Source organism: Mauremys reevesii, linkage group 11, assembly GCF_016161935.1.
Source record: "Mauremys reevesii isolate NIE-2019 linkage group 11, ASM1616193v1, whole genome shotgun sequence".
NCBI classification, from domain to species: domain Eukaryota; kingdom Metazoa; phylum Chordata; order Testudines; family Geoemydidae; genus Mauremys; species Mauremys reevesii.
Window position 1 is genome coordinate 10889626 of NC_052633.1, and position 72089 is coordinate 10961714.

The 72089-nt window shown below is 45.6% G+C and overlaps 1 protein-coding gene across 1 annotated transcript; it reads left to right on the plus strand.

The window, feature by feature from the left end:
- The first annotated feature begins 18747 nt into the window (after positions 1–18747).
- MREG (melanoregulin) lies at positions 18748–58586 on the plus strand. Its single transcript, XM_039493518.1, has 5 exons — positions 18748–19024; positions 29961–30120; positions 53616–53706; positions 56305–56468; positions 56830–58586. The coding sequence occupies exons 1-5, from the start codon at positions 18939–18941 to the stop codon at positions 56962–56964; spliced, it is 636 nt and encodes a 211-aa protein (XP_039349452.1). The 5' UTR covers positions 18748–18938; the 3' UTR covers positions 56965–58586.
- The last annotated feature ends 13503 nt before the right edge of the window (positions 58587–72089 follow it).

Sequence of the window (72089 nt, forward strand, 5' to 3'; positions counted from 1 at the left end):
ATAGCCATTTATGGACTTAGCCACCATGAATTTATCCAGTCCCCTTTTAAACATTGTTATAGCCCTAGCCTTCACAACCTCCTCAGGTAAGGAGTTCCACAAGTTGACTGTGCGCTGCGTGAAGAAGAACTTCCTTTAATTTGTTTTAAACCTGCTGCCTATTAATTTCATTTGGTGACCCCTAGTTCTTGTATTATGGGAATAAGTAAATAACTTTTCCTTATCCACTTTCTCGACATCATTCATGATTTTATATACCTCTATCATATCCCCCCTTAGTCTTCTCTTTTCCAAGCTGAAGAGTCCTAGCCTCTTTAATCTTTCCTCGTATGGGACCCTCTCCAAACCCCTAATCATTTTAGTTGCCCTTTTCTGAACCTTTTCTAGTGCTAGAATATCTTTTTTGAGGTGAGGAGACCACATCTGTACACAGTATTCGAGATGTGGGTGTACCATGGATTTATATAAGGGCAATAATATATTCTCAGTCTTATTTTCTATCCCCTTTTTAATGATTCCTAACATCCTGTTTGCTTTTTTGACCGCCTCTGCACACTGCATGGACATCTTCAGAGAACTATCCACGATGACTCCAAGATCTTTTTCCTGACTCGTTGTAGCTAAATTAGCCCCCATCATGTTGTATGTATAGTTGGGGTTATTTTTTCCAATGTGCATTACTTTACATTTATCCACATTAAATTTCATTTGCCATTTTGTTGCCCAATCACTTAGTTTTGTGAGATCTTTTTGAAGTCTTCACAATCTGCTTTGGTCTTAACTATCTTGAGCAGTTTAGTATCATCTGCAAACTTTGCCACCTCACTGTTTACCCCTTTCTCCAGATCATTTATGAATAAATTGAATAGGATTGGTCCTAGGACTGACCCTTGGGGAACACCACTAGTTACCCTTCTCCATTCTGAGAATTTACCATTAATTCCTACCCTTTGTTCCCTGTCCTTTAACCAGTTCTCAATCCATGAAAGGACCTTTCCTTTTATCCCATGACAGCTTAATTTACGTAAGAGTCTTTGGTGAGGGACCTTGTCAAAGGCTTTCTGGAAATCTAAGTACACTATGTCCACCGGATCCCCCTTGTCCACATGTTTGTTGACCCCTTCAAAGAACTCTAATAGATTAGTAAGACACGATTTCCCTTTACAGAAACCATGTTGACTATTGCTCAACAGTTTATGTTTTTCTGTGTCTGACAATTTTATTCTTAACTATTGTTTCAGCTAATTTGCCCGGTACCGACGTTAGACTTACCGGTCTGTAATTGCCAGGATCACCCCTAGAGCCCTTTTTAAATATTGGCGTTACATTAGCTAACTTCCAGTCATTGGGTACCGAAGCCGATTTAAAGGACAGGTTACAAACCTTAGTTAATAGTTCCGCAACTTCACATTTGAGTTCTTTCAGAACTCTTGGGTGAATGCCATCTGGTCCCGGTGACTTGTTAAACTCTTGGGTGAATGCCATCTGGTCCCAGTGACTTGTTAGGCCCTTCCCTCCCATTAGTCTTAGGTCCCTCATAACCTTAATCCGGCCCTGCTTAGGCCCACAGAAAATACATGGAAAAACATAGGAAAACAGAAAAAAAAACCTGATGGGAAAACTTAAGCAATTCATATAGGGCCATATTTTCACAGCGACTCCATTCATGCCTCTAAATTCATGCACTCAAAAACTAGTGTGTGCACATGAAAACTGGGTAACTTGCACATGCACAATGTGGTCATTTGGGCTGTGCAATAGTGGCAACACAAGCTTAAAAGTGACTTCACAATACCCTGGAAGAGAGGTGTGAAATGGATGGCTGTCATGGCAAGTCAGTCTCATAGATGTGCAGTGTAGTTACAACACTACTCACATACAACTATTGGGAGAAATGAAAATTGCAAAACCAAGAGACAGTTTATATAATTTTTTTTGACTGGCATGCTCATCCAGGCCCTGCTACAAGGCCCACTGAAGTCAATGGGAATCCTTCCATTGACTGTCATGGGCTTTGGATCAACCCCAAAGGGACTCCGCAGTGAACATAAGTATAGTCCCAACTCAAAGCACTGGCACATACTAGTAAGGTTTATTTATGCATTTAAGGGAGTGGAAGACAGGCAACCCACAAACTCATCTACAGCTGCAATGGACTTTGATTTTTCTCTTGTGTTTACATCAGCTCCTGGATGTTACGTTCTTAAGGACTATGAACCTTTTGGCAAAAATAGTAAAGCAATGGCATCCAGGAAACTATAGCTGTTTGAATATTATTTCCTTGTTCCCGCCCTGTCTCAATCATCACTCACACAAGGTGCCATCACAGATCAAGGACAATGCCTAGATTGGAGTCCTTGAGCCAAATACTCAGCTGACGTAAATCACCATAGTTTCATTGACAGTAAATGCTATTCTGATTTACACCCACAGAGAACGTTCCTTTCGATTCTTAGGACGCTACCATAAATTGAGCCAATGAATCCAAGTAGGGGGCTTGTACTGAACTGCATAAGCTTGGCTTAGTGCATTACATTCTAGAATTTCTGAGAAGCAGACCCGCTCTATGTGAACAAGTCTTTAATCAACAACTAAATATAAAAGCCAGGTCTTTACATTTGATCAGCAGAATGGATTGGCCCCAGGGTAGTTCATCTGCTGTGCACCTCCAACCAGACATACTGCTCCATTTCTAACAGCTACCAGCCATACCACTTTGTCCATTTTTATGGCTAAGACTCGTGGCAAAGATTTTTACATTAAGCTGCAGTAGTGAGATTGGTCTGAACAGTGTAGAGTTTGTCAGAATTGACAGTCCACTTGGGATTTAACTGCATTTATTTCTTCTTTAATTTTAAAATGAATATATTCATGGGGTTGGACGCTCAGCCGATGTAAATTGGCATATGCCTTCTAATGAATCATGTTTACTCCTTATAAAAAGAAAATTAATGCTCATATATTGCATTTGACTATGGCTGTGCTATAAGCCCATAGGCTATCATTCTTCCAGTTTGTCAGTTGCCTCATAGGGGTACCTTAAAAGTCTTAACGAGTTTTCCATTCTCTCTAATCCTGAGACATTTAATCTTCTTCTAATCACAGCTCTCTTTAATAAAGTCGCAGGGCCTGACTGACCACTCAGTTACAGTCGTTTATACCATTGCACCGTCACTGAGGCTGAAGCATCCACTGGAGATGCACAAGTTTTATGCTAGTGTTTCTATAGATTCAAACATTCTGAGGCTAGAAGGGGCCATTATGATTATATGACCTCCCCTAGCATTGTCTGACCTCCTGCATCTCACAGGCCACAGAATTTCACTCAGTGATTCCTGCATTAAGCTCAACAACACAGGGCGGGACTAAAGAATGTCTTTAGAAGGACATCAAATTTTGATTTAAAGTCTCTAAGTGATGGAGAAATGACCCATCCCTTGGGAAGGTGTTCCAATTACCCTCTCTGTGGTAAACCAGACCCTTAGATTGTATCCAGACATTGCTCTGTCTGGGTCACCTTTTCATACAAGCTTATTCAAAATGTTTCCAGTAGCCTGCTGCAGACCTAATAAACAAATGCCAAATTTAGATACACAAGTTCTGAAACCATCTGATTAACTATGTTTTATAATGGAGGCTGTTTTTATAGAAAAAAGTGTAGATCAGGGGTCCCCAACACGGTGCCCGTGGGTGCCATGCACCCACGTCCTGGCCAGCGGTCAAGCATCTGCCGAAATGCCACCGAAATTTGGCGGCGATACCTCTGGATGATGCCGCTTGCCGCTGACAAGCGGCGTCATCCAGAGATGTCGCCACTGAAATGTCGCCGAATTTCGGTGGCATTTTGGCAGATGCTTGACCGTCGCCACGGTCCTTCATCTGGCGCCCGCCAGACGAAAAAGATTGGGGACCACTGGCGTAGATGGATGAACACCATTCAACTAGTCCCCTGTACACACATGCATCAGGGCATCAAGGCCTACCTTTCCAGAAGTCACCAAGAAGATGTACCAGTTCTGTTCCTCTTGGAAGAGGAAACTCAGAGGCTGTGGCCCTCATTCTCCGGTATATTCGGGCTTAAGAACATACAAATGTAAGAAAGGCCCTACTGGGTCAGACCAAAGGTCTATCTAGCCCAATATCCTGTCTTTTGATAGTGGCCAATGCCAGGAGCCCCAGAGGGAATGAACAGAACAGGTAATCATCAAGTGATCCATCCCCTGTCGCCCATTTCCAGCTTCTGGCAAACAGGCTAGAGACACCATCCCTGCCCATCCTGGCTAATAGCCATTGATGGACCTATCCTCCATGAACTTACCTAGTTCTTTTCTGAACCCTGTTATAGTCTTGGCCTTCACAACATCCTCTAGCAAAGAGTTCCACAGACGTTGTGTGAAGAAATACTTCCTTTTGTCTGTTTTAAACCTGCTGCCTATTAATTTCATTTGGTGACCCCTAGTTCTTGTGTTATGAGAAGGAGGAAATAACACTTCCTTATCTACTTTCTCTATACCAGTCATGATTTTAGAGACCTCATTCATATCCCCCTTTAGTCGTCTCTTTTCCAAACTGAAAAGTCCCAATCTTATTAATCTCTCTTCAAATGGAAGCCATTCCATACCCCTAATCATTTTTGATTCTTGGTCAACTGGATAAAGAAACATTTTTCAGCGAAAGATGTTCAGAATCCATGCCTAGATTCCTCAGCTGCAGCAGAAGAGCATTTGGGGTAGTTGAAGGGTTGTTTGCCCTAAACTATCTTTAACAGGCCTTTGCTCCCTGCCCTGATCCTAGAGGAGCTCTAATTGGACTACTGTTAACAACTAGAGCATCCTCAAGGCTGCTTTAATTTGTGCTGGCTGCCAATGTCCTCATGGGACCATTGTGCCAGCAGCAGGGATGTCAGGGCACAGAGCTGATCTGGCCCTGGCCCCTGCATCAGCAACCAAGGAAGGCAAAGACAAGTAGAAGGCATTACATGGGAGCTGCATCACTGAGGATGCATACTTGGTGCCCTCCAGGGGCTGGATACATTAGCTTAAGCAACCTCCATTTTAGACCAGGGCCCCAGTCTCTTTAGGGTATGTCTACACTGCAGTTGAAGGTGTGATTGCAGCTTAAGTAGGCATACCTGCTCTAGCTTTAATCTTTCAACATAGCAGTGAAGGTATGGTGGCCTGGTCTTCGGTGTGGGCTGTACAAACCTGCCCAGAACCCACAGGCGCGTGCTCACACTTCTAGCCTGCATGGGAGTTCATGCTGGCATGTCTTCAGTCAGGGCCGGCTCCAGGCACCAGCCCAGCAAGCAGGTGCTTGGGGTGGCCAAGGGGAAGGGGCAGCACGTCGGGCTCTTCAGCAGCAATTCGGCGGCGGATCCCTCAATCCCTCTCGGAGGGAAGGACCTGCCACTGAATTGCCGCCATAGAAGAAAGCGGCACGGTCGAGCTGCCGCCAATCGCGATTGCGGCTTTTTTTTTTTTTTCCCCCCGCCGCTTGGGGCGGCAAAAACCCTGGAGCCAGCCCTGTCTTCAGTGCTACCTTTGGCTGTGCTGCAATCACTGTAGACGTACCATTAGACAGTTACCAAGAGTCACAACTACACAGCTCCTTGGTGCCTCTTATTCCTGACATCATCTTGTTCTACTTCTCAGGGATTTATGTTCCCAGATTAACATAACAACCAGGTCAATTTGGGCTCCTTATTTAAGATTTAATTATAAAACTGAATTCTCTCCATGTTTTACATAGGTCCCGGTCATTTCCATTTTCTTTTCCATGACCGCAATGGATTGTTGGATGGAATCCATTGTTTTATTCATGGCAAAATATTCCTGAGAGCTTCAAACTTTCTCCACAGGCCAGTGTCCATTCTACTGCGAGGGTTAGTGGATGGAGGTCACACCAGACAATGGTTGCCTCAAGTTTCATACTTTCCCCCAGTTCCTCCAGGACAAGATGTTTAGAAACTTGGAGCCTCGCCCTTTGTGATCAGGGCCCCAACACTGGGGAAAAGGTTGAATATCAACAATGAAAGCAAAATGAGATGAAGCTATAGTAAGGGGAACAATTTTCCATCTATGACTCTATGTCATGGAGTACAGGGCTGTCATGCTGGCTGGAGTAAGGTAATAATTGGAGATATACCAATCTCCTAGAACGGACCTTGAAAAGTCATTGAGTCCAGCCTCCTGCCTTCACTAGCAGGACCAATTTTTGCCCCAAATGGCCTCCTCAAGGATTGAACTCACAACCCTGGGTTTAGCAGGCCAATGCTCAAACCACAGTCTTACCCTGGAATCACAGACCGTCCCCTTGGGCTCTCCAGTCTATCTTGCCATCCAGGCAATCTGGATTTAGTGATAGTTGGCTGCCATACACCAAAGATCACAAAAGATTCAGGTTGCTTCCAGTCCCAAGAGACCCCAGTCACTTAGCCCAGGTCAATGTGTACCTCAGATCTCCCACCAATAACAATGCTTGTAGCCAATCCTATTGTAAGCTAACTAAGTGGTAACATCTATACACAAATAAGTTACAGTCTGTGGTTCCAAAAGGGGACAGAGCTGTAGTAATCTGTCAGCACTGAATGTCTTTTAGGACTAACCCAGGTTGACCCTGGTGTTTCTGCTCCTGTCTCCTTGCTCCAGCCCAGTGAGAGTCCAAACAGCAAAGAAAGACCCAGTTTCTCTTCGTCAGGAGGAGTTCACATAGGTCTCTCCTTGCTGGAGGGAGTTAGGAAAGAAGTCAACAGGACCTCTGGCCTTTCATGCTACACAATGCCGCCTTTGCCTTCAGTGGGCCATCTTGTGTGCAGGATGAGCACTTTACTTTAATTAATACCTCTTTTCCTGTTTGGTAAATTATGTAATTACAGAGGTTTACAATGCAAACACTCAGTATAACTTTATACCCTGGACTATAGAAGTTTTAATGAGATCAGTACATGCAGCATCCTACGAGCATTTATTAAAGTCTAAACATTCTTATCAATTTATCATCTAATACCTGTGTTGAGAAGGCTAACACCCAGGGGAGCTAGTGTGGTTTCCAGCTATGAATTTGCCAGTGCTCAGCTGATGCCTACAGCCTTGGCAAGAGCTGGCTCCCAGTCTGCCAAAATCACCAGAGCATACACAGCTCCTTCTAAGACTCTATACTCTGTATGGGATTGGAGCAAGTAGAGATAAGCAGCAGGGTGGGATGGTGATATGGCATGGGCTGGAGTTTGGGAGAAATAGCTGCATCTTTGTTTTTGGTTCAGCTGACTTCTTAGCATAGCTGTACTTTGGGCCAGACTCACTGCCAACATAAATGGGCACGTCTCCATCAAAATCAATTGAGGTGCTTTAGTTTATGCCAGCTATGAATTTATCCTTAGGAAAAGTCATCTGTTTAGCCAGACATTAAAGACAAACTCACACTATATTTCCAAAAAAGCCAGGTGACTCTGCAAATTTGTTTGACAACTGTAGCCCCTTTCACTCTTTAGGAATGATCCATGAACAGATGTGTGATACGGGGAAATCTTTCATTTCAAGAGAGCTGCCCTAATATACTTCTTCATTCTTTTTTCTCTCTAAGATTCTACAATTCTAGAAGACAGTGTTGACCTTAAAAAAAAAAAAGGAATAATTGTGATCTCCCCTCCCCAGGTTTCTTTTGAAATTCAAAATTACATTTTTTTTCTAAATGTAAATTTTTTTTGACCTTCTAATAATTGGTCAAAAAACAGGTTGGTCATTAAAACTCATTGAAAGTTTAACAGAATTTTTTCAAATGATAAATCCCTCATATTGACTTCAGTGGAAGCAATGTTAGGCCAATGCTGAGTGCTTTTAACAATGCCCCCTATCATCTCTTATATTTACCAAAATGACTTGTGTGTGTCTATATTTCTTTAAGAATGTGCTGTATGTTTTAGCTGCTGCATATGTACCCTGGGATAGAGGCGTTTTTATATTAAACAGCAAAAGGCTCTAGTAAAACCAGTTAAATTATTGCCCAAGAAATTTTTGTTGCTTCTGGACACACTCTTGTCTAAATATCCCTATCTGCCATATAATAAGTCTCTCTCACACACACTGCAGTGTATCTTTGCAATCAAACAGAGGGATTATTCTGTGATACTAAATGAGTTATAAGTGGCACTGATTGGACTAACACCTGGCGTTCCTTGTATTGCAATTAATTGCAAGGGGATAGCCGGAAAATATTTACAGAGGTTTTAAATGAATATACTGGATGTATATTTCTTCCTTAATTCTTAGTCCTCAAAAATCAAAGTGAACTGAACGATCATTTGAGCCCCACTTTCCTGTACAGAAGACAGTAAATCTAGGGAGAAAACCCAATGGGACAGAATGGAAGGGCCTGGCAGTAATGCTAGACGTGATCCCTTCACCTGTATAGTCCCCCACCCTTGCCAAGAATGGTTCTAGGTAGCAACATGACTGGTGACTTCATTCAGCCATCCTCCAATCCCACAGCTGGACACAGATACTGGACTAGGTGATCTGATATACTGCGGCAATTTTAAATTCCTATATTTATATAATCTTCTTTGAGATGTTTGATTTTTTACTCCAGGGCATGTTCCTAAAAGCTTAGTTCACATTTTAGTAACGCGACTGCATATGTGTCTGCCTATTTGTGCATCGGTGCATGATTCTTCAAGGCTGTGCTTGGCATTGTCTACCAAGAACGGCTATCAGCCAGTGTAAATGTGGCATCCCAGGTTTCCTATTGATTGTTTCAAATTGCACAGCACCAGAACATTTCCACTTATTTCCCCCAACAAGAGTTAGCTTTAGTTACAAATTGTACCCCCATTCCTCCTAAAAGCCTTTAGCAAGGCTGTATAAACACTGACCAGAACTAGATAAATTCATGGAAGATAGCTACTGATGAATCCTCCTACCTTATCCTATTAGCCAGGATGGGCAGCGATGGTGTCCCTGTTTGCCAGAAGCTGGGAATGATCACTTGATGATTACCTGTTCTGTTCATTCCCTCTGGGGCACCTGGCATTGGCCACCATCGGAAGACAGGATACTGAGCTAGATGGATCTTTGCTCTGACCCAGTATGGCCGTTCTTATGTTCTAATTGTATTTTGTGTGTGGGAGAGTGTGCGGGGGAGGCAGTATTTCCTTTCATTAGTATTACATTTGTGACTCACAATTAAAATTTGCTCTTTCACTCAGGTCAGTTATTCAGTGCACATGGAAGATTTGCCAGAGCATGTTGCATTTTAACGAAAGGGAGGTTGCAAAAGGGTTAGTGGCTTGGCATAAGGAGGTATCTGACCCTGTTCTCATTGCACCATACTGAAAGAAACAGACAGCACACTGCTCCAAGATAAAATGTGAGGCTTGCTGCAAGAATCTTCCAGAGGGCAGTTACTATAAAATATCCATCTTCCTACAGCATGAACCACAATCCCTGCTTTCCAGATGCTTTGAGAGCCAACGTGGAGGTTAGCAGCTGCATCCATCTGCTGTTCACTGCCTACAGACTTTGCAAACTAGTCTGGCAGCTTGATCCATACAATTAGTTAACCAATTTACAGCTTGGTTTGGTGGAAAAGTAAGGACCTGATCCAAAGTCAGTGGGAGTCTTACCACTGATTTCACTGGCCTTTAGAGTCAGCTCTAGTGCCTCAGCACAGGAGACACTGGTTCAAGGGTGACACTGATGACTGGGCCCTTCCTATCCGAGGCCACAGAAGGTTAGAGGAGACACATTTATACTTCAGTGATGCAGGGGAGGAATGAAGAGGGTAAGCACAGCCCCCGACCGGGAAAAGGTCTCTTGAATCAGTAAAAGTGTTATAAGTGTCTCTGGTCTGTGCTCTTCCTGAAAGGTGAGCCACCAAAATTATTTACACTGCACAGTGATGAGGCCATGTAGCGTGCAATAAAAAGGAGGAAATGGTAAAAGTTTGTTCACCTCGTGCATCATTTGCAGATGGGCAGACGCACCCTGTGGGTCATTTACAGCATGTTATATAATGAGCTCTTCAATATTTCAGCACATCTTTATTATTTGCTTTTATGATCCCACTATGGCTTACATGTGGTTTTTCCGAGACTGCTACCTTTTTCTTTTGTTCTTGAACAGGGGAAAAAAACCCACCTAGGAAGATTTATTAGCATGAGAAAGAGCAAAGGAATTTGAAACATCTCATTTTAGTTGGGTATTTTAATATAGTTCAGTTTCCGTCTAAAGGGCAAGGGTTTATATTAATAGAGAATGTATTCCCCAGGTTTCTGAGCACTGTTAAATACTTCTGCAATGGTGGAAAGTCTCCTTGGCAGAGAAACGAATCAAGGATTTTTCTGTTCGCTAGAGCCCATCCAATTGTTATTATTCGTAATACAATAGTGCCCAGATGTCTGAACTGTCAAGGCTGGGTATACACACATACCAAGAGACAGGCCCTGCCCCAATGAGTCCATAATCTAAATACACAACACACAACTGGTATGTGTGTTGGAGGAATCAGAGGCACAGAAAAGCCATGGGACTTGCCCGTAGCCACACAGCAGGTCAGCGGCCATGAACAGAACCAAAGGGTCTCAAGTCCTGGTCCAGTGTCATGTCTGTTGGACCATAGTGCCTCCAATTATTCACTGCAAGTAAATTATTTTTGTTCATTCTGTACATTACAGGAGCACCGAGGAGCCAAACCTGAGATAAAAGCCCTACTGTACTAGGTGCTGTAAAAACACTAGGTAAGAAACAGTCCCTGCCTCAAAATGGGATGTCTCATTACCTCTGTGGTTGGCACTGGTGGAGTACGGTGTCCAGTTCTGGGGTTCACAATTCAAGAAGGATGCTGACCAACTGGAGAAGGTTCAGAGAAGAGCCAGAAGAATGATTAAAGAATTAGAAAACATGCCTGATAGTGACAGGCTCCAGGAACTCATCTGGTTTAGCTTCACAAAGAGCAGATGTAAACAGGTGGTTGATCACAGTCTAAGTACCTACAATGGGAACAAGTGTTTAATAACGGGGCCTTCAATCTAGCAAAGATATAACAAGATTGAATGGCTGGAAATTGAAGCTAGACAAATTCAGACGGAAATGAAGTGCCAATATTTAACAATGAGGGTAATTAACCATTAGAACTTACCGGGGTGGTAGTGGTGGATTTGCCATCACTGGTAATTTTAAAATGAAGATTGGAAGTTTTTTAAAAGGATATGCTCTAGTTCAAACACGAATTAATTCAGGGAAGTTCTATGGCCTTTGTAATGGAGGTGGTCACACTAGATGATCCATGAGGTCTGTTACAGAACCAGAAACTGAGCCCAAATCTCCCAAATTCCAGTCCTCTGCTTTAACCCACAAGAGTAACCTTCCTCTCTGTTACCTAACACATTTAGTCTCTATCTGTTTATGAATGTGTCGCGAGCTGCTTACAAATTTCATTTGATATTTGAAGTTATCCGCTGAATAATTTTTGCAATTCATTGTGACTATTTGATGCCCCAAACTGGACACCGAGATCACATGTTACTGCCTCATTTCCCTCATGGGATGAACGTGTCTCCTCGAATTATGCCTCCAGTACACATACTCACATTTGCCTTCCTAGTCTGTCAATCTAGTGCTTCTCTAGCTAGCTCTGGTTAGCTGATTCCTGCCACTCACACTCCAACTGTGATGCAGAAGATATTTCATTGCATGCATATCCCTTATTGATCCCAATGGGCCAAATTCTGATACCTGTTGTATTAATTTAGATGGAATACATGGGCCCAAAGAGTCAAAATTGTTCACGTGACTCTGAAACTTTAAAACATTAAACAGTTTTAAACAAAGTTTGGGGTTGGGTAGACAGAGAGCTCAGCTTGCTTAGTACCATGGCAAACTCCATTAAAAATTCTTTTTAACCTTTAATTAAATATACAGAAAAGAAAGATAAACAGCTACAGTATCTGAAGTATAAACTATTAAGTAAGGCTTTCATTGTAACAACATCCCTTGTTCCCTTTAGAAGGAAAAAAAACACCCTTGTTTAACAGTCTTTTAGGTGGTATTGGAGATGATAATAAGTGTCTTTTCTGGGGAAAAGAGAAGATAGTTGAGATGGGCTGAGCTGTCGTTACCCTCATGTTGGGTAGCATCATCCTCAGTAGTCCAGTAACTTCATTAGGAATTTTTGTGGCACAACATCCTGTTTAACCTGAATTAGGGTATCAGAACCTGCCCCTTACACTGCAAAGAAGAGTGAATGGGACTGTTCTGAGTGGCTTTCTGCAAATGACTGGCTGTTTCTTATGCTGTATGCACAGAGTACGCAGTCTATGGACGTTACCTTGGAAACATGTGATCTTTGAATTTTCTCTTATGTGCGGCACTGTCTGCAATCTTGTCACTTGAGTTTGCATAACAAGAATCCCTGTCCATAATTCCTGGCTCGACAGCGCGGAGACAGAACTGGGTCTGTGAAGAAAGTGAAGAGTGCAAACACTGCAAAGCACTTCACGGTGACTCACAGCCCAGCCATAGTTTAACAGCCATATTTTCATCTGCTTACCATAAACATTTATACTGTATTTAGAAATCCGAGCCAGCTCCGATCTTCTTGCTTAGGTTTATTCAGATGATACCCTGGATTCAGAGACAAGCCTCCCTCATTTAGGCCCTGTCTGTCACAGGGTAGCTGGTCCCTGCAGATAGACAAAGCCCAGTGCCCCTGGACCAGAGCAGGTGAATCCAATCCAGCCAATTAAAGAGGGCCAAGATACACCTTGGCCTGGAAAGGGCTGCTGGGCCCGATGAAGGACTGAGACAGGCCAAGGCCTGGGGAGCAAAGACCACAGCAGAGCAGAGTGAGCTCCTGTTGTGGGTCCCTGGGGCCAGAGACTCAGGGAAGCAGCCCTGTGGCTGCTGCTTCAGGAAGGGAGCAGAGCCATAGAATCATAGGGTTGGAAGGGACCTCAGGAGGTCATCTAGTCTAACCCCCTGCTCAAAGCAGGACCAATCCCCAGATTTTTACCACAGTTCCCCAAATGGCCCCCTCAAGGATTGAACTCACAACCCTGGGTTTAGCAGGCCAATGCTCAAACCACTGAGCTATCCCTCCCCCCAGAGGGCTGGGAAGCTGCTAGGAGCTGGAATGCCAGATACTCCTGGGAGGGGTGGCCCTGAAGCCTGGGGCCGAGGACGGAGTTAAGACTCTTTTCTGCTTGTTTGAGAACCTCTGTTAAAGAAATAAACCTCCTTGACTGAGACTGGGTGTGGCAGTACATGCTTTGGAGCCAGGGAGAAGCTCCAGCCCTGGTGATCGGCCCAAACCCTGTAAACTTTGAAAGCTCAGCTCCACACCTCTTCGGGAAAACAGAACCAATTGTGCCCTCACTGCAGCTCTGCCATGTGTTGTTAAAGAATCATCTGGCTTCATTTATACATCTTCTGCGGTCTGCCCTGGACAGTCCTCCACACGGCACCAAAGTGATCCAGTCACCACGTCTAGCTGAACTGAAGGGCCTGTTTTCCATTCTCACCTTCTGCAGGGCCTGTCTGCTACCTGTGACACAGTATCACCCCTCTTTCTAGACTCTCTCTTTCCTAAGACCTTCAAGACGGTGTATTCTGATTCACCTCCTCCTTCTTCCACTACTTCTCCATTGCCTCCTTTGGGGACTCTTCCTCCACTGCTCTCCCACTCCATGCAGGAATCCTTAAGGCCTCTGCACCCTTTACACTTCATACCTCATCTGCTCCCACAGCTTTAACTATGACTTCTCTGTGGACAGTTCACAAGTCTGCATGTCCGTCTTTACACAGTTCAGTCGTATGTCTCGGATAATCTCCCTGACATCTCACTCTGGATGTAACACCACCAATTCAACTGAGCTTCGAACCTAAGCCTTCCCCCTGCTCTTCACCATGCTCCCTGGCATTTAAGTTAGCAACCTGGCTGTAGCATGGGCCAATGGATAGGGCCCCACACTGAGAGTCAGAAGACTTGGGCTCTGCCATTGACTTGCTGTGTGATCTTGGGAAAGCTTCTAAACATCTGTTTCCACATCTGTAAAACGAGGCTAGTGGTACACAGCTCCCTTTGTAAATCAGGCTGAGATCCGTGAATCATATCATAACTGAGTATTAATACGGGTGCATCAAATTCCAGCGAGCTGTTACATCTGAATTTCTTTAGATGCACGAAAGCAATGTTTAGCAGCAGTGTTTTCTGTTGATTCCTTCCTTTCATCTCTTTCTTTTGGTGGAAACAGACAGAATTTTTTATGATTCTCTAACAGATAGAAATGTCTATGATTCTATAAAAGCAGCAAAGAATCCTGTGGCACCTTATAGACTAACAGACGTTTTGCAGCATGAGCTTTCATGGGTGAATACTCACTTCGTCGGATGCAAGTATGATTCTATAATTTGATTAGCTTGTCATTACTATGAGTCATGAATTGGCACTGAAGAGTTAAAAAAACCCATGCAAACACTCTGCAACGATCTGGACAATGACATGCAGAGATATGACTTGACATGTAAAATAACTATAATCAGCATGATTTATTGATTATACCCCAGTATATGACAGGAACTAAGTTTGTTGTTCATTAAAATACTGACTCAAGCTGATCAACAACCGAATATATCCTGGGGAAAAATAATCCAAAATCATTTGGAGAGGGATGCACAGAAAGCAACTCCTGATGATAATAGGCAGTATATTAGACATGAGTTTGCAGGGTGATATGGGTAGAAAAAAGGCCAGTGCAAATTTGAGCCCACATGGAGGAGATCAAACCTGTAGTGACTGATCATGGGAAATATAGTTTTTCAGTGCTAGGGCAGCAGAGAGGAGGGGTGGTCCAATGTTTAGGGCACTAACTTAGGACTCAAGATACCTGGAGTCAACTCCCTGCTCTGCCACAGACTACTTGGGTAACCTTGGGCAAGTCACTTAGCCTCTCTGTGCCTCCGTTCCCCACCCGTACAATGGGGATAATAGCACTGCCCTACCTCACAGGGTTGTTGATATTTATCCTCACGACTGGGAGGTGCTCAGATACTACAGTAATGAGACCATATAAGTAGTATAGCTAGATAGTTGAAATCCAGCACAGGGAGTGACCAATGTAGGATGGCTTTTGGGTGGCCTGTGTCAAATGACTTGGTGGACTCAGTGCAGCTCTCTGTGTTCAGGTGTCCGTACCACAAAATCCAATATATGGCCTGTGTCATGCAGATCAGACTAGATGGTAATAATGGCCCCTTCTGGCCTTAAAATCTATGAATAAATATTGCACTAGCCGGCAGCCTTAATGGCACTCAGAACTGAGGCTGAGAACAGGATGGATATGGAAGTGGAGCTACTCTCTTACCCCTACAGGTTGTCCTACCAGGTCCAATTGGGACATATTGGAGGAGCACTGGGGAGAAGCTTGCATCACCACCACCTATGTTGCACCTCTTCTGAATGGACAGCTTCAGTTTCCTGGACTATAAACCTTTCTCCAGCATTAAATTCACCATACCACATTTTAAGTAGTGGTTATGAACGAACAAATCCTAGAATAATAATAATAAATAAATTAGTGGCAAATCCTCTTTTTCCTCCCCTTTTCATTGTGCTCACATACTGGCTGAAAAATATATTGGATATGATATCTGCTCGCATAAGCAAAACTTAAATAGCATCAGGCAGATATAGTATAAAGCTAAATGAGTGTTCATGCTGTATACAGCCAACTGCACTTAGTGCAATTGCTTTTGGGTTTTTTAGGTCTAACATTTGATGATATGCTCTGAAATACAATCAAGCTGCTCCACAATGAGCTTTGTCAATTAAATTAAGAGCAAAAGATCAACTTAATTCATTTTTTTACAAGCCTTCTCTCTTCCACGCTGACTCATGAAGGGCATATCCGTGGTAAGAAAGGAAGAAAATAAGAGTAAGTGACCAATCATTTAGGCCCGAACCCAAAGCTCGCTGAAGACAATGAAAGCCCTCCATTATTTTCAATGGGCTTTAGGTCAGGCCTTTAGAGCTTAGACTCAGCAATCAAAGGTCCACTGGCATAGCTGCAAAGGAAGAAACCAGAATCAAGGAGTGGCACTGTCCTGGAGCTGCTCCCCCCTCTCCTCTCCAAAAGCCAAAGCAGAGGAGGATGCCGGCTGGATGCTGTGCTCAGACAAGCCTGGGGCGAGAAGGTTCTACTAAACTGGAGTAAGAACCTCATAATTAGATCCACAGCAAAACAATTGTCTTTCAGTTTGATGCCATACATTCAGCACAGCAGCACTTCCGTAACTTGGTTGGCACGTCACCTGCATTCCAAATCCAGACATCGGTTGCTCCGTCAGGTTGACGCTCCTCCCTTCCAGTTTAAGAGTGAAATCCTGGCCCCACTGAAATCAATGACAAAGCTCCAATTGCCTTAAATGGGGCCAGGACTTCTCTGTAAATATTTTCACGTCAGTGTAATTCCTCCACGCACACAGGTCCAGTTTTATAACAATGAATGGCACACAACACAGCTCACCTCAGAAAGGAAGAGAGAAAATAAGGTAATTGTTAATCATTAGTTAACTCATTAGCTATTGAGCTGTCCGTGCTCACCTCCAATTGGCCAATGATGCCAGCTCCACTGACGACTTGTTCAACTGTCAAACAAGTATGCTCACCACACTGCCCAACACGAGGCACTCCTGGTAAACAGCCACTACATCCAGGGCCGGTGCAACCATTTAGGCAAATTAGGCAGCCGCCTACGGCGCCTAGCGGTTGGGGGTGCCTAAAAGCCCACTCAGGCGAGGAGGTGGAGTGGAGGTGAGCTGGGGCAGGGGTGTGTGTGCAGGGAGGGCCGCCCACAGTAAGGGGGGGAGGGGCGCACAGGGGGACCACTCCCTGCCCCAGATCACCTACACTCTGCCTCCTCCGCTGAGCACACAGCCCCTGCTCTAAGTCTCCTCCAATCGGCGCTGCAAGCCAGGCGGGGTTAGCTGTCGTGAAGGCGGGCTCCCCAGGCGGGGTTAGCTGCAGGGGGGGGTAGCTGCTGTGTGTGTGGGGGCTCCCCGGGCGAGGGGGGGTGGCGGCTCCCTGGGTGGGAGGGCTCGGTTAGCTGCCGCGGGGGGCGGGGTTAGGGCTCGAAACTTCCTTGCACCGGCCCTGACTACATCACCTCATTATCCTCCTGCCAACCCCTCCTCACAACTCTCCTTTGCCATGATGCCTGACAGCAGTTAGCTGTGTATGTGCTGAGACCACAGTCTATCATACTAACATCGCCGTGTTTTCTTGTACTCTGCTGTACCCGTCTGTCTTCCTCTATCCAATTATTGTCTCATCTTATGTCTCCAGCTGCTGTATCGCTCTGACTCCCAGCTCAGGCAGACATGCACGCACTAGCTCTGCTTAACCCAGCGCACTAAAGTTAGCAGTGTGACCAGCACGGCATGGGCAGAGGCTCGGGCTAACCACACAAGTACATACGCAGGATGTTGGATGGAATTGTACTCAGGCGGCCAGCCCGAGACCCCACCCATGCCATGGTGGTCACACTGCTATTTCTAGCATGCTACCTTGATCGGAGGCTGTGCTGAATGTATGTCTGCATGAGCTGGGGTTATACCCTTAGATTGTAATCTCCTTGGTGCAGGGACCATCTTTTTGCTCTATGTTTGTACAATGCTTAGCATGATGGGGTCTTCATATGTGACTAGGGCTTCTAGGGGCTATGGTAAAATGCATATCAATAATAATGCTGCTGCTATGAATTAATACTGAAATGATAATACTGTATATAATACAGAGCCTTTTGGCAGAAAGGCTGAGAGAGCAAAGTGATTTTCACGAACATGAATCAAGGATCATAAGCCCATTCCCCTGTAAGGTAATCAAGTATTATCCCATTTTACTCAAGCAAATAAATTAAGGGCCCTTATCCTTATCCACATAAAACTCTTACTCACATGAGTAACACAATTCACTTCAGTGGGATTACTCAAATGAGCAAGACCCGGATCCTCAATGGGAGTTGGGCAGCTAAACTCCTTTGAGGATCCAGGCCAAAGTGCTCCCCAAATGTGAATGAGGGTTGTGTAAACCGGACCCTTCACTTGTGAGGAATCCAACCCCAGCCTCCTGAGTTTAAATCTTCCTGATTTGGGGGAAAGAGCGCTCCCTCTCTCCTGGCATAGCTAGATATGGTCAGGCTCAGTGACCCTATAAACACAGCGCTGCCGGGGTGCTCCAACGTGCTGCTCGGCGCCCTGTATGTTTTCAGGGAAGAGCGAGGCAGAGGTTTGATTCTTTTCATTATAAACCTTTTCTGCCGCTTTCCGCCTTCTCACCGGCTGTTTGTCCATTCTGTACCGGCCTCCATGGGGCTCCTTCGGGTGCTTAAATCTAGGGGCATCCTTAAGTGTCGGGCTGCACAGGGGCGGCACCACCTTCCCAGCCCTGGGCAGGGGGTGTCACTGCTCACATGTGCCAGGCTAAGCGGCGCGGCCTGATTTCCCCTGGCTCCGTCCTAGCTGGTTCCTCTCCTCCCGCTGGACCCGTTTACGGCTCAGCGAGACGGCGGCCACTGCCTGCCCCGGCTCGCTGCGGGGCTCCCCCTCAGCGTGCGCCCGGCTGGGACTGCGGGGCGGGGACAGACAGGGGCAGGGGGAGGGGCTGGGGTTTCCCGCTCTCGCAGGTGATGCAAGGAGCCGGCTGGATTTTCCCAGCCCGCGTACCCGCCCCACGGGCGAGCGGCTGGAGCTCCCCGGGGGGCGGAGGCGGCCCATGCGCAGCGGACCCGGGGAAGCCCGGGACCGGGCAGACGCGCTTGCCATGGTAGCGCGGCCAGGCGCTCGCCCAGCCTGCGCAGAGCGGCGCGGGGCCGGGAGGCCGCCCGGGGGCTGCGCGGGGCCGGAGGCCGCCTAGGGTCGCGCCGCGCGGAGCGGAGCGGCGGCGGCTCCATGGGGCTGCGGGACTGGCTGGGCGCGCTGTGCTGCTGCTGCTGCCCGGGGGATGCTGCGCGGGCAGAGAAGGAGCCGCTGGTCAGGTAAAGGCGCCCGGCCCCCGGGAGTGCGTGAGGGGTCCCCGGGCCCGCAGCCTGCCCCGAGCTTCGTGCCCAAAGCCGGCTCCGGAGCGGCGGGTCCGAGCCTCGGCTGGGGCTCGGTCCCTGGGCGCCTGCTCCGGCTCAGCAGGAGCTCGGTGGGTCGGGGCGGGGGGGTTGTTTAGGTCCTTGGCTGTTTACCTGAGTAAACGGCGGTGAAGGGACTTGGCTGATCTCTAGGACCAAGCTGTTCACAATACACCTAGCCCGTTCCCGAGCACTGGGGGGCTGATTTGTGTGTAAAGCGGAGGAATCTCATATTGGAAAGAGCAGGAAGTTTTTATCACTCTTGGGAATGACAATGTTTGGAAGCGTTTAGCTCCAGTATTCCCGTGGGTGGGGAAAGGACTGGAACACCACTGATAATCTTAACTCCGCAAACCCTACGGCTGATGAAGTGGGTTTTAGCCCACGAAAGCTTATGCCCAAATAAACTTGTTAGTCTCTGAGGTGCCACAACAAGGACTCCTTGTTGTTTTTGCTGCTACAGACTAACAGGGCTACTGCTCTGAAACCGGTTTACAAACTGATACTGGCATCATCCCTACCCCACCCCCGCCCACTGGCACGTGATATAATTTAGTATTTTTCTTACATCGGATAATTTTAATGGTGGTGAGTGGGAATTACCCAGGTTCATTTTATACCAACAACGATTGCTTAATAACGTTCTTAGAAATGTGAGTGAATGCAGATGCTTGAAGGTCTGATGTCCGTTTATTGTCACTGGAAATCTGGAATAAAAGCAGGTATCTGTATGTGCCCTACTTTAAACAGGAGCCCTATTAGGCAGAATTACTTAATTCTGTTAGAATTCCCAGAGGGGGTCAAGTAGTATATGGATAAGGGTGATCCAGTTGATATGATGTACTTGGATTTTCAGAAAGCTTTTGACAAGGCTCCTCCTCAAAGGCTCTTAAGAAAACTAAGCAGCCATGGGACAAGGGGGAAGCAGGGGCGGCTCCCGGCCCCAGCATGCCAAGTGCGTGCTTGGGGCGGCGTGCTGTGGGGGGCACTCTGCCGGTCGCTGGGAGGGTGGCAGGCAGGCAGGCCGCCTTCGCCGACATGCCTGCGGAGGGTCCACTGGTTCCACGGCTTCGGTGGAGCCGGGAGGTCCACCGGAGCCGCAGGACCGGCAGAGCACCCCCCATGGCATGCCGCCGTGCTTGGGGCAGCAAAATGTCTAGAGCCGCCCCTGGGGGGAAGGTCCTGTCATGGATCAATAACTGGTTAAAAGATGGGAAGAGTAGGAATAAATGGTCCATTTTCAGAATGAAGAGACGTGACAGAACTGTACCGGGACTTGTACGGTGCAATATATTCATTGATGATCTGGAAAAATCCATGGTGTTCCCACACCTTGAATACTGTGTCCAGTTTGATCACCCCATCTCAAAAAGGATATACTGAAAAAGGTTCAGAAAAGGGCAACACAAATGATCAAGGGTATGGAATGACTTCTGTATGAGGAGAGTCTAAAAATAATAAACCTGTTCAGTGTACACAAGAGACCGCCAAGGAGGGGATACGATAGAGGTCTATAAAGTCACATGTGGTGTGGAACAGAAGTGTTTTTACCATTTCACAAAAATGGTACAAAATATAAAAACCAAGGGCCACTTGATGAAATTAATAAGCAGCAGGTTTAATATGAACAAGAGGAAGTAGTTTTTCACACAAGTAACCTGTGGAACTCATTGCTGAGGGATGATGTAATGGCCAGAAATAGAACTGGATAAGTTCATGCAGGGTAGGTCCATCAGTGGCTATTAGCCAACATGGTCAGGAACACAACCCCATGCTCGAGGTGACCCTAAACCTCTGATTGCCAGAAGCTAGGAGTGGAAGACTGGGGTAGATCACTCCAGAAGTGCCCTGTTCTGTGCATTCCCCTTGAAGCTCTGGTAAGGGCCACTGTCAAAAATGGACAAGATGGACCATGCTCTGACCCAGTATGGCAGCTGTTATGCTCTAAATAGCCAGAGTATTAAGAGGGCATGTCATGAGTTTATTGGTCTCAATAAATGCAGTAGTGGTAACTAGAACTACGATGTAAAATTTCATATAAAAGGAGCTAGTCTCCTTTTGAAATGCCTATTCCTAGTCAGTAAAGCTATTCTTCCTAAAGAATAGAATCCCTATTTTTTAAAAAGGGACTCAGACTTTGTCTGAAGGGATTATGATCTTTCATTAATACAGTATCTTTAAAATTAAATGTCCTGAAACTGACTCAGACAGTATTTCCTGTCAACTGTTCTAAATATTCATGTTATGCAATCCATTTTATTAGTGGCTTCCCCAAGCATTAGTAATACAACCTGCTCTGCTCTTGTCAACTCTACCCAAGTGCTGCTTCTCTAGGAGCACCATTTGGTGTTTGAGTTTTAACACTGACATCCAGCTTTTGTCAGGTCAGGGAGTGACACCTCTTAAACAATAGGTTTAGACTGTAAAGGTTTGGTCAGTGGAGTAAATCATTGTTAACGTGGATTAATTCAGTTGATTGAACCCTTATGGTATTTGTTCATCCAACACCTGACACGTGCATTCCGGCCATTGTCTATGAATCTGTTAAATTTTAACTGGCAATATTGATAGACATGAGCAGTAAACAGCTCTTCTCTAGGTATTTACACTATTTTTTCCATAATACATATAGAATAGGAGAAGTGCTGGTATTACACGTAGGAAAGCTTGTATTATAGTTTGTATAGTGGTAACCACTAAATTTCAGCATCTGTCAGCACTACCCACGCGGGTGTTCAAGATGCTGGTGTTACCTCCCTATTCTAAAGGCCTCATCCTGTAATTCCTGTATGTCGAGCTTCTGTAGATTAGGGGATGAGCTGTGGTGTCAGTTACCATTGTGTGGTAAAGGCTAGCTTTATGGAGACTGCTGTATATGCTAGATCTAAAAATATTTTAATGCAGTATATTTAATTAAATGAATCTATATTTGTGTCTAAGGTAGATTCTATGGTGATGAACACATTAGAAATATCCATTTTATATACCATATTTGTGTCAATTTCTATTTAAAATCTTACACTAGGTAGGAGAGACAGAGACTTTGAAAAAAAGGTGGCTCCATTCTTGCCTTCATAAGATTTTCGTGCCAATGGCTGTACCCCTTGCATGTAAATACCCTGAGTCAGATTCTCTAGTTCACTAGAACCTTAAGGCCCCAATCCTACACAATATTTACTCATGTACTTTATGCACTGTGAGTAGCCCCACTGACTTCAGTGTGACTGATCACTATGTAGTTAAGCATGTGCATTAACGCCTGTGATCTTGTGCACCCATTATCCCATTGATGTCCAGGGGATTGTTCACACATACCAGTCAGCATAAAGCTGGCAGAATCTGGCCTTGCATTAATACGTGATACAAGAATTCTACAGCATTCCCTTGGTGAGCTTTATTTTCACACTCACTATACTAATCTCTGTGATATTTCCCCCCCCCCCCATTTCGTTTAAAAAAACCCAGACATTTTTTTTCAGTTTTATAAAAGTGTCAGAAGTATATTGCACCTTCAGTTTCTTCTGTTTTTCAAATGGCGCATGAATGACTTAAAATGCTTCAGGTCTTGTCTGAAAATGGCAAAAACAATTTTTTCCCTCAGTCTAAATTAGGATTTTGATCCTGCAAAGCACATGCACGACTTTGAGTGCTGTGAAGAGTCTCTTTGAAGTCCGTGCAAAGTGAAGTGTTTGAATAAAATTGTTCAGGATTGGGGCGCTTAAGGTACAACTCATGGTGACTGCTGTGACTGTGCATCGATGTCCATGTTAAGTACATGTGTAAGTCTCTGCAGGACCTGGGTTATGCTCTGTTTCTAGTGCCGTGTTACACACATGGACCCCTCTTTGCCACTGGGCTGGTGAGTAAGAACCCAGGGTTCTGGGCAGGTTGGTCAGACCACATTGATGCACACGCTGCTGTGGAATTGCCCCTCAGGTGCTCCATCTACTCCAGCTGTAGTCACACCTCATGGCTAGTGTAAACATAGGCAGTTTCTGCAGGCATATTTCAGAGGCTTATATAAACTATTCTGGGAAGGGAGAGGAGGCACTTCAGTCTCCAGGGCTGTCAAAGCTGCACCCAAGTGACCCGGAGGCACTTCAGCTGCAGAAGGCCCAGGCAGTCGGGCTCTCTGTGGATGAACTGTGCAAGTGCAGCAGGTCAGAAATCCTTGACCCACCCTGGAGCAGGGTGCAGAGTTGCAGACTGGTGATGGGAGTAGCAGTTGCTTGCAGCCCCTCTCCTTCCCACCCTCCTCCTAACATCACTTGGACTATTAGAGCCTGATCCAAAGCCCCCTATATGGGCAAAATCTTTCCACTAACTCTGGCTCTCCAGGTGTTTGCATATGCTAACGAATTCAATAGTCTTGCCCCTGCCACACATCTGTGTTCTCCTATGCACCCGTCTGCTCAGACCTAGTGCAGAGACCACCTCCCTAGAGGGGGAGAACCCCTCTATTTTTAATGAGCAAGTGCAGGACTTCACTGGCATCGACATCCCAAACTAAGGTGGGGAGCAATACGGATTTAACTGTCCTGAGCTCTTGCTTTTAATTACGCTACCTACCTAATACGCTACCTAAATAATACCTTGCTTTTAAATACGCTACCTAAATAATAACACAGATAGACGTTTAATCCTGACCTTGGTGCTCACAGCTACAGGAAATTCCCATTAATGTAATGAGAGTTAAGCACCTGCATGGAGAGAGGAATAGCCTCTTATTGTTTCATGGTCTTGCAAAGCCTTGTGAGTCTTCAGTCTGTGAGCTGATTGCATGGAACACCTTTCTTTAGTAACACATTACAGTGATGATCCTGTTAGTTAATGCTGGCTTTTCACAGGAAATCCTATAGAAGCACTATCCATCTGACCGCCACCTTGTATCATGAGTCTGTCTTTGCTATTTGTGTCACCACAACCCAGTAGCCGTTATTTGAAAGAGTTGCACTTTTGTTTAAACTGAGGACCTTGCAGCCATCTTTTTATTGTTTGGCATTTCAGCTCCTGTAACAGAGTTTTAAAAGATTATTCTGGCAGTTCTAATGCCCAGACAAGTGAGTTTTGAATGAAAATCATGAAAACTTCCCCAAGCCCAGGCTAAAGGGTTCCAACCAAATTAAAATAACGTATTACTCAGCTGGTGTTAAAGAGGGAGAGACTTGTTTCCCAATATAGTCAGGTCTCGCTCTAGACAATAGTGAAATCTAGCATGTCAGAGCTTTCAGTCTAAATGAATTGCCGAGCGTTTAATGTAACCTTTGTAAATGGCAGACTGTGATTAAAAATTATTTTGGTAGCCTCTTCCTTCAAACACAAATGCTTGGTAATCTGTCTCGCTCTGAAGGTGAGCTCTCTGGAAGGAGGGCCTTCTCAGGAGGCAGCTGAACAGAGAGAATTGAAGCTCTTAGTGTAGATAATATATTCTCAAATATTGAAAGCTCCTTGGAGCAGTGACCTATTTATGAAACACTAACTCTCAGCAATTGCTGGATAGAGGCCAGGCTGGGCAATGCACCAAATGCTCTCAACTCAGCTTCTGTACCTGGGAGGGTGTGGTGGTGGTGGTGATCTAGTGCTGGCTTTTCCCCATCTCTTCCTTCTAAATGTCACGTAGGAAGATGCATCACTATAGGAATAATCATTGTTGGGGTCTCTGCGAGTTATGTGGTGTCCCATGTGCTTTCAGGAGTGGGGAATGCATTAAATTTTTTGTGTTTTTTTAAGACCGGCATCTGGGATTGTCTTAGCATTTGGAACACAAGGTTTCCGAACCCACTAGGATGGGATCACCCTTGTATTCTTCTACAGGAGACAAAATGAGGACTAAATGCTGTGGAGGGATAAGTGGGAGCAATTCCACTGAAGGCAATAGGGTTGTGGCTGCTTTATTCCAGCAGTGAATCTCTTCCTATGGGAGACTTCGTAATGATACCTTGGAAGCTGAGAACCTGTCTGACCTGCATGGACACTTAAAACAACCCCTTTCGGCTCTAGCAGGCATTTGCCCAGCATCCCAACAATATCCCTCCTTGTACAGCTACATGGTGAGATGCTACTGCCCTCCACCCCAGAGGTGGCTGCATTTCAGTCACACTGTGTGGAGCACTTCCCGAGCTGGAGAAAAGCATTGCTGCTATAAACGTATGAATGACAAAATACTTGAGGTTCACATCTGACTTTGTTTCGACCTGACTAACTGAACTTTAAGCTCTACCCCTTCACCGCCGTGTCGCATAATTTTTCATCGATTCAGGGATCGATATATCGTCTCATCATATATGCGATATATCGCGATCCCTATCCTATCGATTCTCTCTCCACTCCACCACGCGGCGGGCGGTCGTCGATATGACGGACGGCGGATCGATCCCGCGCGCGTGAGGGGGTAAGTGATAAGATAAAGATATCCGACTTTCTCGTTATATCGCGTGGCTAGCTGTTGTTATATATTATATCGATTTTCCCCCTTAGTGTAGACCAGCCCTAAGTGACCGTGAGTTAGGTCTTGTACTTGTCTGAAGATGGTCCAAAAAGATGATTTTTTTTTTTTTTTTGTGGCATAGGGCAGTATGAACATGCAGAATTTCCTGAGTTGTTCATCTTACATCAGCCCAGTGAGTAAAACTTTGCTCATGCTTAAGATCAAATCAGGGTGTATAATTGAAATGCAGCTTGAAAACATATTAAAATGTAGCAAGCATGCTGATGTTATTTATGACACCTTGGTCCTGTTGAAATTTAAGAGCAAAACTCCAACTAATCTTAATGGGAGCAGGGTTGCACCTTATATGAAGTGTTTGGGATATAAAGTGATGAAGTCCAGAAAGATTTAATTTGGAAATGGCTTTACTGAACACATGCCAGCACTAGTCTAGAAATAATGGTGTTGTGCCATCCTTGCCTCTGAAGTTTCTTTCCTTGGCTTGTTTGTTAATTAGAGTTTTGCAAGAGATTAAGCAACAGGTAATACAAGGAAACACGGTTTCCTGGCCTAGTAGAAGCCTAAATAACCTTCCTGTATGGATATTTATGGTAAAGTATAAAAATGATTCTTCACAAGCTAGCGCTCCTGTAAGTATATTTTATAAGGGGCCTTATTCACAGGTAAAATGCCTAGAGGTTGTTAATGGCTGTACTGAATAAAAACAAATTAAAGCACTAAATTTAAGGGAGCAAATAGTATAAATATTAGGTCCAGTCAGCTTGTCCCTCACAAGAAGTGAGCAGATTTACTCCTCTTCTTTCAGAATCCCCATCTGATATTATCATTTCTTTAAATTTAAGGAGTAATTTGAAAATACCTACAAAAAAGATCCAGTCACCTTGATTAAGAAAACTGAATTAGTGTTAAACATCATAACGACCATCCAGCAGGATTACACAACCCTCGTTGGACAGCGCACACAAGTAAACTAAACAGTCCAATTGCCAGCCAGTAAATCAAAACAGAAAAGGTCTTTGTATCATTGTAGCACCAGGGGACCCCACCTACATGGGGACCCTACAGTGCTAGCCACTGAGCAATCACCTATAAAGAGATAGTCCCTGCTCCAAAGAGCTTGCAGTCTAAATAACACTGCCTTTGGTTGGCCTATCCCCATTTTACAGGTAGGGAACTGAGGCACAGAGACCAAACAACTTGCCCGGGATCATAGAGCAGGTCTGTGACAGAGCCAGGAGTGCAGCCCAGTCCTAGGCTAATGCTCCAAACACAAATCCATCCTCCCCTAATGCTACTGAGTACCCAGTGTCCTTACTGGTCAGGTACAGTATATTCAGGCATATGCTCTGCTGCCTTATCCAGGGTTTGTATTTATCTAGTGTCTTCAACACCCAGGCTTTGGGAGGTAACACTGTGTCCCTAGCCAGAATAAAGTACCATTGCATTCCAGTGACTTTCCCTCATCAGAGGAATGAAAGGAATGGAGACTCTGTTCTGCTGGCCCAGGATCTGTTAGAGGGGGTAGGAGAGGCATACTCTCCAAACCTGCCCCCTCCCAAACTATGGGTTCCTGTGGGGGAAGGGGCATTCCCCATAGTGTCACCCCATCTCTGGAAAGCTGGGGATTTTTCTAGCCTAAGTTAATTATGTCCCTTTCTGCATTAAGCTGAGCACTTTCTGTCCTTTCAAATCCAATCAGAAGACAGGTGATGAGGCCAAGGCCTCTCAGATCTTGAGCAAACTGTGTTACCATGAGGGATGAGGAAGGATCTAGGCCTCTCTGCAGATACTGCTGCTCTCCTTAAAGGCCCTGTGATCCCTTGGGGCGTTTCTCTTCCAGACTTGTGATGTCTGCTGGTTGAGACAATGACTCCCCTGCTTGTGCTGTGGACAAGCAAACTTCCTGCTGACGGCAGGGCTCCTTGGGAACTTTGAGTTTGGGCCTGTGGAATTATCAGAGTATCTCTTGTCTTTGATAGGCTTTTCTGGGAGAAGGGTGTAATTCGGCCCCTAGTCACTGCTATAATATATATGGAGCATGCAGGCCACGAATAACACTTGTGAGAAGTTAATTTCTTACACTGTGTGCCTAGATGTATGATCTTTTGTATGCACAATTGGAATTTGTTTGATTTGGGGGCTGAAATTTCCTGGCATTTAACAGGCGGAGTACTCTGTCTGTTTGCTAGTGTGAAAAGTATTGATGCCACTCCATCCTCCATGCCAAGCATTAGATGAAAGCAAGCAGTATAGGCAAGCATGCACTGCAAAGGGTGTGATGAGAGCAGGCACAACAAGATAAAAAAGCTCAAATGACACTATCCTCAGCATGTGCCTTTTGCATTTAAGTAGACTGCAGGAGCTACAATACCTGGAGACAATAGGAGTCAAGGATGGAAGGCCGGGCTTCTTGAATTCCCTTGTGTTTTGGCACTGGCATGAGGTCAAACGTGACGTAAACATAGATGTGGGTGTGTGTAAATGGTGGGTTCCACTAAATCTCCCTATAGTCCCAACCTACCATTGCATTTCTTAAGTAGCTAACTCGGAGCTCAAGTTTAGAAATGTACAGTCCTTCGATGATGTCAGGAGCTGGGTGGGGCAGGAGATCAGAGCCCCGTCTTTAAAGATGACAGGTTGGATCCTGGGCTGTGCTGTGACACAGAGTCCCATGGTGAAATCTACAAAGGGCGGGGACCCACCACGAGCCCTAAAAAGGAGGGGGAGCTGCTGACTGCTACCTAGGCTTGTTCTGCAAAGCTGCCAAGGGACTAAGTAGAGAGGGTCTTTTGTCCCCTGAGTCCCTTGCTCCTTTTCCCAGCGACAGCTGCAGGATTTACCAGCCCCTTCTGCACCACCAGTGGAAGTGGCAACAGCTGCCACAGCTGATTCCCTCTCCTGATTGATAGTTGTAAAACCTGCCATGGGTTATAGGCCTCCTGATATATTGGTGTCTTATCTGAAGGTGGCCTCTCTGACATCGGCCTGTCAAAGAACAAAGGCAGGTTAAGAGGCCCCTGAAATCTTTATGTTCATGCCATGGATTGAGTGGTTACATGGGAACTGGCAGCCAAGATAAAACACAAATGTGATGGTCATACTAAGAACTATACATCTAATCCCCTTAATGTCCTGGGCTTTGTAATGATCTGGGTGAGCAGAGAAATCTTAGGGACACTCATGGAAGCCATAGGCTCTGGAAGCCAGTAGCGAGCAGACTTAATTTCTGCCTCTTTTCTTCCATTAAATATATTCAGTGCTCCTGGCAAATGTGCTGGAGGCTTGAAATACGCAATAGCTAACACTTCAACTCTCCTGCCCCAGGGAGCGAATGGTTCAGCTAAGTGCAATTGCTGTAGCGTCAGATTCAGAGGATCTGACTGGGCACCAGAACAATGTTTACTTGTGATCAGTGGCTGGTGGGATTGAAGTGTCTGGACAAGGCTGTTAGTGGAGTAGTAGTGAATGGATTTTGTTTTGGAGGGGGAACCCTTTTTCCCATATAAGGATGAGATTAACTTTCCAAGCCAATGTAACAGGGAAACTGGGGTGTTGGAGGGAGGAAGGAAAGATAAATTGTATCTCAGTCCTTGACATTTCCCCCTATTTCTGATTTGGAAATAGAGAGCGAGCTTTGCAACACCCAGAACCGTTCTCTTCACCCCCTGTGTAAGTCTGCGACCCGGGGGACTTACGGTGCTGCTTTAAGAACTTATAAAAGGATGTTTAATCTGCTTTTGGGGTGCAGTAGGTTTGAGTAATTTCCCAAGATAAAGGGAGGCCCCCCAGTATTCCAGCAATCACTGCCAACTGGAGCAACAACGTGCATTGGAGCTGACTGCTGGCAAACTCAGTCAGCATACAGCTGACTTGAAAGTTCCAGACCTGTCACCAATGCACACCAGAACCGGTTGACTGGAAGAAGGCAGCTGTACCATTGCTGAATGGAATTAATGCTGTGGGAATGTAGGATAGTGTATTTAGAAGGATAAGTCCACTTTTCATGTTGTGCCTTTCCAAAGAAAGACATTCACCTGGGGCCTAGCAGTGGTGGTGTAGATGATGGTGGTAGCTATCAGGTGTTTGAATGACCTGTTTTATTGTGCAGAAGGAGGTTGGTTTGAAAGGTACCATGTGAATGCTTAAGATGAGTGGGTTTCCTGTCTCGTTCAGAGTACAGCACCTTTAACAGCGCAACACCACCAGTAATGCCTTGAGGGAGAGCCGTGAGTACTAGACTAAGTGCTAGCGCCAGGCTGGCACACCTGCTTTTCTGTTTTGGGGCAAAAATGTTATCAGCTGAGCCATACAGACACCACTTACTGAATACACCTGATAGGAGAGCTGCAGTCAAGTTCTATAAACTCAGTCACTGACAACTGCACCTCAATATTTTCCCCCTTTCAGTAATAAAAACCCTTATGCCTCATTTGGAGCCACCTTGGCGAGGGACGAGGAGAAGAACCTGTGGAGCACCCCTCACGACATGTCCCACACTGAAGCCGATGATGACAGGATACTGTATAATCTGATTGTTGTCAGGAACCAGCTGGAGAAAGATTCTGAGGTAAGGCTAAAGGACTGTTGTTCACGGATACAGAGTCATTGAATAAACACTTGCCACAATTACAAACCAGCCCCGAACTGCTGAACAGCCAAGAACAGATATCATCGCCAATCCTGGTGGTTGGTCATATTCGAGATAAACTTAACCAAATGGTAAGTCTGGTCATTCTCTGGGTACCTTTCAGGTCTGTATGGAGTGTTATTGCTATGGTAGCTTAGCTGAGTAGCAGTATAAAAGAAGAGGAGATTATATATGCTGATATGAAATATAGTTGAGGCAGAGCAGATGTTTCTCTTCCTTTAATGAAAGGAAGCGTCCAACGGACTACATCAAAGAGTTGCTGATGCTTGTATATCTAGATTGGGTTGGAGGTTGTGTGTACCATATAGTAAGTATTACTCTAGAGAAAGAGAATTCTACTTATTTTCCCCCTGTACTAAATTTGGTAAGAGGTGAAGTAGGGAAGCCTTTCTATTCCCTGGTCAAAGAGTGGTCTCTGCAATACGTTTCCTATACCAGCACCCACACTTAAGGCTCTTTCAGACATCTATTAAATTAAACCACTACATAGACCAAGTAACGTCTCTCTCTTGTCTATGCAGACATTCAGAGAGTCCCCGCCCCAAAGAGCTTACTATGTGTTTCTACAGTTTTTAGTACAGTGGGATCTCCATCGTGGCTGGGTCCTGTCGGAGAAAAACAGAGTTCTCACTTTCATGTTGGGTGCACCAAGTCAGATACTTTATTATCTCTAGCAATTGTGTGGAGCGAGAGAGCTAAACAGGTCTCTCTACAGGTAAACAATTACAGCAAGCATTTATACCTTTGTTACATACAATAATGAGCAACAGCTGCATTTTGTTTATACATAGGTCATCCTGATATCTTACTTTTCTCACCTCCATTTAGACTCTAGTCTACATTCCATGCTTATCTAACACAAGGTCGCAACACTTCTCACATGGTTCTTTCCCACTCGCCTCACACAATCCGCACTTCTACAAATCTCATGTTATTAGGGTTACAGCTAGCCTGACTCTTGCTCACATAAGGATCCCCTTCAAATCCCTGTCAGTTCTTGCTCTAGTTCCACAGTCCTCTAAGATGCTACTATGGGTAGGTCTACACTAGCGGTGTGGGTGAGGAAAGAGCTGTGATGCCAAATCTTAGCATCCGGGTCAACTGATTTGGGCTTGTGGGGCTCATGCTATAGGACTAGAAATAGCAGTGCAGATGTTCGGGCTCAGGCTGGAGACTTTCCCCCTCACTGGTCCCAAGTCCAAGTGTCTAAACTGCTGTTTCTAGCATAGGCGCCAACTTCCCCTCTTTCCCGTGAGTGCTCGACCCTCCCTCGGCCCCGCCCCCATCCCACCCCTTCCATAAGGCCCCACCCCAATTACCACCCCTTCCCCCAAGTCCCCACCCCAACTCCACCCCCTCCTGCTCCTATTCCAACCCCTTCCCCAAATCCCCACCCCTGCCCTGCCTCTTCTCCACCTCCTCCCCTGAGCATGCCACATTCCTGCTCCTTCCCCCCTCCCCCCGGAGCATACTAATGCTGCCAAACAGCTGTTCGGTGGCAGCCAGGCAGGAGGAGTGGGGATGCAGCGTGCTCAGGGGACGGGGAGGAGGTGGGGCAGGGGGTGAGGGGAGCTTGGTTGACGGTGGGTACAGAGCACCCACTAATTTTTCCCCATGGGTGCTCCAGCCCTGGAGCACCCATGGAGTCGGCACCTATGGTTTCTAGGCCTTAGCATGAGCCTGAGTCAGTTGACCCAGATGCTGAGATTCTCTGCTATGGAAATTCCCCCCTGCCCCCCCGCCCCCCAGTAGGCATATTCTATAATACTTTGTAGTTGTAGAAGCAGTGGGGGTTGAGTGGCTGTTCTGACCTCTGGATAAGACCCCTTTGACATAAGATGTGATCCCAACCTGAACTATGATTCTCCAGAGAGCAATACTTCGGGGTGGGGTCACAGGATTTAACTTCCTGCTTGATTATTCACATTGCCATTATTAGATGCTTCTATCCCTTATTTGCATATGTTGGCCTTTGCATGTTCAATGCTGCTTTCACTATTCCCTTCCCTCGTGTTACCACCACATCACAAACTTGACTTTTCCACAAGAATGTTCCTGTCCTCGTGCTGAACCTGAACTGCAGTAGCTTGTCAAATTAAATATTGTATAATCAGAATATGGTAATGATCAAGTACAGAAGAACTTGTGCAGCTGGTTAGGATAGTGGGGGGGGGAAATTGTCTTCATTATATCAACTATATTTTATAGGCCTGATTTATTTCCCCAATGGACTTTGTGTGTGTGACATCAGTGACCTGGGGCATGGATTGAAACAGGCTGTACAAAATATTCTTTTAAGATGAAATTGACACATCCCTTTTGGACAGCTATTACAACTGTGAAATGTTTGCAGTAAAACTTGAGAGCATATAATTTCATTCTGATCCCATGAAAATGCAGACTTTTTTAAAAATAAAATTGGGTCAATGTAATGATTTTTTCTTTTCTAGGAATTGGGACTGCTTTTAAGTGAAAATGAGCCAGGTTTTTTTTGTTTGTTTGTTTGAATGAATCCTCATACTTTTGACACTTAGTTGAAATGAGAGAATATAATTTTTGCCTGTATTGTCATTAAGTGGGCTTTTGGGGTTGTTAGTGTTAGCTGTTTTGTACTGCTGGAGGAAATTCATACTGGGGCTAAATTACAGGAAACAAAATTGCAACAAAATTCTCATGACTACACATGACCCTTATTGATATAGAAACAACAACTTCTCTAATGCTCTGAGGTTCATGACCACTTGTTTCTTAATTGAAACTAATGGGGAACTTTTCATTGACTTCGATGGGCCACAGTTCGGATCAGTCCCTAAATGATTGTTCGGGAATGTGGACACTTTAAGCTAATATGATGTAAAGGAATGTAGCTGAGTTAGTGGTTTGTGATTTGTTTCCTCACTTGTTAAATATTTAATTTATTCTGGATTAGAGAAGTCCTTTAATCTGATGAGTATGAGCTAGACCTATTTCTTGATGACGGACTATGAAAGCCAGTAGTAGTTATATTATGGGTGTGGTGTTTAAAAGGTCAGGTCCCAGTCCTGAAGAACTTTGAGCCTAAACACAATAAGGAAAGATGGGAAGCTAAGAGAAGAGATCATGAGATATGTTTATTGGCACATGTACATTGTGCAACCCAGCCAGTCTATCTAAGGTATTTATACGCCCCCCCCCCCCCATGACTATGTGTCTCAGTCTTTAATGTACTGATCCTTACAACACCCCCCGTGAGGTAGGACAGGGCTGTTATCCCCATTGCACAGATGGGAAACTGAGGCACAGAGACTAAGTGAGTTGCCCAAGGTGTCACAGGAAGCCAATGGCGGAGCAGGGAATTCCCTACCTGAGCACCTCACTGACTGGACTGCCCTTCCTCTAGTGAAAGACTCACATTTACTACAACAGATGTTGGATCAGGCTGCTTGTTAGTGCCTTTTAAAAACTCTTTTAACACTTGGAGTATCTGGAGTGGTGGTCAGTGTTGGAAAGCTGGAGGCCTTCGCTCTAAGAGATAAACAAACCCCTGGGAAACTAGTTTTGTTGTCTTTCCATCACCAAGTGGAGCTAAGAATTGAGTGTCAGATTTAACTCCTTCAACTTTACTTTTATTAATATTTTGACCTTAACATTACTTACTGTGACAGGTTTTTGTGAGCTGAAATCTTAATTGATTTTTATTCTGGAGTTTTGTAACAAATATGGTTTTAAAATTTCTTTTGTAGCCTTACTTTGTTAACGAGGAAGAACATTAATATCAAGGTTTGAAGGACAAACAGTGTTTCCTGGCCTATATGTAGGAAAGGGAAGAATTTGTAACATGCATCAGCATGAAGCCTGGTTCTCTCTCCTATTGCAACTTGTCATTGCCAACACAAAACGAGCTGGAATTCAGTGTTGTTGGAGGAGTTTCTTTCCTACAAACTAAGCCCATTTGGTGCTAACATGAAACTCCCTATTCATTTGGTCAGAGCTATAGTGGTGTTAATGGTTTATATAATGCAGCGTTGCTTGAATTCCTCATTCCTACTGTTGCCTCTATGCCAAGTGGTAGCAGATTTGGGAGCCTTTCAAGTATCTAGATAGTTTTTAAATGTAATTTGTTTACAGTACATGCCAGTTCTTGAACAGAGGTGGTCACAAACAACACACTGTAAATCTGCGCTTCAAAAATCTCAAACAATTCCCAGGAAGCAACTTTGCCCCAAGGATTGACTCTTGTTACAGAGATTATGGCAGAGAGGAAACTGTCTTGCTGTTTGCAACAGCTCCTCTAAAGAGAATGATTAACACAGGACGGTTATTCAGACCTGCTAAGAACTTGAGACTGGGTGTAAGCACCATATGGTGACAGCTACCTAACAATACGATCAATTTTTTGTTCTTTCTAAATACAAAGTTACGCTGACATCCCTGGGAGCTTTACTGAGTGCGGAGTCTATAGTCCCCTTTGACTATATTCATCTTTTGAATCAGTGTTCAACCCACTTTGTTTTTAATCTTTATGCAAACAACAAGAAAAATCCTGTCTAATTCCTGTGAGAAATGCAGGCACCTTCTTAGATCCCAAGGCCAGAAAGGACCATTGTGATCTAGTTTGATGTACTGTACAGAACTTCCCCAAGATAATTCCTAGAGCAGATCTTTTCTAAAACATCCACTCTGGATTTAAAAATGGCCAGTGATGGAGAATCCACCATGATCCTTTTTAAATTGTTCCAGTGGCTAATTACAGCCCTGTTAGGTCATTCCCAGAAGTGCATCCTTTCTGTCGCAGTACTTCTGGGACTGAAGCTTCCTGGAATGTGATGTCCCAAGATAGAATAATTATGGAAGATCCGATATGGTGCACTTAATCTGTGCATCTCAATATGATTCACACAAGGTGTCTTTTAAAGATGGGGAAACTGAGTCATGGGGAAGTGACATGTTTTGCCCAGCATTGTGCAGATTAGTGGCAGAGCCAGGAATAGAATTCAAAGATGTGTGTGTGCTACAGAGACTATACTGGCACGGGTTGATCATGGAGCCTCTGCCTGTCAATCATGATCTCTGGGCGGCTAAAAGTCCAGCAGCGCAGTGGGGCTCAGGCAGGCAGGCTGCCTGCCATGTCCCCACGTCACTCCTGGAAGCATCTGGCTGCTAGCACGTCTTTGCAACCCCTGGAGGGGGAAGGGGGCAGCTCCACGCACTGCCTCTGCCCCCAGCATTGTCCCTGCAACTCCCATTGGCTGGGAACCAGCCAATGGGAGCTACAGGGGCGGTGCTTTCAGGCACAGGCAGCGCATGGAGACCCGCTGCCCCCCAGCTCCCTGGGCCACAGAGATGTGCCAGCAGCCAGACGCTTCCAGGAGTGGCGTGGGGCCATGTCCAGGAGTCACCTGTGGTTAGTGCCTCCCAGCCGGAGCCTACAACTCACACCCCAGCATGGAGCCCCTCTCCACCAAACTTCCTCCCAGAGTCTGCACCCCTACCCCTGCTGCACCCCATCACTCTGCCACAGCCCGGAACCCCCTCCTGCACTAAACTCCTTCCCAGAGCTTGCACCCCTCACTCCTGCACCCCAAACACCTGCCCCTGGCTCAACCAATGCACACCCCACAGTTGAGAATGTTACAATGATTTGTGACCATCCCTGAAAGATTTTGGATCTATAAACCGCAAACAATACTAATAAAAAGTGAAACTCATGAACTGTCCAGTGGATTCTGTGAGATTAGGTGCAGTGTGACCATATGACCCCTGCACCTGAACTCCCTCCCAGAGCTTGCACCCCTGCTCCAAGCTCAGCCTGCAGCCCCCTCCCCCGCTCTGAACCCCTCAGCCCCAGCCCAGAGCCTACACCCCAATCCCCTCCCCCAGCCTGGTGAAAGTGAGTGAGGATGCGGGGAGCAAGTGACGGAGGGAGGGGGGAATGGAGAGAGCGGGGCCTTAGGGAAGGGGCAAGGTAGTTCCTGGGTTGATCTTGTGCATCAAAAAGTGATCTTGTGGTGACGGCTGGTGTAGATGCAGCCTACACAGACAGCAGGGTTTTTTTTCAGTCCGTACAGGAATACCATCTCCTAGAACGAAGCCATCTTCTGTTGATGTAGCTGTATGTACGCTGGGAGTTCTGTCTGCGTCGCTATGCTGGTCTGGGGTGTGGGTTTTTCACACTCCTGACTGATGTAGCTAAGCGGATATAACGCCTCTGTAGATTGAGCATAAGTTTCTTGAGTCCCAGTCCAAAGCCCTCTGTGATGTTCACATGGCGCTTTTTTGCAAACTTGGGTTAGCTCATGTGGGTTAAAACGGCAGTGAAGACCCAGCAACTCAGGTTAGCAGCTTGAGTTAAAGCCTCTAGGAGAATCTGGGGTTGAATTCAAGATGCTAATCTGTCTTGGAGCTGCCATGTCTTCACTGTATTGTAACAGGAGTTATGAACACCCTTAGTTGTTTTTTTTTTTTGCAGTGTAGACGTACTCCCTAAGTCCTGTATCTTAACATGCCTCTTTCTTGTTTTCATAGTTTCACTTCAGATGACTCTGTTCTCTGTCAGTTTATTTCCAATGACATTTATATAACTGAGAACAAAAACGGTGCGTATGGTAACAATTGGAAACACACTTGTTGTTGGAGTCTTTGCGGCTGCTTCTGATTCCAGCTCCTTCTGACAGACCAGAAAAACTTGGCCTGAGAACTCAACATTCCTGTGCTCTGTGCAGTAATCACATCGTACCCCAGTGAGCCTTTTACAATTAGGCCAAATAGCTTCACCTCCTTCTAATGAGAGCTCAGCAAAGATTTGAATTGCAACATCTAATGGCCTGTGAGTGCTAAGCATAATCTTCTTTGGGGAGCTGTTAAATTCTAACTCTCCAGATGAGTGAATGCGGCTCTGCTCTTCAGCTGCAACCTTAGCAGAATAGTTCCCACGGAGAGAGCTTGTGGAAGCTACAAAGGAGATGATGCTGAATCTGCTAGGAATGAACAAGGTTTGCATGCTGGACTATGTGTGATCTCTCCCATGATCTGATTGTCACTGAGACTTCAGGTTTTGTGTTCTGCTGGTGTCAAATTAGTGTTAATGAGAGGAGAATTCTCTTGTATTTCTAGGTTCTGATTCAGCAAAGCACTTAAGCATGTGCTTAAGTGCCAATAACTTAACTGGATGTGCTTATGTGCTGTGCAGAACTGGTACCCATGTGCAGGGGCAGCTCCAGGCCCCAGCACACCAAGCGCGTGCTTGAGGCGGCATGCCGCGGGGGGTGCTCTGCCGGTCGCCGAGAGGGCAGCAGGCGGCTCCGGTGGACTTCCCGCAGGCGTGCCTGCGGAGGGTCTGCTGGTCCCGCGACTTTGGTGGAGCATCCGCAGGCATGTCTGCAGGAGGTCCACCGGAGCCGCGGGATCGGTGACCGGCAGAGCGCCCCCCGCGGCGTGCCGCAGTGCTTGGGGAGGTGAAATGGCTAGAGCCGCCCCTGCCCACGTGTCCTTGTCTTCCTTAAGGACCTACTAATACAAGTGTTTAGGGCAGGGGTCGGCAACCTTTCAGAAGTGGTGTACCAAGTCTTTATTTATTCACTCTAATTTAAGGTTTCGTGTGCCAGTCATACATTTTAACATTTTTAGAAGTTTTCTTTCTATAAGTCTATAATATATAACTAAACTATTGTTGTATGTAAAGTAAATAAGGCTTTTAAAATGTTTAAGAAACTTCATTTAAAATTAAATTAAAATGCAGAGCCCCCCGGACAGGTGGCCAGGACCCGGGCAGTGTGAGTGCCACTGAAAATCAGTTCACGTGCTGCCTTCGGCACCCGTGCCATAGGTTGCCTACCCCTGGTTTAGGGAAAGGGCCATATTCCACCATAGAGTTATTGGGCCAAATTCACATGTTTGGTATCCACATGGAACTCTGATTTTTCAGTGCAAAATTGTGGTGGCTTTTTTTTAAACAGCAGAGCTAACATGCATTAGCTATCCCACCTGAACAGAGTTTCTCCCATCAACATCATCCACCTCCCCAAGAGGCAGTAACTAACTATGGCGACGGGAGAAGCTCTCCCGTGGGCATAGCAGCATCTTCACTGACATGATGCAGCTGCACGGTATGTGAAGACAAGCACTTGGTGGTGGTGATAGCGGAAGTTCTGAATAACAGCTGGGTAAATGTATAGCCCATAATGACTTGATAAAAGAAGTATTTATAAACAGAGGAGTCTGTAGTCTCTCTTTGAGCCCACTATTGGGATATAAATAAATTCTAAGGTTGTGTCTTGTCTGAAACAAATTTTGGTACCGTTAAAGCCTTGCTACTTTACACTCTGCTCATCAGTAACCTTGTAATTCAGGCACCAAAAGGGTTGTCTTAGCTCACTTGCCTGTAAAGTGTTTTCACTGCCAGTTTTTAAATCAAGAGTGGATGTCTTTCCAGAAGCCATGCTGTACCTCAGTCAGCTATGGTCTTCGTGCCGGAACCACTGGGAGAAATTCTGTGTCCTGTGTTATGCAGGAGGTCAGGGTAGCTGACGTAATGGTCCCCGCTGGCCTTAGAAGCTATGACTCTCAATGCACAGTGCTGAAAATCTTCATTCCTTTGCTGTTGTGTACTACAGATCACTTGCAGTGCTCCACAATGTACCTGTAAATAAATAAAACTGAGGTACATGTGCTAAAGTTCATTTTGTGATGGATTATCTTGCAAGTTAATGAGTAATTTGTAATGAATCTCCTCGCAGTTATGGAGCAGTGTGATCTAGTGGCCAGGGCCTTAGACTGGGGGTCTGGGACCGGGGTCACATTTCCAGATATGCCACTGACCTGCTGTTTGAGGGTGGGTTGGTCACGTCACTGACCTGTGTCTCCATTTCCCCATCATTAAAATAGGGGTGACGATAACTTGGCTTCCTTTGTGAAGTGCTCTGAGATCTATGACTCAGAGCACAATGATCATGTTTATTGAGTTACTGGAGAAAGCAACTGAAATGCAGAATTCAAGAGACCTCTGCACTTAGTTCTGACAAAGTTGGGGATGGAGAGGTATGCAGAGAAGCCGGAAGGTGGGATTAAGTTGGAAATGGTCGGCATGTTGGGACAGAGCGTCTCTTTCCTGTTGTATTGTGTTAAAACATGTCTTGCATAGTATAGTCATCCAAGCTATGAGAGAGGTTTACCATGTGCCTCTAAAAGATTCAGCAACAGGATCTTTCATTTGTACGACTCTAAGGGTTTGTCTCCACAGGGACATCCAGAAAATTAATCCAAGTTAACTAAAGGTGTGAATGTAAAGTGGATTAGTTAAACTGCATTAAATCCCCCTGTGGACACCCTTATTCAGAATTAAAGTGACTTTAATTTGGTTTGCCTTAATTCACTTTGGAAGTGAATTAAAATAAAAGGAATTAAAGACTTTTTAATTCTGAGTGAGGGTATTCACATAGGGTTTAATGCAGTTTAAATACTCTACTTCAAATTAACACACTTTAGTTAATTTGGATTAATTTTCCTGGAAGTGGAGACAAGCCCATATACACTGCAAAATGGAAGGAGAAAGTTACCCTTTAAATGGCTCCAATATTGATACTTTGTAAGTGTAGTTCCTTGAGTGCTGTTGTTGCACAGATGTGAGCATGTGACATGAGCCAGCTCTCCCCCATTCAGCCTGACTCCAGTTGACTAATGTGGATACTTCCAGCCAAAGAACTTTCATTCAGTGGGGAATCTGCCTGCTCTCTACACAAGCAAACCCTTTTAAAAATAGACAGGGCCTAAATTTCTGCTCTTTAGTAATAATCCCTAGCTCCTATCCAGCGCTCTTCATCCATAGATCTCAAAGCATTTTTCAAAGGAGGTCAGTATCATTATCCCCATTTTACAGATGGGGAAGGTGAGGCGCAGGGAGATGAAGTGACTTGCCAAAGATAACCTAGCAGGTCAGTGGCAGAACAGGAAATAGAACTCAGGTCTCCTGAGTGATCTATCCACTAAGCCACACTGCCTTCAATCATATAAAGCTAAGTTCTGCCAATAAATCAAACCTGCAAAACTGTCCCAGAAATATACCCTCAAACTTCCCCCAAACCCTGCTTTTTGCAGCATTCCTGGAAATTAATCTAATTTGGGATTATTTAGCATCAAGGCATAGGGAGATTTTTTCCAGAATATGAACATGGATCCATATTTTGTATCTGATCATGTCTCCAATGGGCTGAACCACACCACTAGCTCAGAACAACCCCTGAAGGCTGGAGCAGTACAGGTCTGGATTTCTATTTTAAAGCTTGGGCCCATGTCTGATCATCTTTAGGCTATTTGACCTAATTACCTATGTACAACTCTTGAGAACAGCACTGCAAATTAACTTCAAGGGAATAAAGAAACAGCTCTGACAGAGGATTGCTTTGGCAGCATGAAGAAAGCCGCTAACTAATTAATACGTTTCCATATCAGGAGGAGGGTATTTGATAGCACTGATCTCTTTGTTCAACTTCCAGTTCTGTGCCAGTCTGGCTCATACTGAATGCCTAGGATTTCCCCACTTCAATCTGGCATTTAAGTACTTAGTACATTGCACTGATGATTCCATGGAACTTTTCCAGTTAAATATTTGAACAGCTGAATGTTCAGATCAGCGAGGCAGGCTGGTGTGTGTGTCTGCTAATACAGAACTCACACTTTCTCACAAGCCGTCTGTGATGCATGGAATTAGTCATCACTTCCCTTTGTGAGCTTTCATTGGTCTGAGACTGAGATTTCCAGGAAAGCGTTACCAATCTGATATTGGAACAGTTGCCGCTCAGAGCCAGCAGCATTAAACAATCAGCAGAATGGGGTGTGTGTGTGTGTGTGTGTGTGTGTGTGTGTTTATAAACTGATTCAGATCACAGCCATCATCTGTCCCCCACTCCACGCTGGGGAGCAGGATCTGTATGAACTGAATCTAACACAGATGGCTGTGGATCACAGGTTGGGAAGAGCTGAGTTGGCCAACTTGACAACTACTTGAATGTGATGTTTTTGCAGTTGCCCCGGTGTATCCCCCTGTCTGCTGTCTGGGTGTCCTTTGCTACAGCCTAGTGGTAGATTCTTGTGAAATTTCAACATGCTGCTACATCTCCCTATCTGGTCCCAGGGTTGCTGACAACCCTTTGGGCAACTCCTATGAAGGAACAAGTAAAGTCTGAACAAAATGGATTGGCATGTTTGAGCAGCATCACAAAACTGCTTGTTCCTTCACTGAAGGTCATTGCCAGTGGTGTAGGGATGGCAGAAGTGGTTGAAGCTACATGCTTGTAGTTTGGCCACCACTAGAGCACTAGGACAGCACAGACAATTAATGCAAGAAGCCATGGTTACTTCTTGGGGTACTGCAGTCTTTAGAACTGTTTCTGTGGAAATTCTTATGCTCTCCACCGGTGCCTGTATCTGCTGCTCCTTAGCCTTGCATCAAGGTTTTTCTCTAGTCTTCACTGGCATAGATTGTACCACTACATGCATGATGGAAAGGAGAAAATTATTTTGCATTTGGGGAACCAGGACTCTGAGAATAGGTAAGATCTGCCCACGATCATGTGGGAAATCTGGGTGAAGCCAGGAATGGACTCCAGATGAGTGCTTTTGACCATAAATCCATCCTGCCTCTCTTGTGGTGATGTCATTTCCCTGGTTGAAGCACACTTACCACAAGTATGTACCTGTGTAGCCGAATATTAATGTGGAACATTAGCTGTAAGAACAGATAGTTTAATAAATGGATTTATTGATCTCCATTCTCTAACTCGGCCATTAAAGATGACCCACAAAGGGTGGAAATACTTTTTACTTCTCTAGGATTGATAAAATGTCCATAGGGGCTTAAAATTTCCCCCTGCTTATTACATTAAACATTCAGGTTCCATCTGCCCTGGAAGACTGACTAGAGAACTAGTAAAATAACAACTTACTAAATTCACGAAAGTAAGAGCTCTGCAGCTAAGAGTGAGGATTTTTAGATTGCTTTAATATGTTTGGGTTTCTTTTGCTAACACCTTTTTAACATCAATGTCCAATTAACATTTGGGAGAAAGGACATCTGTGTTAAAGATCACCATTGATGAATATTCCATTAAGGTACGAGAGCTCTCAGCTCTGACATATCTAGCGTAGAATCAACCAAATGGGGACTGACCCAAGTCAACATTCCTGATATTTCTGACGGTTCGGCTGTACCTTTTTTCTCTCCCAGTGAGGTGGTAAGTCACTCAAGGGTTCAGATCTTCAGCTGGTAAATAGCCATAACTCCACTGAAGTCAAGGCCATGTGTCTAGATACTGAATTTTCTCATTCAATCAGAATTTGGAAGCAAATCCCCTCCCCTAAGTGAGACTATTTTCATTAATATTTGCTTTCTGAAGGGCTGCTGTGGTATGTGAGTGGCAGAACAAGAAGGATTTGCTTGCTGCCATTTGCGAGGTTCCCTATACCATTTTGTAGGAATACTACTACTCAGCCTGAGCGGTACAAGGATCAGTTAGTCAGTGTTACTGCAGCACGTTGAACTAAGTAGTAGAAACAGAGGCACAGAGATGAAGTTACTTGTGCAGTGTGGCACAGCTGGATGAGAACTCTCGACTTGGGAGAGCCGTGCAAAGCATTTTCAGCTGAGGCTTGAGAACCTTCTCCCCTTTTCAGGGGTTTCTGGTGCACTCAGACCATGCGCCTCCAAAGCTTTGCAGAAGTTCAGACATGCTCCTTTCAGAGCCTGTCCTCCGATAAAGCTTCCCCAGCTATTGTGGGGACAGCTGCAGTTGTGTATAGTGGCTGCAGTCGGAAAGTTGCAGGGAGTAACAGCTTAAAAGGTTGGCTTTACCTAAACCCTCCTTGGAGTTTAGATGCACAGCATCCCTTGCGAGTGGCAGAAGGGTGGAGTAGGAAAGGGGACACAGTGCTAGTGACTCATTTCTGGTTCTTTTCAAAAAGCTTCGTTAGGCCGAGCTAGGACCTCTTGCTTCCTTTGCACTAATATTTTTATTATGGTAGCACCTACAGAACCCAGTCAAGGCCTGATTCCCCTGTTGTACTAGACAATGTTCAGGAACATCATAAGACAGTCCCTGTACTGAAGAATTTCCAATGTGAATAGACAAGAAGTAAAAGGGGAACCAGAGGCACAAAGAAGTGAGTGACTTGCTCAAGATCACGTAGCAAGTTAAAGGCAGACCCAAGAATAGAAGCGAGCTCTCCGGACTCCCAGTCCAGTGCCCCACCCCCAAGACCACGCTGCCTCTCTGCTAACTCGTGATCTGATGGGACACCACTTCCTCTTCTTCCCCTTGTAGTAGCAAGTGCTGCTGCGTCCTGCCCCGAACAGCTGTACAAAGCCTCTAAAGCCACCAGCTGCGGTGTTCTAACCTAGCCAAGGGTCTTCTCCTTCCCACCGATCACCTCCTCCCTACACCTCATTTTCAACCCTGGGAGCTGTGACTGCTATTGCACAAGAGTCATAGGTGGTGGCAGGAGCTGTGACGCGTTTCCATACCGATGTCATGGTTAGCAGTCAAGTGTGTGGTTTCCATTCCTTTGCTCTCGCTTGAGACTGTACAGTAGTGACGTGAATCCATCACTCTGTTAATAGTCTGCTGTGTTCAACAGGTGCGGACTTTAAAATGGCCCAACATTTAGGGAAGGGGGGTCAATTTATTTAATTTTCATAGAAGCAAAACCAACTTAACTTCCTAAAGGAAAGAAGCTGCTTTCTGCAAGATGGTTGGCAAAACAGGAAGCGCCCCTAGCGAGCGTTTTCCCAGAGTCTCTTCTCATTGTCATGCTTTTGTACATTGTTTACAAAAAATCTTCAGTCTGGTTTCAGCCCTTTGTATGCCCTCTTTATATTCAAAAAGGGATGGGACATTTATATCGATAAAAAGAAGATCCGCGTTAAAATAGTTAATGCTCACAAAAATGTTAGATGGGAATTAAAACATATGCTTATCAGGAGTGTCACGGACAACAACCTGCAGTACATAGCAATTCTGACTAGACTGCAGGCACATGCACCCTCTAATTCATCAACAAGGGAAGTTTGATGGCTTCAAAGGTTGTACAAGACGCATCACCTTTCACTTTTAGGTCACTAGTTCTATCCAGCCCGTATTAATATTAACTGCCTCTGTTAACCATCAAACAGTCAGAGACTATTTGGACAAAAGTTGGTCTTTGGCCTGCACTCTGTGGACGGTCACTAAAATTGCCCTTGCCTTTGGCACCTCTGAACGCCCAGTCCGGGGAAGAAGCCAAGGAGTGATCCTCGGGGTAGGTTCACCATGAGGTGGCATTGTTTGATTCTGAGACTTTAAAGGCATTAGAACATCTGGTCTGACCTTAATAACACAGGCCATAGAGTTTGACCCAAATCTCCCAGTACTGAGCCCAATAACTTGTATTTGACCAAAGTCTATCATCCAGAAAGGCAGCCAGTCTGGATTTGAAGACGCCAGAGATGGAGAATCCGCCCCTACCTAGCTGCACCACAGTTAGTGTTGAGCAGCAGTTTCTGTGAAAAGGTGAGATGAAGCTATTACCCAGGCGGTGGAGGGGGTAGGGGAGGAGAGTTTGTTGTTGCTGCCTGTGTTATAGCCTTTAAATGTTAACGGAATATTTCATTGACTACAGATTTTAAAAGAAAGTGGCAGCCTAGTTTCTAAACAAAACAGACAGTGGAACCAATTCTGCTGTTCTGCTGGGGTAAATCAGGAGCAGCTCCTTTGACACTAATGAAATTGCTCTGGGTTTACATTAGAGAGCAGAGGTTGGCCCAGTAATTCTAAGTGTAAGTAAAGCCAGACCTGAATGAACATTGCTTTGCTGCAGATGGGTTCTAGCAAGGTTCCTGTTAATGTAAAATTCAGGTGGAGAGAGAGAGCAGGGATTTCTGGGGTGATTAGTATACAGCAGTGGTTTTCAACCTTTTTACATTTGCGGACCCCTAAACAATTTCGAATAGGGGTGCAGACCCCTTTGGAAATCCCAGACGTAGCTTGCAGACCCCCAGAGGTCCACGGACTGGTATAAAACAATATGGTACAAACACTTTCCACTCATCCAGGGCTCCTAATAATGGAAACCAATTATTGGATTCAACTCAAATGAGCGAATAGTTTGTATATTAAAAATGTATTTGTCTAAAGAGGCGGTCAGAGATTCACTGCTTATTTTTTGCATAGACCTTTCCTTCCTTCCTTCCTTTCTTGTTAATACTTTGGGTCATGAGGACTTTGGGAGGATTCCAAGGGATCTCTGCCAAGACAGGGCCTAGGCAGTATGTGCCTCGCACTGGAAAGGCTGAGGTTAGGGGGTTGTTTTTGCTCTCCAGGTTGCAGTCAACTCCCCCTCGAGCTCTCACTTACAAACTGCAGTCTCTTCTTCAGTTAAAAAACAATCTCTTTCCCTTCTCACTGAGCCAGAGTTCACATCCTAGTGTCCAGGCTGCATCACAAAAGAGAGGACTTCCAGGTTGTTACAGTATCCTCTCCTTTTCAGAACTTTAAATGGCGTATCAGGTCATGTGCAAAACTGGAACAATGAGGCCATTTTGAGGCTCCAAGGGAGGAGGTGGGGAAGGGAAATACCTCTGCTTTGCATATCAGTGAATAGCACCAATGCTCTCTTGGCTAAGAATGAAGGCTTTCTTCCTACTCCCAGGCTGGGGGAAAAAACAGCATAAGCTGCTGTGTGCTGATATGAATTTCCCCTGCTCTCCTGACATAGTCATGAATTTATCTTAACATCAGTGATCCTCTCACTCAAAATAATCTCAGAGGAGTTCCTTTGATTATATTTGAGCAATAGGGGGAAACGGATTATTCACTTGGAGCGCTGCAGTCTTGACTTGGCTGGCTGCACACAGAAGTATAGAGATGTTCTGCCTGTAACCAGAGAAGCTGGGGGCCAACATTTTCAAACCTGATGCCTAAAGTTTGGATCCTAGTCCGAGTTAGTTGCTCAAAGAGTGGCCTGATCCGTACTGGACACCCACAAGTCAGCACCTCTAAAAATCAGGACACTTCTAATTAGGAGTCTAACCTTAGCATCTGGGTTTACATTATTTTTTGGCGTAAGTATCTAATCCCATTTGTTACAAACAAATGAAAATACTTGCGTCACCTCAGTGGTTTATAGGGTACAAAAGAACATTTCATCAACGCGACGTCTTAAAGTGACTTTTTATTAAAGGCTGCTTTGCTAGTGTACCTCAAGGGCTGGACCCGGTTCTCAATTAAAGCAATGGAAATTTCCCCCCACTGATTTGAATTACTGGATCAGGGCCTAAACTGATGTGTGCTCCTTTGAGATAGAAATCTTGCCCAGGATGCTGCATACCTGGGAAACGAGATTCCGATCTTACTGGTCTGATAGACAGCAAGAGATCAGCCAGTACTACTCAGTGAATTTATCCGATTTCACAGTGTGATTGTGACATGCATGGATTGTGACATGCAAACAAGATTTTTATCCATCATTCAAATACAGGAATTCAGACTAGACTTAGGCCAGGAAAACACTTGAAATTGAAAATCACTCAACCCGATAATGCCACCTTGGCTAACGATTGTATGACAGCAGGTGCTAGGGCTACACACGTGCTGGCATTAGACACTGCATTACAGAGACAAATTCTGACCTACCGTATTTTCCGGCGTATAAGACGACTTTTTATACTAAAAAATAACCCCCAAAAATCAGGGGTCGTCTTATACGCCGGGTATAAACAGTGGGCAGCCCAGAGCTCTCTGATTCCCGGCCGCGGCTGGGATTTAAAAGGCTCTGTGCTCCCCGCCGCAGCGGGCAGCCCAGAGCCCTCTGACTCCCCGCCGTGGCTGGGATTTAAAAGGCTCTGGGCTCCCCGCCGCAGCGGGCAGCCCAGAGCCCTCTGACTCCCCGCCGCGGCTGGGATTTAAAGGGCTCTGGGCTCCCCGCAGTTTCAGGCAGCCCAGAGCCCTCTGACTCCCCGCCGCGGCTGGGATTTAAAGGGCTCTGGGCTCCCCGCGGTTTCAGGCAGCCCAGAGCCCTCTGACTCCCCGCCGCGGCTGGGATTTAAAAGGCTCTGGGCTCCCCGCCGCAGCGGGCAGCCCAGAGCCCTCTGATTCCCGGCCGTGGCTGGGATTTAAAAGGCTCTGGGCTCCCCCCCTCGGAAGGGGGGGTAGTCTTATACGGCGAGTATAGGCCAAAACCTATGTTTTAACTGTAAAATTAGGGGGTCGTCTTATACGCCCAGTCGCCTTATACGCCGGAAAATACGGTAGGCACTGTATATAGTGCCTATGTATGATTTCAGTGGGAGATGTATGAGTGACAATTGAGTGTGTGTTTTATGGCTTGGCTTCTTTATATCTTTCAGACCAATGTGGCAGGCAATAGGAGGGGTTAGTGCCTCTGTTCTTATCTAGGGTCGTGCTTCTGAGATGTGGGTCATTTTGTGCTCTCTCTTCTTCCCCGAGACCTGGTCACGGTTCCAGCTTGGTTTGTTCCCTAGTCAGAGTCCTTGAATCTGTTCTAAGTTCATTTCCTTTGATGCCGTCCGCAGGCTACTGAGGATCTTGCTAGATGGTTGTTGTTAGTCCTCTCACATACTAGAGCTGTCCAGTTCCAGGCATGGGGATCCTGCAGCTCTGCTCTGATGTCACCAACTTCATACGCACAGGGCCGGACGTGTGACTGAGGAGCACTTAGTGCAGCTGGGTGGGCCAGTGTGTACGAAGAGGCCTTGAGCCACTTTTGCACTCCCTGATCTTAGAGCGACTCTTTACCAGGCCAGTCCCTAGGGAGAAGTGAGACCAGCCTACAAACAGGGGCTGCCACAATCATGGGGATGGTTCTCTTGGTCCTGGTGTCCCAGTCCCAGTTCTAAACCCAGGTGTGATAGTAACTGCAGGGCTGTTTATGTTCTTGGCCCCTTTTCTGGCTCACGTGCCCATGGGTCAGTGCCGCACTGGCGTTCAGCTTTAGTCACACGTTGGCATCGTGACAAGATGGCAACCAGGAGAAAGGGAAGCAAGGGCTGGTGACTGTCAAGTAATGAGCAGAGAGAATGCACCTGCCTGATACTGTGCTGGAAACTGAGGCTGATATGTTCAAAATCAGCGAAGGGATTTCACTCCTAATTCCATGAACTTCAGTGGGAGAGGTGTGGCTAAATCCTCCTACTCGGCTAAACTGAAAATCTCCGCCTGAAACTCTTCTGCATTAACAAGGTAAGATCTGGATTTCCTGGTCCTGTAAACCTAGCTCATCACAGACGCAAGGAGTCAGCAGCCCACACCCACTTGCCTCTGTGACATGGCAGGGCGAGAGAGTTCGATAGTGAGTCAGGAGACAATGAGTGAGACGTTCTTGTCTTCATCATTTCTTGCCGGAGCCTCAATTTGATGGACCACGCCCCACCCTGCTGTAAATATGACTGGTACCCAAATGTCTTGAGTCATCAGTGGAAGAACATGGTGTCCTTCTGCTCAGTGCACCTAAGGCCCTTTCCCATTCCAGTACAGAGGCGCACACAGTAATTACACAAAGAGCTCTAAGTATGACTGTGCTAGACGTGCAATATGGAAACATCACATCCAGTTTGTCTCCTAGTAACACGCAGGTGTTGTCACAAGTCATTTGAGGTAGAGCTGGTATTGAGGGCTATAGTGCCAGGCAAACTTCACTTCCATGATAAGACCCTGTTCACAGTTGCCTTTAGCTTTGCCAAACTGTAATAGTTCAGGCTGAAATTTGCTTTGCCAGGTGTCTGCCTCAGGCTTTTTTTCCAGAGGGGTGTGGGTGAGGGAGTTGTTCAGCTGACTCCAATTTCTTACAGTAACTTCACCGAGAAGCTCAAGCATGCCCAAGTTTTGCAGCAGGGACTTGATATTTGGCAGGAAGGTTGTCCTAGTGCCAGGGATGTGACTTGGCCAGATTTTCACAAGCAGGGATATAAGCGTCTGAAAATCTCAGCTCCCGCAAGCTCAGAAGAGAAAACGGTGGTGACATCTCTGAAGAGCCTGTCTTCACGGAGCGCGCTCCATCACCTCCCAGCACAGCGGCTATGTGCCAGCTAGACAATGCATGTGCCATCCCCGCTATCGTGACTGAGCGTGCTGCATTCAAGAGCTGCTGGGCTGAGCAGGACTTTCCCTGCCATATCTTCTCCTCATTGTGGGGAGCCACTGGGGCCTCTGGATCCAAACTGAGAGCATGAAGATTCTCTGTGTTCAGTGCTGCAGGTGCCGAGGCAGCGAGGAGGAGCCGTCAGTCTGAGTGGAGTTCAGAGGTGTGAGAGCCAGGGGTCTGGGAACCAAACGTCTCAGGGTTGGGGTCAGAGAAAGCCAATTTGAGGATGAGTTGGGGGCAGAAGGCTCTGTAACTCCCAGAGCACACACCCTCCCAGAACTGGGACTAGAACCCAGGCTTTCTGAGTCTCAACATTCCTGTGCAGGCTAGTAAATAGCTGTGCGACCCGGAGGCAAAGAGTGTCTCATCCACACAGAAAATAACAGCCTACTACTGCTATCAGTTACTCTTTTAGCTCAGTGCTGTGGATCTAAACATCTCAACCTTGCTGATGACTCGGGGGGTGGGGGAGAGGGAGGTGTCAGTATGGTTCCATAGAATGGAATTTCTGCTTTTCAGTTTCTCTTAAAAACTCTCTTCTTCTGTGTTTTTTGTTGCAGGACTCTTGGGGGTGGAGTGGGCTGGAGAACTAGGCAGGCTATGTGCCAGCTAGACAATGCATGAGCAATAGAATCGAGTAATTGAGAGCACATGGGATTTTGAGATTATTTTTTTTTAATTCCAAACTTTTAAAAAACACTTGAAAGGAGTATGTGTATGTGAAAGATTAAAACATGTCTGACCTATCAACTGAGAGCAGAGACTGAGCCCACTCCAATTGCCCAAACCTTCTGCTAACTGCGATATTTCTGGGTAAAAAGCAAACAGAACCCCACCCTCCATCTGCACTCAAACTTGATCAAAATACCTAATTGGTTTTAACTCGCACCTCTTCCCACCCCCCTTATTTCAGTGCAAGTTTGTGGGGTGGATTCCCTTTAAAAAGCCCAACGTATTGAATCGAAATAGGACAGAATGTTAAGTTTTTGGTTTTGTTTTTTTTAATCCAAAATTAAAAGCAGTGCTGTTATTTTGGAGCAAATTTGAGCAAAATCAGCCTTCTGGAAAAACAAATATTTAAAGTGGGTTTTAATGCCTGTTTAAGTTTAAAAAAAACGGGGGGGGAGAGGAAATGGGACAATATCCCAATATCTGCGGGTCACCTTTAAAAGCTAAATTAGCATTTACCTATTAGTTATTACCTATTAAAAATGACAAGTTTTTCTTGCAGACTTTCTGTGTAATTGTAGGAAAATTATCAACATAATGCATTTTACTGGCAGATCACTCTCCCTTCTTTAATTGATCTGGACGTGCTCTATAATTTTAGTTAATGGCTCTCTAATTTCTGGAAATTAAAACATATAAAAATTACTTTAATCAAAATGGCAGGTTAATAAACAAGATGTATACGAACGTGCAGGGAAAGGTACATTGCATACAGCTGTCCATAAGTCTTTATTACAATGGTGAAATGGGATTAGAAAGTCAGGCATACAATGCAGCTTTGACTGGCTGTTGGTAACATCTGTCTCCTCCACAATGGCTATTAAACATATGGATCTGATCTCACATATGTAATTTAACTAGTTTTGATTGTAATGAACTGTCCAAGTGTTTGCACACCCCTCCCCCCCAGTTCTTTGATAGATGGCTTTGTGCCTTCCTAAGTGAGGTGTCTGTTTTGTTTTTAGAGGAGGAAAGTGTGTGTATGGGGTGGTGGGTGGGGAGTGGGATGGGGATTGGAAAGAAGCTGAACCATCACTGCTTAAACTTTCCAAAAGTCTTCACCCTGTGAGCAGAGGTCAGACTTGCAAATGTACAGCCCAAAAGATGAAAGTTATGAGTAAGTGGAACAAAGTGATTGATCACGTAGGTTTGCTAGTGATTTTTGACAGAACGAATACAACTAGGAAAGTGAACTGAATTCAATTCCATCTTATGTGTCAAAGGTCTGGACTACCAGTCACTTAACCTGTGCAAATCCACAGACTACACGGGTATTGATTGCATAATTGTAAGACACTTGTGGCTGCACAGGACTTGCTGAACTTTTATTATGCTGATTTGTTAAGGTGAAAAGAATCCAGTTGGATTTTTAGACCCTAGGCTGAGTTCACATAGGGCTGGTGGTTACTTGTAAACTGAGTGCATTAAATAGGGAAATAATTGAGATTAAAAAGATTGACACCTGTCCACCCCATGATGCCATTTTTACACAAGTTCAACTCTGAAAAATGGACTAACGTTCAGGTATTCATTTAACATGTTTATATTAATAATGAGAAGTAGCAAAGGACAGAGCGTATTTTGGATGACTAGTTACTATGTTAAATGGATACCTTAATGTATAATGGGTCCAACTCAACCTCAAATATACAACTGCCTACTTGGCTCTGAGGGCAGAACCGGGCCATGTGCACTGTGGGAGTGCTGTGATTACCAGGGGAATCTTACTTTTGTTGCATTCCCTGACTGTTGTGTGCACAGTTTTGATGTTGTATAAATAAGCATTGGCATTTAATCTCTGTAATGTCCATTGAAATACTAATGCAGAAATAGCTATACTAATGTCACTCTTACAGTTCCAGGGTCAAAATTTACTCAGATTTGGGATACCAGATTAAAAGATTAGTAGAAAATGACACTAAAACCTGGATACTTTATATTCCGCAGCACAACAAATTGGGAGTTGAGGAGAGGGGGGAAGCCATTTTGAGGAGAGGCTGGAACCAGCCAGGGCAAGGGCTGTGTGGGGAGCTGGTGAGTCCCAGGCCTGCAAGCAGGGTTCCCCCTGAGAACTGGCCTCTAGGCACCTGACAGCAGATCCCCCAGCTGGGTTTTCCTTCCCCACAGATGATTCCCAATTGTTACGTTTGCTGAGAAATTTCCCCAGCTGGGCTGGGTTCACCTCCAGCTCCCCTGGTGAGACCAGTCCCCACATGGTCAGCGCTGCTAATCCAGGGCTGCTGCCTGCGGAGTGTGTGACTGGAGGCTGGGTTAGGAGGCGACAGTTTGGATGTGAGGGCAGTTGTATAACCGACACCTTGAGCCCTGCACCCCTTTGTGGTGAGGGGAAATCCTGGGACTGACGCAGCCTGATTCCTGCTTGAGGAGGATCCCTGACCACAGATAGCAGCCAACCTGCAGTGACTGAGGAGTCCAGCGTCATCCTCAACCCTGAAGGTCATTCATGGAGTTCGTGAGTGCACAGTCTTCAGTTAGTCAGTCAGGGAATTTGTTTTGGGGACCCCCTACTCCCTGAACTGTGTCCTCAAGCCAGGGAGAGCGGTTTGAGGATTTTATAACCTACCGCTTATTACACCTGTGGAGGGATTCACCACCTCCTCCCACTTGTGGGTCCTTTGGGCTGTACTAAACCCAGTCAGCCACACTGCTACACCTCTGCAGAGAATTGTATAGGTCATCAAGGGCCCCAGCAAAGTACACGTACCAACAGGACACTAATTTTACATTTGTTACTCCAGACACGGGTATTTTAAGTTTGGGCACCGGTGACCCTAAAAATGGTGTTTCCCCTGTTATGTTGTATTTGTTGCCTGTTTAATATAATTGTTGTGTTGAATATATTTTTAAGTGTTGTGTTATTTCTTGGAAGTCTCCAACTATCTGGCAAGTAAGTGGGGATTCCTCTGTAGTTAGAATTTTCTGCCCAAGCTGCCCTGGTGACCCTGCCAGGAAGGAGCGAGGGGGGTGGAGGCACCGCCAACTAATTTCATAACAAAAAAGAAAAAAGAACTGGGTCCAAGTGAGACCGGCTGAAATGTTCTTGATGGAAAAAAATTGCCTTTTCTGGGGGTGGAGGAATGGAAGTGTTCTGGTTTTCCAACAGAAATAGAAGCATGTTGTGGTTTTTAGCTTTCTGTTCTGGATTTTTTTATTTTTTTTTAATCTTGCTTCAGCATTTTTTCACTGACAATACTTCGCACTTTTCAACCAGCTGTAGGTCCAATGCTATGGAAAGATGAGCCCATATTTTAAAATGCAGTTACACTGGGCCTTGTGATTAGAACTTAGTTAATTATGTTGATGCTTAAGCCAAAATCATGTCCATTCTCCCACAGCTGTGGCAAGAAGGTTAAAATAGGAAAAAATGATTTTAGTTGGTAAAGTAAGCAGCTCTGGCCATAAACCCACACTGGGAAGAGACCTGTGGAGTGAGCCGTTTCTCTGTCATAGACCTATGAATGTGGCTGTGTCGCTAGGAGTACAAATCACTGGAAAAGAGCCAGGTGGGATGAGCCGTACAGAGTGAAGAAGTCTGAATCTGTTCTCCTCTTGCCTTGCAGGAATGGCAAAAACTGAACTACGACATCTATACCTTGCGGCAAACCCGAAGGGAAGTGAGAAGCAAATGGAAGCGTATTTTGGAAGAACTAGGTAAACTCAAGGTTGTGGCTATTTTATTTGCAGCAGGACAACTGTTCAGCAAAGGCTGTTACTGATGCCTTCGTATCTTAGGGTAATCTCCCTCCCCCCATTTCCTTTGTTTGCATAGATGCAAAATCACAGAGCCACCAAGGCTTCACTGAAGAGGGGTGCAGTTGGAAAGAGGAAGCGCAGAAGGACACTGGGTCCTTTCCCTCCCGCCATGCAAAGGAGTGCTGTGCTGTGGCTCTCCGCAGCAGCTCGTGGGTGGGCAGGCTTGGAGGAAGCGTCTCGCCACTGGCTCTGTAAACTCTGGGTGGGTCCACTAGTCAAAAAGTTGCCTAGGGTGGTTACACGGAGTGGCGGTAGGTGCTCCACCAGATAAGAAAGGGGGTGTCCCCTCTGCCCTGCCATAATATGCATGGTGTTCGTCTGTTAAACGCCTGCATCGTGATCCGGTATACAGTATACACCCATTTATCCAAACCCCTATTATCCGAACCGCTGCATTATCCAGATCCATTTGCTGTCTCCCATGCATCTCAGGGCCAGGACTGGGAGGAGGAGGAGGAGGAGCCCCCATCTGTGGGGGAGCCCACCCTGTTGAATGAGGAGCCCTCTGCAGCCTCTCTGGCACAGGAATGAGCAAGCAGTGCCCTGACAGTGGAGCTGCAGAGGGCTCCTGGAGGTGCAGGGTAGAGCTGAGGATCTGCAGTCCTAGCAGAGTCCTGGCCAGGGGTCTCTGCTCTGCCCCACACCTTGTGCCTGCAGGAGGCGGATGTCACTGGCCCTGTGGCAGTGCAGGGAGACTCTTCAGTCCTGCTGTCACAGGAGTGAGGGAGCAGGGCAGAGACTCTGGCCAGGACTGCAGAGGAGAAGGATGAGCCTCCAGCGCTGGGGGAGGCCACCCTGCTGCTGAATGGCTGGCTGGGTCCAGCCCCCTTGATTAACCAAATTCTGATTATCCAAATAAAATGCCTGTCCCCAGGCTATTTGGACAATGGTGTCGGGGATTATCCTGTCTTTTTAAGAGCCAGGCAGCTCAGAATGAAAGAGCACTGATTTTCATTACAAGTACATTTCTCCCAAAGCTTTTTCTGATGAAAGTGATGTGAAATTGTCCATTTCCCTCCTCTGGTTAATACCAGCAGATCTGAAGAACCGGAAAGAAATTTTAAATAGGGTTTAAATGAATAAAACTACTTGTCAATTCCCTTTTCTTTCCACTGCTTTGCCCACTTGTCCTGGAAAGAGTTAAATCCACCTTGTGATCCAAACACATCTGGCTGGTCCTCTGGAGGAAACTGCAACGATATGTGGGGCTAGAGTCCCCATGGCCTTGTGTAGTTATTGACACCTGGGCAAAACCGATGCAAAATTTCGGCAGATCAGGAAGGCAGTGATTTGCACTGCTCACGTGGAAGTCTCTCTTGCACAGGAGAACTGGATCCCTCAGGTGTCAGTTCCTGGGCTTTTTGCTTTTGCAAAGACATGACCACTAAGAGCAAAGGAATTTTTTGTTTTCCCAAACGTGATGATGGAGGGAATCTTATGCACTGAAACTGTGAATCATTGTTAACCTTTATCAACCAGACTTGGTTAGCTCCTACACACCGCTTATTACAGATCCATAATGCACCGAGGTCCTTAGATATAAAGTACTACACTAACACAAAATCCTCTTCAAACACTAACACCCCTGTGACGTATAAGAAATCCTCTACCTGTCTTACAGCCCCGGGGTGGGGAAACATGAGCCACAAAGCAAGTAATTTGATGGGCCTACACAGGAAGTCAATAGCAAAACTAGATATAAACCACCAGATCTTCAGACTCCCAGTCCCATGCTTTAACCACAAGCCCATACAGACAGACTTTATCAGTAGGACCTTTATGATGCTGCAGTCACATAATTCCTGGGGCCAGGCTTATGGGTACATCATGGAGGTTACATTCCAAGTCGCTTTCTTCCCACAAATGCTACTCTTATTTAAAAAAACCAAAAAACAAACCATGGTGAGTGTTTCAGTCCCAAACAACTACCTGCACTTTTACTCTCACAGTGTTGCTTTTTCCCTTCAGTTGGTTGGCTGTTTTTTTGGGGGGGGCCTGAAAGGTGCTGAATGTGTTCAGTTCTATCAGCAGCACTGGGACTTGCTGGATCACGGAAAGAGCAGGGCACCCAGCCTATACTGAACGTACTCACTGTCTATGCACACGGAGCAGGCAAAGACTGAATCAGCACAAGTAAAGGTGCCCCTTAATCGGGAAAGCACAATGCACGTGTTGCAGTTTCAAATGCTATCTCACTGGTGGCCTCCCGTTCACCCTACAGCAAGGGTACACAGTGGAGCCTGCTCAAAGGAAATGCTAGTTCATTTTATCCAAGTGTGATTTATTTTTTGCTGTCATGGGGTATAAAATAGGAACACTAAAAGGCAAACGCACAAGGCAGAGGGGGAACAGCAAACCTCCAAATATATACCGAGCTGTCTATTAGCAGAGAGCTGGATTGGGTGGGTTGGTTCTTTGCAGTAATGTTATTGCTCACTTACATCCTGCCATGTTTTGTGCCTTTCATTTAAACTGGACTGATCCTCTCTGCCATAGGGTTTCACAAGGAAGCAGACTCCCTGTTATCGGTGACTAAACTTAGCATCATCAGCGATACTCAGAACATGAGCAAAGCCCGGGAGATCCTGTTAAAGCTCTCTGAGGAGACAAACATTTTCCCAAACTGCTGGGAGCTCTGTGAGCGATACCTCTTTGTGGTGGTAGGTAGCTAAACGTTTCTATCTTGTATAACCCGCTCTGTCTCTACTAATGAGGTGACAAGTGGCATGAGTAGTGAAATGCACGGGATCAAAGCCTCGTGTACCTCCGTCTCCCAGATAGGATTGTTCAGTCCAAGATTGCACTGGTGGCCGGCTTGGGCACAAATAGAAACATGTCTGCACTGTAGACCACGAGCCTGATTCAGCTGAGAGTTACTCCAGTTTTATGCCATTATTTCTCTTGGAGCCAGGGCACTGGCATGACAGCATGAAGGATGAGGCCTTATGTCTTTTCAAGCCTGTCTGAGAGGGCATTTTTGAATGGGTACCAGCAATTCTGACGACTCCATTATTTTGACAGGATCGTCTTATTGCACTGGATGCTGCCGATGAATTCTTTAAGATGGCCAGGATCGCCTATCCAAAGAGACCCAGTGCAGCGAAAGTGGAAGGCCATCAGAAAGAAATGCAGCATGTCCTTGCTCCATTGCCCTGAAGAGACAGCTGGGGCAGGAGGTGTGCTGGGTTTCCGTTCCCTCATGGGAGTTGGTTCACTCGCTGAGGTTAGCCAAAGCGACGTGATTTCTTTCCTTCGGAGGACAAGAGCAAAGTGCCCAAGTAAAATGACTTTATTATGAGCAAGGAGTGCAAGGGTGGAACAATCAAAAAGATCCATGGGGGCTAAGGGTGGGCCTTGGTGCAGGGATGTCTCCCAGTGGAAAGGAACAAGTGCTGCTATGAACCTGAGTTCTGCGGGTGGAAGAATATACAAGACCAATCTCTGAGCAAGGACATGGGTGTGTGTTTGGGGAGGAGGGGAACCCACTGTACAAAGTGTTGTAAAGGCTGGGATGCCTCTAGTTAGAGCAGCATATAAAGTTCTGTATTTCTGGCGCTCCCCGTGGCATCTCATAACTGAATGTTCCCTACATTGTCCTTTGTAGTCAGGAGAACCTCTGGGGGAGACTTTTTTTTTTTTAACCACCTTTGACTAGAAACATATTAAACCTCTCTCCATAGTGGTGTCATCCCTCGACTAAAATGGACGGAATTGTGCATTATGTAAATAAGACTTTATCTTCCCCCATTCCCTCAGCAGCCAAGCTGAGACACGTGGGGGCTGATCACTCTAGGCAGCGAGTGGGTGAGTAAGTTTGTGAGTGGATTTAGTTGCATGTGTCAAGGACTGCACTTGTCCAATGATGTGGTAAGATTTCGACGCGGGTATGATTTCCCATTTCATCAGCAGTGCTACACAAAGAGAACGTTCCTTCCCTTCTTATTTATTCAGCCCTGGAGCTACTCCTGTAGGTGTGGTGGCAGAAAATCAAATCCTGTTCCTCCGGCTGGCATCTCCCCTCCCGAGATTGAAAACTGCTTGTTCAGGACTGAGCTCTGTAACTCAAGCATGAAGCCAGTGCTTATTCCAAGCTTAGCTCCCAGTGAGATTCTGTTCTAAAGACTTGTTTTGCAAAGCACGTGTGATGCTGGATTATTGAAACCTTTTCACTGGATTTCTATAAACAAATCGGCCAAGACCTTCCAAAGAGACTAGTGATTTTGGGATGCCTCTGTTGTTTGATACTCAACTTGACCCTTTAGAGGAGACTGGTTTTCAGGGTGTGCTAAGCACTAACCTGTGACGAGCAGGCACCTTTAAGGCACCTCTGGTTGGGCACCCAAAATCACTAGTTGCTTTTGGAAAACCTTGGTCGTCATAACTGCATTATTTTAAACGGAAAAAGAGATGAGTGTATTGTGCAAAAAAGAGTGTGCTGTTACAAAGCTTGTGACACGAGATTTTTAATAATGACCCATAATATGTCATCTTGCTCTTTTATCTGGTAATAAGCAATAATTTTAAAACACTGGATGTTAATAAGTAGGAGTTCTTGTTCATCAGTGGTTAATAGAACTGCTGCAGAGGGGCCAGCTGAGAGAGTTGGTTTCATTGGAGGCTTCCCAGGAAACAAAATAGCGAGAGAACTTTTATTTGTTTATACCTACAGTGTTCAAAGCTATATGAATTGTAAATGTTTGTCAATCTTCCTGGACATTTTTTGTCAGTTCTGTACATTGATGAAACCTTACTTTAATAAACACAAAGTTCTGTGACAATCAGGCCAAGTTCTCATTTGAGGGGGTGTCTGCCTCCACGGGGACCTGCTCAGTGAGTCTTTCTGAACCGAAAAAAAATGCAGTTTCGCTACTACTTGAGTGGCTGGGGGAATGCAGAGCATCTACTTCATGCACCTGTGTATGATGTTCGGGGTGTGTCTATGCTAGAAATGCAACACCTGTGCTGCTGTAATACAGACACTTGCTACAGAGACAGGAGGAGGAGTTCTGTCACTACAGGAAGTCCGCCTCTCTGAAAGGCAGTAACTAGGTCAGTCAAAGAATTCTTCACACCATGGCTTAGGTCAGCTTAATTACTCAGCACAGGGAGTGACCGTTTTCACAGCCCTGGGTGATGTAGTTAAGCCAAGCTAACTTTGTGTCCCTCGTGCAATTCAGCGGGAGTTCTGCCCTCCGTAAGGAGTGCAGCTGAGATTTTCAAATTCAAAGGACCCTGTGAGGATTAGGCACCCCAGTCACATTGGATTTCAATGGGATTTGAACACCTCACTTGCTCAAACTCCTCTGAGAATCTTGCCCTTATGGGGGTGGGGAGCGCAGTTTAAAGGCACAAACAGCAGCTAGGGGCTAAATTCACAAAAGGATTTAGGCATCTAACTGCCACTTTAGGCATATAAATCCCAGAATCAGGCCCCTCTGGGATTCAGAAAGCCCCTGCTCAGCTGCTGTTGAATCCTATAGGTGTCTAAACTCACTCAGCACCTATATTTTTTGCAGTAAAAGTTCCCTAGGTGTCAACATTTCTGCTTCTGGGCATGTGCACTGCAGCCCCACTTGAGGTGTCCAGACACCGAAGCCCCAGAGCGATGGATGAATGAGGGAAGATCGGCGTTCCTCCACTTAACTCGCCTGCAGGGCCTGATCCAGGAAGTGTGCTCAGAGCTCACCTACTGCATTGGGTCCTTGTAGATCAGGGGTCGGCAACCTTTCAGAAGTGATGTGCCGAGTCTTCATTTATTCACTCTAATTTAAGGTTTGCATGCCAGTAATACATTTTAGCGTTTTTTAGAAGGTCTTTCTATAAGTCTATAATATATAATTAAACTATTGTTGTCTGTAAAGTAAATAAGGTTTTAAAATGTTTAAGAAGCTTCATCTAAAATTAAATTAAAATGCAGAGCCCCCCGAACCAGTGGCCAGGACTCGGGTAGTGAGCATGCCACTGAAAATCAGCTCACGTGCTGCCTTTGGCACACATGCCATAGGTTGCCTACCCCTGCTGTAGATTCATAGACATGCAGGACCAGAAGGGATCTCAAAAAGTCATCAAATCTAGCACCCTGTGCTGAAGCAGGACCAAGTAAACCTAGAGTATCCCTGACAGGTGTTTGTCCAACCTGTTCTTAAAAACCTCCAACGATGGGGATTCTGAAGCCTATTCCAGAATTTAACTACTCTTAGAGTTAGTTTTTTTTCCCCCCTAATATCTAACCTAATTTTCTTTTGCTGCAGATTAAGCCCATTACTACTTGTCATATCATCAGTGTACACAGGGAACAGTTGATCACCGTCCACATTATAACAGCTGTTTAATGTATGTAAAGATTATCAGCCCCGTCCCCATGCCCTCTCTTCTCAAGGTTAAATGTGCCCAGTTTCTTTAATCTTTCCTCAGAGGTCAGTTTTTCTAAACCTTTTATCTTTTTTTGTTGCTCTCCTTTGGCTTCTCTCCAATTTATCCACATCTTTCCTAAAGTGTCACACCCAGAATTAGATCGAGTACTCCAGCTGAGGTCTCACCAGTGTTAAGTAGAGCAGGACAGTTACCTTCCATGTCGTACATACGACACTCCTGTTAATACACGTCAGAATAATATTAGCCTTTTTCTTTGGGTGTGTGTGCAACTCTATCCCATTGGTAACTCAGATTCAATTTGTGATCCACTATAACTCTCCCAGATCCTTCAGTGGTACTGCCACCTAGCCAGTTATTCCCTGTTTTGTAGTTGTGCATTTGATTTTTTTTTCCTTCCTAAGTGTAGTACTTTGCACTTGTCTTTACTGAATTTCATCTGGTTAATGTTTTTTCAGACCAATTCTCTAGTTTGTCAAGATTGTCCTGAATTCTAATTCCGTTCTCCAAAGTGCTAGCAGTCCCTTCCAGCCTGTGGTCATCTGCAGATTTTATAAGCATGCTGTCCACTCCATTATCCAAGTCATTACTGAAAATATTGACAAGTACTGCACCAGGAGAGACCCCCGTGGGATCCCACTAGACACCCTCCCAGTTAGACAGTCAGTCATTGATAACTACTGAGTTTGGTCTTTCAGCCAGCTGTGCACTCACCTAATAGTAATTTCGTCTAGACCATATTTCTCAAGTTTGCTTAGGAGAATGTCATGTTGGACTGTGTCAAAAGCTGTACAAAATCAAGATAAATTGTGTCCACTGCTTCTCCCCCTTCACTAGGCCTGTAACTCTGCCAAAGAAGGAAATTAGGTTGGTCTGGCATGATTTGTTCTTGACAAATCCATGTTGGCTAGTCCTTTCCACCCTATTCCCTTTTCGGTGCTTACAAATGGATTGTTTAATAATTGGTTCCAGTATCTTTCCTGGTATCAAAGTTAGGCTGACTGGTCTATAATTCCCTGGGTTCTATTTGTTCCCCTTTTTAAGGATAGGCGGTGTTTGCCCGTGTAGGTGATATTACACAGAACTGGGGGTGATTGTGTGTGGGTGAGGACTTTCCTCACAATTTTTAGCCCGGTGGTTAGGATAGTTCCCTGGGATGTGGAAGACCTCTGGATCAATTCCCTGCTCCACCTGAAGGAAGGGATCTGCTATCACTCAGTGCCTTTGCCACTGAGCTGTGGGATATTCTGATGTGGGCTCCCTTATCCTCTCCCATTTGAAGCTGTTCCAATAATGGGGAAAAATCATGGGTGCAGGGGGACTGGATCCTGGGTCTCCCACCTCCTAGGTGAGTGCACTAACTACAAGGCTACTGTGTCATTCTCATTACTTGCTCCTTCTCTGGCCCAATAACTCTTTCATGATTTAGCCACAGTGCAATAGCTTCAACTGGAGTGTCTCCAGCTGCCCTACATCAAAATATCCCATAGGCCTGAGAGGTGGCAGATCCCAGTTCAAATCCCTTCTCCCCCTCACACAGAACTGGGATGAGTATCTTAACCATGGGGCTAAGTTATGAAGGAGGTGGTCCTCCTTCTCCAGGCTAAAACAGTACCAGTATATCAAGAGGATCTGCAGAGGAGAATCCCAAGCAGAGCGTGTAACCTCCCTGGAGCTGGGCGCTGAACTCCCTGCCAGGGCAGGGCTTAGGACACACCCTTTCCTGGGCATCTTCCATTGGCTAGCTTAGGTGAGGCGCCACCTAGCCTGCTGGCTTTTCTGAATCCCTTTCTGCCATGCCTCTCCCTTTCCATTTGCTGTACAGGTAGCCAAGGTACCAAACTCAGGCTTCATGAATCTCAGTGGTTTTTCTAGGCCCCTAAAAGGTAGGACTGGCGACACTGAGCATCACCACACCGAAGTTTCTTTAGGAACCCAGGCCTAGGGGTCTAACTTCCATTGATTTTTTTCCAATAGGAGTTAAGAGCCTAACTGCCATTTGTGCCTCTGAAAATCTTCCTCTCTGGCTCTTATTGCATGTTGGTCAGTGCTCTAGAGCCTTCCCCCATGAAAGTACCATTTGATTATGTGGGGATCAAATAGTTCTGGAAATTGGATGGCAGAAAGAACATGAGGTGGAGGAATGTGCAGGGGTTATTAAACCCTTCAAATGCTAGACATGATGGAACTGGTGACTTTATTTCCATTTTGTAACAGGATTGGAAGTCACCAAATGGCACCACTTCAGATGGTTTCTTTAGTTCTTTTGGATTATATGTGATTAGATGTGGCGGGCAGGGGATGCTTAGTGTTAGCTGTGGTGCTTTTCCTTTCACCAGTAAAGTCTGCTGTCTACATTTCTCTTTATGAATTGTTCTTGGCTGTAGCCAATGCCTGCCAGTTATACCTACACCCCATTTCATTTGCAGTATGTCAAGAGGTACAGGACAAAAGCAATCTAAAAAAGGCAATAGCCAGGATTAAAGAGTTTGTGGGAGGCTAGCTGCATAGATAAGCAGCTATAACAGGTGACAGTTTTGGGGAGACAGCCACATGAGCAAGAACAGCAGTAGCAAAATTTTCAGCTTACTAGAGTGAGTGCTCTCATTTCTCCAGGGGGAAGAAATATTGCCAGGTGATGGTCCAGTTTTATGCTAGTGCACTAGTATGTACTATCCACAACAGTGTTTGAATAGTGAAAACTCTGCACATTCACCATCAAAAATAGGTTATTGAGGAGAACCGCTCAAGTTGCAAGGCATGGTATGTGAAAGAGAATGTGTAAACACCACAAGGATGCAGAATGTCGAAATGTCTGCCTTTTAAACCCAGAAGCCATCAGGGCGTGTTTTCAGAGTTACTAGGAACTTAGATGGATCCATATGGTAATATCAGTGCCAATGCCATCTCTAGAGCTGTTAAGCCTGAAGCCTTCCAGTTAAGTATCTGATACTGCTCTTCACTTACAGATAGGGAATTAGAGATGATAATTAAACTTCTAAATATTCCTGGTCGTTCCTAGATAAATTGGAATCTTTCCGATTTTAGATTTACTTTTAGATCCATCTGATGTAAACTTCCTGCAGTTCTCAGAGAAAATGAACAAGAGTTCATCTGTGACGAACACTGGTGCAGAAGAGATTCTTATTCTGAGCTCCAGTGTTGGAGGGGTCAGCTTGTATTTTCTGGTGCTTTGATTGTCCAATTTGATCCATAGTGTGAGACTGAAGTGGTGAGTCATTTCAGAGCAGACAGGTTGTGCATACAACTAAATCGGAATACTTACGCAGATGAGTGCTATGCTGCTGGAGACCTGTTGTATCAAAGGCCTTCAGAGAAGTGGGATACTCCACAACCTGACTCAGCGAAACTCATTGGGGGTGCAAAACATCCCTGTGGAGAGGGGGCTGAAAGTGGTGAATGGCCGAATTGGAAGGTGTATGTGAGTGGTTCTTGAGCAGTTCCCAGGCCTTGTGCTGGCCCTCTCAACAGGGATGAGTTTTACTGGTCAAGCACCTTGATTGCACAGTTCACTACAATCAGCCGGCATGTTTGTGTCCCCCCGCAGCCCCTGAACAGCCCCCCCTCTCTTAAAACCTAGATTGCTAGAAAGCTGACTGAACACTAGATGCCACTGTTGTCTCATCCACGCTATGCTGTGCTGATGGAATCCGAAGGCAATAGAATTGTTCAGACCCCTTGTTGCACGCACAGGCTCTCTGTCAGTGTGCTCGAGCTGGCTTTCTGTTACCGGTTGATTTTTATTTTTAACATTTTCTCTCTGCTGGCAGTTTCTAGATGGGCTCACCCCATCCCCCTTCCCTTGCAAAGGACAGCAGGACCCCGTTGCTACAGCTCCACCCTGCTTTTCCAGTAAATACCTTTCCCTGTCAGTGATACATGAACAAATTCTGGGCGTTGTCGCTTGCTCCCTTTCCTAATTTTAGGGAGAGATTGGCTTTTTTTTTTTTTCTTGTTTTACCCTCTTACCACCAATTCTTCTTTCTCATCATTTGAGCTGTTTTTAAATACTGTGTCTCTGGGTGTATTTGGCCCTCGAATAGGAAAATAACACCTCACTTGGCTTTGAATCCAGACGCTGCTTAAACAGGAGGGGAAAAAATTGTTTTCCCCACCCCTTCGAATAAATAATAGTATGTTCCAATTGGGTGGTTTCTCTTTTTCCAAGCAGCACTGGTAAGAAGTAGACACAATCTCCACCCTCTGGTACAACAACCTGGGTCAGGTTTTCATTTGGTATAAATCGGTGGAGCTCCACTGCGTTCCTCTGATTTATACCAGCTGACAAACAGGCCATCAGTCTATTACCAACCCCTCCACCCAGTAACTTGCACTGTCTTGAGCACTAAATCAGACCTGTGCAACGGTCTGTGGCGGCTGTTGGACAAATGAGTTGGTCTGACAATGTGGAAGCAGTGCATTGTCTCAAAGTGAGTATGATGGAGACATTAGGATGTAGTCCTTTGCAAACTTAATGTTAGACCTCACCTCTGCTCCATTTAGACCAACGAATTGAGAAAGAAAGGAGCTGGAGTATGTGTGGTGAAGTGGGGAAAGAATCTTTGTCACAATATGAAATGGGAGCTCAGCTGCTACAAAGTAGTTCCGAGTATTTTTACTGATGGTGTAGCTTGAATGTGCACATGTGAATCACAAGTTCAAGAATGTGAAAAGGCTTATTTTTGTTTTCTCTAGATCACACGTTGCAATTCATTGGCTAGCTGCTGTAATATGAAATAGCCAGAAGGTGGCGGTGTAGGTGTTCTAAAACGGGCGGGCAGTGTGGGGGAGGAAGGTGATGGCCTGTAAAAGTGCGACTTGCACTTTTATTTGCAATGGAGCAACATAAGCACCATCTGAAATTAATCCTAAGGAATAATGGGAATGGACTGTGTAGGAGAAAATGTTTTTTTCTTTTTATAAGTGCTATAAAAATGAAAACATTATTTTTGAATGAGTCAGTTTCTAGTATTAGGGACTACAGCAGGTTGTGTACCTATCTCTCTCTCTGGGGGAGAAGGTTGTACTTTTCTAATATAATGAAGACTGGTAGACTGAGTCAATTGCAAAATAAGTCTCCACGAGCATTGATCTGAGTAAGAACAGTGACCTTGCTTTGATACCACTCGCCACCCTTTTCATGCATTTCCTATGTACGTTTATCCGCAGGGTTTCTTTGCAAGACCATTTGGAAAGTGAAAGGCTTATAAATACATTCATATCAGAAGCACAGCAGCAGCCATAATAACAAAATAACAAAAACCTATCCAAGGCTCTAGGTACCCTAACCTCATTATTAACGTAAATGGATTTAGACGATCAAACAACATGACTAAAGAATAGTCAAAGAGAGAATCAAAGTGTCTAGTTTGAGAATGAGCCACAGGATGAACTATTTTCGTGTAAGGTGTGCATTAGTCAACTTCGAATAACAAATACACTTAGAAAAATCAAAGTCTGTTTTCAGATAATTCATAAGGTGGTGGTGGGGAATAAATTCATTGATGAAATGATTTACCACCAATAATTCACTGTGCTCTAGCCAGACAGTCTAACATCTACGGCAGTCAGTGGGATGCTTTCCACTGGGTTGGATCTTACAGCTATACAAAAGAAAATGGATAATGGTCTCAAGTTGCAGAGGGGGAGGTTTAGGTTGGATATTAGGAAAAACTTTTTCACTAGGGAGGTGGTGGAATCTCCTTCCTTAGAGGTTTTTAAGGTCAGGCTTGACAAAGCCCTGGCTGGGATGATTTAGTTGGGGATTGGTCTTGCTTTGAGCAGGGGGTTGGACTAGGTGACCTCCTGAGGTCCCTTCCAACCCTAATCTTCTATGATGAAATCTTGGACCCATTAAAGTCAATGGCAACTGGCCTGAGCCCCAATTCTGCAAAGACCCATGCAGTTGTTTAGCTTTTACATACGGTAAGAAGCAGTGGTGCCCCGCAGCCGTACACGTTAGGCACGGTGTGTATCAGTGGCACTGGCAAGGAGGAGCAGCGCTGGCTGCTCCACTGCCCACTCAGGTTTAGCCCTGCAGCTTTCTGTCGGTGGTGGTGTGACCTGGTGCATGGGAGTCGCAGCGCCACTCAGGTTTGGCCTCACGGTGCCTCCGTCATGACCAGGAGGAACTGCAAGGCCAAACCTGAGTGCACCCACTTGCAATGCCATTGACTCAGTTTTGGCCCCTCTACCATCACGATGGAGGAGCCACAGGGCCAAATCTGAGTGGACTTCTCCTTGCTGCTGCCATGGGGCCAGCTCTTGAATTAGTTCCCCCCCCAGGGGCCTGCCCGGTCTCACGCTGCTTCCAGCAGCCCAAGTCCCCTCTCAGGGAGGGGGAGAGACACTGCATCAGGGCGGGCTGGCCTGGAAGGCGAAGGCTGAGCAAGGTGCACACTCAGTAGGTGAGGTGCTGGGGCCAGTGGCTGCAGTGGGGATGGCTCTACATGGATTAGACAGTGTGTGCCCAGGGGTGCCCTGCTAAGAAGTCACATTGATTTCAATGAGACTATTCACAGTGCAGAAAGTTCAGCACATGCAGAAGTCTTTGCAGGATGAGGGACTAACTCTGTTTCCCCTGACTCTGCCCATCCCTTGATTATATCCTACCACCCAAACCACCCCCTCTCTTATGGCTGTGAGACAAGTGTCTCAAGGCCCATGGCCTCTCCCAACCACTGTGTCTCCTCCCACAAAGTCTCTAAGTAGATGCCGCAGCTGCTCCTGGAGTGAGGCTCCCTCTGGGGAGCAGGATGACTGGTGTCTGAGATTCCCAGGTTTTCCCTAGACATAGAATAAGATGCAAGGATGTAGCCATGTGACTAATAGTCAGCAAATCTTCATTTTTAAGAATTCCCTTTGCAACTAGGAAAGGCACAGGTTTAACTAATCACTAGGGGCTCAATCCGTTGTCCATCAAAATCAATGGAAACACCCACTGAAGTCAACACTAGTTTTTCCACTCAAGTCCCTGCGCATTGGATGGAGCCTGAATCTGGAATTTGGAAGGGGAATATTCCCCAGGACACACTGACAGGGATCAAGGTGGGGAGTTCTTTTTGTGGTAGGGATCACCCAGAAGGATCACACTCTCACTGTCCTGTGTTTGCAATGGATGGGTGTTGGTGATAATATCTTTCTCAGTTTGCTTTCTGTGATTCTCTTTTTCTACAGGACCATTTATTGCACATTTATGATTAAATACCGTTGATAGCCTAACATAAGGCAGAGACTGTTCTTTAAAGAAAATCAGCGGATGAGACAGGGAAAGCTAGGGAGGTGGTGGAATCTCCATCCATAGAGGTTTTTAAGGTCCGGCTTGACAAAGTCCTGGCTTGGATAATTTAGTTGGTATTGGTCCTGCTCTGAGCAGGAGGTTGGACTAGATGACCTCCTGAGGTCTCTTCCAACCCTAATCTTTTATGATTCTATGAAAGCTGATAGTTTTAACCTTGTAAACAGTACCTGTAGCGGGTTTGTTTGTGCCTTAGCTCTCTACTGCTGCTGCTCAGTTGCAACTATGAAAGTTAAACCTGCAGGCTCCTAATTTCCTCTGAATACACAATGGGACAAAATCTGACCACTGATCTGGCAATCATTTGTGCTAAAGATTTTTTTATGGTGGGAGCAGTGAACTAGGAATGACCAACAAGTCAATGTGAATTTCTCTTACAAGGTCATGAAAACCTCCACTTCACACAGCTTCTTGGGTTTATCATCTTCATTTACTAACACTGAGCACCTGAACACTTGTGGTTTTCACCTGTTTCTTTCTCCAAAATCTAGTGGTGTGGATGAGATAACTGAGTATTAGCTCAATGGGAGCTGTCTCAGGCTTTCTGTGCATTTCTGGGATGTCGTCTTGATGCAATAAGATCCTGCTCCTGCGAGGTGGTGAGCACCTGGAAACTGCTGGTCCTTCAGGACTTTTTGGTATCAATGGAACTGACGATGCTCAACGCCTTCCAACAGGGCTAAGTACCTCCCATTACCCTAAAAGAGAGTAGAATAAGCTAGGGAATGAAACCTTCTTCCTTTAGCCTTTCTTCCAACTTACTCTGGTACCAAACTGCCTCTCTGCTTTGTGAAAAGTAATGAGTCATGTCCTTGGCTGGTGTACGTTGACTTATCTCTATTGAAATCAATGGTGCTGTGCTTATTTGCACCCACTCAGCATCTAGCCCAAAATCTGGTATTTACATAGGTCTAGATCCTTAAAAGTATTTAGCCACCTAATTCCCACTGATTTTAATGGGACGGGATCTGGGCCACAGTATCCTTCCTCCTGAACAATCCCCAGGATGGTTTACATCCTTTAACTACACCCATTTAAATTCATCGAACAGTGAAGTGCAGAGACCTCTACAATAGCAGCTGTGTAACGGTTCTCAGTAGGTCTACATTAAGTGAAAGTGAAGTGCATCTGCTTTGATCCTCAGCGGTAAGAACTCAACAAATCATCAGGGTACGTCTACACTACGGGACTATTCCGAATTTGCATAAACCGGTTTTGTAAAACAGATTTTTTTAAAATCGAGTGCGCACGGCCACACTAAGCACATTAATTCGGTGGTGTGCGTCCGCGGTCCGAGGCTAGCGTCGATTTCTGGAGCGTTGCACTGTGGGTAGCTATTCCCTAGCTATCCCATAGTTCCCGCAGCCTCCCCCGCCCCTTGCAATTTCCGGGTTGAGATCCCAGTGCCTGATGGGGCAAAAATCATTGTCGCGGGTGGTTCTGGGTAAATGTCGTCAGTCACTCCTTCCTCCGGAAAAGCAACGGCAGACAAGCATTTCACGGCTTTTTTCCCTGGATTGCCCTGGCAGATGCCATAGCATGGCAATCATGGAGCCTGTTTTGCCTTTTGTGACTGTCACCGTATGTGTGCTAGATGCCGCTGACAGAGGCGATTCAGCAGCGCTACACAGCAGCATGCTTTTGCTTTTGCATGACAGCAGAGATGATTACCAACCATACTGTACCATCTACCAATCCATAAATTGGTAAAAAGATGAGCATGGCTACCAGTCCTTTTGCACTGCGCCATCTGTTGCTGTCATAAGTGCCCCTGGCTGCTCTTAGCCAGGGGCGCAAAAGCCAAAATTGGGAATGACTCCCTGAGTCAATCCCTCCTTTATGGTATCAAAAAACAGAATCAGTCCTGCCTAGAATATGGGCAAGTGTACTAGAGAACCACTGTATCATAGAACCAGAGAGCACAGCTGCTCTGTGTCAGATCCTGCAGAAATTATGAGCTGTATGCTATTCACAGGGGGTGCTCCTGCAACAACCCCACCTGTTGATTCCGTTCTTCCCACAGCCTTCCTGGGCTACCATAGCAGTGTCCCCCCACTTGTGTGATGAAGTAATAAAGAGTGCAGGAATAAGACACAGTGACTTGTTAGTGATAAATGAGTGGAAGGCAGCCTCCAGCTGCTATGATAGTCGAGACAGGACATTAAGGAGTGTGGAGGAGAGGAGCCCAGCATCCCTCTGCTAGTCCAGGGGCAATTGAATCTTTTCTTTACACATGAAGGGTGGGGGCTGATGAAGCTCAGCCCCCTGTTGCTATGATGAAGACGGTTATCAAGCATACTGCACTATCTACCATGAAAAATTAGGTGCACATGGCATTGGGGGACCTGACAGATGCTAGTCTGCATGGTTACCAGTCCTTTTGCACTGCACCACGTGCCAAAAAGCTCATGATGATGAGGACGGATACCAGTCATATTGCACCATCAGCTTCCCATAGCGGGGGGAGGTGGGAGCAAGGATGTTGGTGTTGACTGCTGCAGCATTGCGTCTATCTGCAGCATTCAGTAAAGATAGGGTGACATGTTAAATAGTCACGAGAGGATTTTTTCCCTTTTACTTCTGGGGTGGGTGTGGGGGGGTGTACATTGCCGAGCTATGCCCTGAACCACCATGGACAGTGTTTGTTTGACGCTAGAGGCACTTGGAGCTCAGCCAAGAATGCAAATGCTTTTCGGAGACTGCAGGAACTGTGGGATAGCTTGAGTCCTCCAGTCCATGAGCGTCCATTTGATTCTTTGGCTTTCCGTTACGCTTGTCACGCTGCAGTGCGCTGAGTCCCTGCTATGGCATCTGTCTGGAGAATTTTTAAAAATTATTTTCGTCTTCTATAACGGAGTGCTGATAGAATGGATTTGCCTGCCCTTACTGCGATCACATCCTCATGGTCCATGCTGGAGCTCTTTTTTTATTTTGATTTCGGACTGTATCGCCACCCGTGCTGATCGGAGCTCCACGCTGGGCAAACAGGAAATATTCAAAAATTCGCGGGGCTTTTCCTGTCTACCTGACCACTGCATCCGAGTTCAGATTGCGGTCCAGAGCGGTCAGTGGTGCACTGTGGGATAGCTCCCGGAGGCCAATACCGTCGATTTGCGGCCACACTAACCCTAATCCGATATGGCAATTCCGATACTAGCGCTACTCCTCTCGTTAGGGAGGAGTACAGAAACCGGTTTAAAGAGCCCTTTATATCGATATAAAGGGCCTCTTGGTGTGGATGGGTGCAGCGTTAAATCGGTTTTATGCTCCTAAAACCGGTTTAAACGCGTAGTGTAGACCAGGCCTCAGGTGGAGGGAGCACAGGTGTTCTTAGCTGTCAACATTTTAGTTCTGTGGAAATCTTTACAGCAGTTAAGAGAATTTTTAAATGTCTTTCCTGCTGCTTGGAAAGGCAGGAGTGTTTATACTGACTATTCATCTCTATAGCTGCTTCACCTGGCCTATTTCAGCAGCTCACCCTAACAAAGCAAATGGGATGAGGGGGTGTCCATCATCATATCAAATCCACCCATGGGAGAGGACCAATTTTAGGCCATACACTTTTGGGCTTTAATTTAGTTTCATTCTTCTTTAACACTATTGCTATTCATAAAGACAAGAAGAATACCATGCCAGATTGAAGTTAATTAGAAATCTGATAAACAGAATTTGGTGGGGGGGGAAATTGACCAAAAAGGGACATATTTTTCATGGAAAGTGTTCTCATTTTTCAATCAGGTCTAGGTAATAAGGATCAAGTTTAGTGAGTACACTAGAACTTAAGCTCTTGCTAAAAGTGCCACGAGGTCTTCACTACCCATGAGTTGTCAGTGTTATACAGGGGAAAACCGATATTTTCAGGTATAATGACCTTGGTTTTAGACTGAGGGCCTGATCCAGTTCCCAGTGAAATCAGTGGGGGCGTTTCCATTGATTTAATGGCAGTGGGATCAGGCCTTAGGAGAACAACAAAACAAGAAAGGCACGAGGTCTCCTCCCTCAAGCAGATAGGGTGCCTCCTTTGTCCTGAGCTCAGCTGTGGCAACACAAATGGCTGCAGAACTGTACCCGCAGTGAGAATGAGGATACATTTAAAGGCGCAGTACAAAAGGTGCCGTAGCTTCATGTTCCACAGTCAGGCCCATGGGGGTTTACATCTTAGAAAAACAAATTAACTTAATCAGGCTGCTTCTCTTTTTAGACTCACTTCTTAGAATGGGCCTTAGTCGTCTAAGTCACTTATACCATGCAACGCTGAGTGAAGCCAGGCCTAAATACTTTAAAAACCTGGGCCTAGGTCTTTAGGACTAGCTGGACCAGCTTTACTCCATTGTTTCCCTCTGTTTAGTAAAAGAATCCTGGACATCCAGAAACCAAAATACCCCCCGATTGTGAAGCTGAACTACAAATGGCAGGCAAACTCCCTCAATCAAGGAAGTGGCTATGATTCCTGCCATTTCTTGGGGTTGCTGCTCCCAGCCTACGATACCAGCTCTTCCATAGGCTTCTCTGCACTGAGTCTCAGCCAGCTAGCTTTCATCCCTCCCCCTCTTGGTCTGACAGACCTGGGATTTATTGAGTCTCACAAAAC

Bases quoted from the DNA above. Each gene is read 5' to 3' on its own strand.
- MREG (XM_039493518.1), top strand. From the start codon at position 18,939: ATGGGGCTGCGGGACTGGCTGGGCGCGCTGTGCTGCTGCTGCTGCCCG. The intron at 19,025-29,960 runs GTAAAGGCGCCC...TCCCCCTTTCAG, and splicing joins GAGAAGGAGCCGCTGGTCAG to TAATAAAAACCCTTATGCCT. The intron at 53,707-56,304 runs GTAAACTCAAGG...TCTCTGCCATAG, and splicing joins GCGTATTTTGGAAGAACTAG to GGTTTCACAAGGAAGCAGAC.